This window comes from Populus alba, chromosome 3 (genome assembly GCF_005239225.2).
Source record: "Populus alba chromosome 3, ASM523922v2, whole genome shotgun sequence".
NCBI lineage: Eukaryota > Viridiplantae > Streptophyta > Magnoliopsida > Malpighiales > Salicaceae > Populus > Populus alba.
Window position 1 is genome coordinate 10,692,865 of NC_133286.1, and position 71,378 is coordinate 10,764,242.

The following is a 71,378-nucleotide window of genomic DNA, read 5'->3' on the forward strand; positions in this document are numbered from 1 at the left end:
TGGAATCTTGAATGAGTGGCCATTTCTTGTGTGACCCGCAATCGGAACAATAACCAAGAGGTTGCCAATTCACTGTTTCTGCATTGTGCTATTAGACACTTGATGAATGTTTTTTAATCCTTTATAAATTTTCCAGTTCAGCCACCAAGAGATTTGCCAATGATCTCTTTAGATAGACGTAGATTTGTTACGGATTTATATAAAAATTACATGAAGATTAAATTTTTTTTTTATTTAGAATAATTTTTTTAAGGCTAGATTGTCCCAAATCACAAGTCGTCTAAATGTTTAGCCTCTAATTGTAATCCACGCGAATCACGAATGATAAATCCCTTAAATTTCATTTAGGGGAGAGGTATCATTATACCTTAAAGTACCAACTCTTTTCTTTAGTATTTCAGGTATTTACGTACTGTAATCTACTCATTCTTTTTTATCATATGAAATAAAAGACATGGCATTCTATTTATAGAGAAACCTAACAAAATCTATAAATGAAAAAATATCAGTTTGCCCCTAAACTAATATCACATATATTATTTTAGGCTAATTTTATAAATTTATTCAATCAAGTTCTTACTTAATTGTTTCTAGGTCTAGAATTATGGCTCCCTGTATTAATTACATTTTAGTCCATAATTTCTAAAATTTATTTACAATTAACTCACACTTGATTAATCATCTCATTTTAATTAATGACCAATAGTTTTTATGTGTGTGACCTATTAGGTTTTATAATAAGTTGGCTCAAATATAAATTATAATCCTAAACAAAATAGAATTAAATAAATGTATTATTAATTCAGCAATTGATTTATTTATATTTAGTGCCTGTTTGGGGCTGAGTTTCAACCTGCTTTTTGACAAATTTTGAAATTTTTTTTTTTTTTTGCTAAAATTGAGTGTGGTTTGTACTTTTTGGATCGTTTTGATGTGCTGATATCAAAAATAATTTTAAAAAAATGAAAAAACATTATTGGCATGCTTTTCGGCACAAAAAGCTATTTGAAAAGCAACAGCTACCACACTCCCAAACACCCTCTAAAGATCAAGTATAATATCTAGCAACTTGTCATGATCTATCAAATATTAGGAAAGTCATAAGTGGTTTGACTTAACCTTTCAGTGACCAGTTTCTCAGTTTAATTATTATTCATTTATCAATAATGTTTTGATTTAGACATTATAGCAATGAATGTATATACTATATTAGTTCATGTTCATTCTCAACACCATAGTTATTGATTTTCAAATCTCATTACACCTTGCACAATGATTTACAATATATACTGTTTGATAACAGATTAAACATTTTTTATAATTCATATAAGGAAATGAATCCTCTCTTGATTACTTAAATACATTCATATAGTTCATGTTTACCCTATATTTATTTATTTGTCACCCTTTATTAGAACAAAGTATAGCAGAATCAAAACATAACACTCCTTATATAAGATAACTTGGTGCTCTTAAGTCTAATAGTCACTTACACAATTGTCATAGGGTCCTTTCCATATACACAAGTGATCTTTCTATATGGAATTCTCATGCGGGGCTATTCAGTGTACATCACCTACATATTAGTTACAGGATCCCTCATACCTTAGTTATTAAGAACAATTGTTTTCTTTCATAAAGAAAAGAACATAATATGTATTAGTCTCAACAACTCTAATTAATAGTCATTCTTAATAGAACATTGACAAAGAACATTTAGGAACAATGTTTTGAAACAATAGGAATCCTATAATTATAATAACTTTATAATTTTATTTACAAAGCATTTTTTGTTCAAAAAACTTTATATTTACTCTAAATTTATTAATCAAAAATTTGATGAATATTAAAGATATATATATATATATATATATATATATATATATATATAAAACACACACACATGAACAAAGTTAAAGTCACATGTAACCAATCAATTAGCTACAGGGCATATACACTAATAGTGCCTTACTCTACATGTTGTTTAGGTCTGGCCCAAACGACCTACCACCTCTAAAAATAGGTTGTCACATCCATTATTCTCCCTATTTGACCTTGAAAAGTATTTAGGTGTTTTCCTAGCACCATGAAAATTCCCAAGCAAGCACCTTAAGGAAAATTTATTACTTCTAATAAAATTCAATGCAGCACCACACCTCGACTAGCTCACAATCTTCATTGCAGCACCTCCTTTCTCCACCAACTACAATCTCTTGCCAATATGTCTTGTTGAAAGGAAATACCTCTCTCTCTAATTATCACAAGGTCACTTTCTATCATTACTTCATTCACCACGAGGTACATGCCACTCCACTCATTGTGAAGTATTTACAGCAATAATCTTCACACTCTAGGAAGTAAGTTGACATAAACAAGGTATATAAATATCACAGGTTATTAGGTAAGTTAAGATGGGAAATAACACAACATAAAAACAAGTCTTCACACATGACAACCAAATAGCTCTTGTTCAACTCATATTCTTCTACTCCTCGCTCTCTCATACAACTCACACTCTCATGTTCTTCACATCCTTTGATCCCCACTCTCTTTTTGTTTCATCTATATTACTTTTTATTCTAAATTTACTACTTTAAATATTGGAAAGTTCTAACAGAAAACTTGCTTTGCAAAAACAAATCATGAAAGTCACCATGTAAACTTACTAGAATAATGGTCAAGTCTAGTCGCCCCATCAACTTGAAATCATAGTCGTGGAGAGCTTAATCCATTATAAAGTTTCTATGACTTCATGAGTGGCATCATCTGTGGGATCTTAAACAAAAGCTAGTTCATTATTGTTCATACCTATTCATCAAATGAAAGTGCTCGACAATGCTTTTCTATCTATAAAACAATAGCTTTGCCCACTCCCTCAATGAGAAATATATCATATAACTCCATTGTATGCACCTCTTAATGTATAAAGACAACTATATTTCACTGAAATAAATAAGGCAAATGACATGTAAGCTAATATGCATAAGAATACTCATACTCCAACTCTCAGAATGAGTTGTTCCCGCTATAAAAGGCACTCATCAATAATTTCTAAACACATGAGTGACTATCACCATCAATCTTTCTTTAAACCTCACTCACACGCTCCTCATTAAAAAAGATCCAAATGCGAAACAAGATCAATAACTACATGAGCTCCTAAAAATGAGCATCATCCCTACCAAGTAGGAGATTCTCTATTTTGTAATCGAGTGATACACACTCATCTATCCAAATATTGTGTCTCTACCAATTCCAACCTAGACAACTAAGATGAACATATAGACCTCAAAAGGCATATATAAAATGTTTGAAACATCCTATAACTTGTAACATAAGATAGTGATATCATAAAAAAGATCCTTCCAACAATGTTATGTGGATCTATTTGGGTGTAGTACTATAACCTAGAGCATGGATATATCCTTAACTTTTATTATCTTAATGCCAAACTTCTTCTTTTTTCCATCATACAACAAGAAGATAAAAGTACCAGAACATAACTCTAAAGGTTTAATGAAAAAATAATCAACATGAAGAATTTACTTAAACTCACCACCACTAAAGATCTAATTAATAGGGTTTACAAATATTATTTACGAAATGATTGTATACTCTTCTTGATCAAACTCTCATAAATGTGAAATAGGTGATGAAAAACTATATTCTAATAGAAAAAATAAGCATGACCATACAAGATCACCTCCGTTTCCAGCGATAAAAAGTATAATCTTCCCAATGCCATCAATCTCTTATTAGGGCATCCAAGATAGCATTAAAAGATTCATTTGTGACAGCCTGAGATTCTCTAAGCTCATGTAATAAAAACCATGTGAAGATAACTTGACATGTATAAAATAACACATTAACAAAATTCATAAGAAGACATGTTAACAAAAACCACAAAAAGAAACACTATAAAAACCACGAGAAGGTAACTTAACATGTATAAAATTCTAAGTGTTTTGTTTCCTCTTACGCATTATGTTAAGTACTTCAAATATGATTGTTTAAAAGACTTGGATGGGCAAATGATTATGCATAATTTGTTTAAAAAACAATGCAACCTTTTAGGATAGCCTAAATGGCATGACACCTCTATGCCATTCAAGCTAGACCCAAATGGTATAACCTTCACACTATTTAGGTTAGGCTCGAACAACATACCTTCCTCTCCATGACCATATTTCCATATCATTTGAGTATGTCATGAATGGCTTGCCATATCTAAAAACAAGATGCCTTATCCATTATTCTCCCAATTTGACCTTGAAAAATATTTGGACCTCAACTTAGCACCACATAAATTTCCTAAACACACTTCAAATCAAAATTATGACTTCCAATAAAATCTAGCATGGTGCTTCACCTTGACTAGCTCATAATTATCAGTGTGGCATTACCTTTCTCCATCAATTGTAATCTTCTACTAATATATCTCTTTAAAAGGCACCTAACTCTCTCATCAGTCATTATGAAGTCATTCTTCATCATTACTTCACTCGTCATAAGGTACCTGCAACTCCATTCACCATGAAATACTTGCAACACCAATTTTCATGTTCCATGATGTAAGCTAGAGTAAGTAAGGTATTTTAATACCTTGAATCACCAAGTAAGTTTATATGAGCAATAACATAACACAAAAATAAGTCCTCATATAAGACACATAACTCATGCTCACCTCACACTCCCCTCACTTGTATAAACTCCATACTCTCATGTTTTTAAGGATGACAATAGGTACCCAAAGGTCCAGTTTTTCTATATGCATACCTTATTTGTTACCCATCATATAAGAAATTTAAATATACATATTTTATCCATCACATGGTTATTCATTGTCTAACTATATATATGTATATTATCCATCAAGTTATATTTAGGTCAAGTTTAACAATATTCATACATTATCCATTATCTATTGGGTAAAGTAACTATCCAAAAAAAACCTCACTCATTCGAGTCAATATCCATCTAGTTAGGATTAAATTATCATCCTTGCTTGTTCCTTGCACTCCCTACTCCTCACTCTTTTTCTTTTTCATGCACATTACTTCTTCTATATTTACTAACTTAAGCATCAAAAGATCTCCTGTTTAGCAAGAAAGCTCATGATATTCACAACGTCAACCCACTAGACCAATGGTCAAATAGTCACCACACCAACCCAAAACTGCAATTATGGAAAGTCCAATACTGTTTAAAGTTTTTATCGACTTCATCAAAGTAAAATTTGAATTTAAATCCTTAAAATCATGAAAGCGAGATCTTATGATATTGTTATGGGGTTTTACATCATCTGAAATTATTGTGATATCTCTTTGTAACTTAATTTTTTTTTATTTTTCTTATTTGATTTTGTTTTAATATTGAAGTCATTATTTAGTATTATATTGTGTGTGTTTTTCTTAGAATGTAGATTTATTCTTTACTAACTAATTTAACAGATTTAGTTCCAACTCAATATTTTTCTTAGAAAACGAGACAAAGGTACCGATTGAGCTACAAGTCGACAATTCTTTTGGCTAATTTAAGAGATGTTAATAATGAATATTTCTAGGTTGACTAACGGGTGCCTTTAGGTCACTTGTTAAAAGTCATTTAATTCCTAATGAATTTATGTATGTTTTCTATAATTAAAAATATTATCATATAAAATAATAATAATTTAATATATTTAATTAATATCATTGATTTTTATTTGAATATTTGATTTTTAATCCCTTTTTGATACAATTTAAAAATAAATGAAATATAATGAGTGCGTTAGATAATTCTGTTATGGATTTGATATTTGGTATTAGCTATAAGATACGAAAGTGTTTTTAATGCCCTAACATTCTCTTTTATTTTGTAAAATAGCATATATTAAACATCGCTCAATGAAAGGCTTGTTGATGTTAAAAGTATAATATGACATCGTAACAAAACACTATGAAGACATTAAAATTACAGCTATCCTACTTGCAATAATTTTGAAAACTACTTCGTTTCTTCTAAAAACCATGAAATATTATAACCATCTATCAACATTCTAATTCTCCCTAACTTCGCATTCATTACAAAAATTCAAAATCAGGATCTTTTAAATGGGAGAAGATATTATATAACATATTAAAAAAATTAAGGAGTGAGAAGCTTAGGTCAATATAATATGTCATCATCTTAATATTTAAAAAAAAATATCATCTTCAAAAAAATTAAAGTCAAACCATGTTTTTAATTGATCATTCAAGTTATTTTTGGACCTCTCAAATTAACTTGGTCACATCAGAATAATTCTCATATAGTTTAACTTTAAATTCGGGATAGGCAAAAAAGGTCTTATTAGGTTTTAAGGTTAACTTGTTAGGCCATAACACAATACAACCCAATAAATTAGTAAATACTATTTAAGTTATAGGTAAGCACATTTGATTCAAGTTGAGTTAATTTAAAAAGATATTATAATGTTGGATCTCTTAACAAAATATAGGGTGTGGGTAAAATATTGTAGCTCTATATACAAATTATTCTGGATTGTAATAGTAAATTAATGGTTTTGCCCTTCACCAAATTAGCCTACAAGATTAAGCTGGGGTAAAATGAGGGGTAAAATAATATTTTTCATGTGATTCATTTAACATTTTTGTTTCAATAGGGGTATAAAAGTATTTTCACATTTGTTTTAGAACATTAAAATACTTTTTTCCCTTAAATGAAAAAATTAGATAATTGGTTGTTGTGGATTAAAAAATATCATTATTTTTAGCATAGTAAAATTACCAACTTACCCTTGTAATAAAATTTGTTGCTTTGGGGGCATTTCCAGATTTTTCGTGTTCAATTTTTCGTTATAACCACATTATTAGAGGGGTAAATTAATATTTTACATTAATTAAAAATAATTAAATTTTTTAAATTGTCAGGTGCATGTCATGCATGCGGTCGAGCATGGTAAGGTTCTGTTATACTTCGGTGGAGCGTACAACATCCTTCAGTAATGAAAGATCATCTTTTGTCTTGTCATAGATTCATCATGATGTCCTCTTCCTCTATCAACGGTGCGTGTTTGATATTTCTGGATGGATTTCATTTGGAGTCATTTTTTTATTTCTCTCTTTTCCCTCTCATTACTTGAAATTCATGTCTGGCAATTAAAATTTCAAGGCGGTCCCTTTGTTAGGGGTATTTAAGTATTAATCATCATTATGTTAAATTTTTTTTTCTTGACCTTTCTATAGGTCTTTGTTTTGTTTTTCAATTTTATCCTTTAATTTAAATTTTTTTATTCAAATTTGATCCTGAATCTTTTTTTTTTCTCTTTTTTTTATGCTATTGCTTTTATAAACTTTCAATTATTTTCAATTCCACCATTCGATCAAAATATTTAGTTTGTTATTTAAAAAAAAAAAAATTGATTCTCATTTTTTGAGTGGTTTCTTCTTTTAAATCTTTTATAAAATTGATTTTTCTTTTCAATTTAGCTCTTCAATCCAAAATTATACACCCTCTCATTTTATTTCATTTTCAAATTTGATCCTTATTTTTTTAATTGTTATTTTATGCTTTTAATTCTTTTTGTGATTTTTTTTTTAATTTTATCCTTTGACATTTGAATTTTTAAGGTTTGAGCTTCATAGTTTTTCCAGGTTTGATGTTTCTAATCAAATGGACCGTGTCACCGGTTTTATAAGTTAGTGCAGGTTCCCATCTTTTTTATGGACTTATTTTATTTTTCAATCTCATTACTTGACATTGATTTAAAAAAAAAAAATAGGCTTCATAGCTCTTTTTTTTTTATATGGTCATCCTAACTTCATGACATGGCTTATGGGTTGGGCAGATAAACCTAGGTAGGTTCGCTCTTCTTTTAGTTTCCCTTTTAGTTACTTTTTTTTCTTTGGGATCCTTTTGTGTTATTGATTTTTTTAATTTATCTTTCAATATTTGATTTGTTGAAAATTGACCTTTATGATTTTTATATTTTGGTGTTTCCAATCAAATGGCATAGGGCACAAGTTTTATAAGCTAACTAGAGTTGGCATCAATATATTTTTTTGCTTATTTTTTTCTCATCTATAAATTGACATTGGTTTTTTTAAAAAAAATAGTTTCATAATTTTCTCTATTTTCCTTTATATTGGGTTATTCCAATATCAAAACCTAGTTCGTAAATTTGACGGGTTGACTCGAGTAAATTCAAATTTTTTTTGGCTTATAATTGTTATTTTTATCTTTTTATTTTTTTATTTTTATTATTTAATATTTGGTTTGTTAAAAATTAGGTTTTGAGGTCTTTTCAAATTTGTTGTTGTTGGTCAAACAACTTGGATTATAGATTTAACGAGTTGTTAGCGCTTTTTTTTACTTATTTTCTTTTTATTATTATTTTTATCATTTGATATTATTTAAAAAAATTGCTCCTAGGTCAACTTAATATTATTTTTTTTCTTGAAATATTTTTTCTATCCAATCTGCGACGAAACAAGATTCAACGATTCAATAGCTACTCTTCTTTCTTTGCTGTTATCCATCAAGGAGTCATTAGTGCATTGAATTCCAGCAATAAATGTGGCCGCCGGCGGTTGCCTTGCATTAATAGCACCTTTTCATTTGATGTGTGTATGCTGAGGCCAATTAATGAGCCCAAAATATCTATGAGGCGGCCACTTCAGGAGCCTTAATTTTTTTTTATAAAAAAAAAAAAAAAAAAAAAAAAAAAACCCAGAGAGAGAAGGCGTGATGGTATCTTTTGTTTCTTGTGTCAGCCTTCCTTGTGCTCCGGTCACGCTAATGAGAAAAAAAAAATTAGAATGGATTTTTTATTTAATTATATATTAAAAAAATATATATAAATAAAATTTCAGAGGAAAAATATATCTTTTTTGTTAAAATTATCTTTTATGATTCATGTGATTTTTGTTAAAAAAAAAACATAATTTTTTATAGTAGCATAGTTGATTGAATTAAAAATAACAACAATTATAAAAAACAATATTAGAAAAAACTACAATGATTTGAACTAAAAAAACCATTTTTTAATAATTTTTTTAATCATGTTTTTTTCTTTTATATTTTGACAAACATGCTTTTTTTCTACAATTATTGTTTTAAGTGAACTTTTATGATCATGAAAGTAAGTTTCAATAAAACAAATAATTAAATATATATATATATATATATATATATATTGATCTTTTTATGTACCTAAATGAAACAATATAAGAACAATAAATTTGAGAAAATTTATATAAAAATTAAAAAATTAGATATTTTATTTTCACTCAATATTAATGAGCAAATTATTTTAAAAATTATGCATATTAGACTAATACATAATTATTTATAAGCACAATAATATCATAGTAAAAAAGCTTTGGTTTTCTTGAAAACAAATATATAATTGGATATTCACTTAAATATTATTTTAATAAATTGATTTAAAGAGATTTTTATCAAGAAAATAAAAAAACAAAAAAAAAAAACATAAAGGGATATTTAAGAAAAAAGACCAGGTCCGTCTAGGCCAAGAAAATAATTCTAAGCACGCATGGGCCTAGAATAATGGCCCACACACCTCGTTTTTTTTAATTAATGAGTAGGAGGATACCATCCTAAAACTTTTCTTATATAGCAAACGATGTTTTGCTTGTTCTGAGAGACAACACATCATTTTTTTTATTATTTTTTTGCAATATCCTGTAATTGAAAAGTCGAGGTTTGAGTTTGAGACCATAAAAACTCAATTTCTAACTTCTTTTCACATTAAAATACCTCCAATAATATCGTTGGAACTTCAATAAACCCATTTAAATCTCGAAAAAAAACTAGAATCACTCTAAGAAAACAAAATATAATCTAATAGAAAACAACTTTATAGGTCTCTATCTACTTTTTACAACAAGTTCAAAGAGAATCGTCGTCTCTATTGAATTCTCTTTTCAAGATAAACTCACTAACACCAAGATCAATCTTTTTTATAATTGGAATATGATCAACCAAACACCCTCGCTCCTCTCTTTTTATAATGACTCATTTGAAAAAAAAAATAGGGATTAAAACACAAAAATAAATAAAATTTAGTACTGAAACGGTAAAACCACAAAACACAATGACCAAAAATGAAAAAAGTAAAATATTAGGGACCAAACTATAGTTTTTCATTCCCTTTGAACATTAAAAAGAGAAAGGGTTGTTTTTTAGTGTTAAATTTGGTCCACGTTGTTTTAATTTTTTTTCTTTATTAACATTAAATTATATTTTTTTAATATTATATGGAAGGATGAAATTGAAAAGAAAAAAAGTTGATAGTATAATATGAAATGACGAAATTAAAAAGAAAAAAAAGCTTGGTAACTAGAAAATTTTCCAATGATAAAAAAAAGAAAAAGAGGGGGTAACTTACTACACTGTAGTAGTTATTAGTATATAATGAGTCAACCTCTACACTAATATAAACAATAAAAACACGTTTTTTATTTTTTTTATAATTTATAATATAATATAACAAAATGAACTTTCAAAACTAATTTTTTATTATTATTATTTAACACCTAACCTCACTATAATAATAATAATAATAATAATAATAATAATAATAAATAATAAATAAAGGTTAAAAGTAAATAAGAAACTTAGCTTATGAAGCTTATGTTTGAGGTTCGTTGCAAGGATATATTTGGTATAAAAGTTAGTGATGGTTTGGAAATATGGTAGCGGTTGTTTTTTAAAATGTTTTTCGTGCCGAAATGCATTAAAATAATATTTTTAAAAAAAAATATTTTTAATATCAACGCATCAAAACAATCTAAAACATATAAAAATAAAATTAATTTTTTAAAAAACATGAGTACAACCACGTTCCAAAACACACTCCCATCATTATTGCAATTGTTATTTATAATGTGGTTGTTGACATGCATGTGCATTACTATTCATATTAGGATATAAAGATTTTTTTTTTTTTAACCTTAGCATAGTTTTAAAAAATACAGTTTATAAAATATTTAATCCTTTCAAGCTGAATTTCACATATGCGACTCTCGAGATGCACTTAAGGAGTGCAACTAGCCCAAAAAATTTGTTCATGACATTTTTTTCAACCTTTCTAACTCCTTATCAAAATAAAAAACTCAAAGCAAACTAGCTTTAGAATTTAGAAAAACAATTTACAATTCAACTTTATAGCATAATTAAAATTTTAACACACTTTGGAATTCATTAAAAGTAACAATTCACAATTAAACACAATGATTCACATAACATTTTATTAAATTTAAACTAAAATCATAATTCTTGTAACATTAAATCATATAATCTAACTAGATCTATAAATTCACCCTACCTCGTAGATGGGTCTAGAGCCTTGGTGGAAGGACCTACATCACTACCCCAACTTGAGGACAGGCCTGTAGAGTCCGTATAGGGGTCAACACCAAGATTGTTCGAGCTTATAAACGGGTCTGGGATGCTTATGAATGAATCAATATCCCCAACTACATGTCCCCTTTCACAATAAGTGATATCATCTTTCATTAATGTCGCTTCGAGACACTCAGCTTCCTCAACCTACTGAAGTCCACCATGACACAAATTGAGCATAGTGTTGGCCACGAAACAACTCATTTTATCGATGCCTTCACTGATAGAAGTTGTTGCTTTTTTGAGCCTCACGTGCTAAGTAATAAATGTATATACATACATTGAAAAATAATTATCACATGTCATTTATAATAACACTAACAATACTTAATAAATGTTATATCTAAAAAAAATTATTGCATATCAATTGATTTTGTATTTAATATCAGGGTTTATAATACATTAGATTACGTGGACACCTTCGAAATATAACTATATAACTGTAATAAACTAGCACATAATAGGCAAATATCATCTCATGTAGGTATCTAAATCAATTGTCAAATGTTACTCCTCAAATAGTCGACCCCTCCCAACATTCCAAAAATCTAGGTAAGTTGTATGAATCACTAATCAAATTCCCTTCATGTTTACCTCAATGACTGATACATTTCAAAAGTAGTATCAATATAATTCGAGATGTTTTGAGACAAGTCAAAGTATTGCATTTCCCAATTAGGACAATGCATCTGAGATAATACAGCGATACCTATGTTAATCACACCTCGTATCCATTAGAGAAAAGATTGCCGGTAAGGACAGGGATGTTAAGGTGGGTGATTGTTGTGGAGAGTGAGGGAAAATAAAGATAAAAAATGAAAGAAATTAGATATTGTTATTTAAAATTATTTGGAGTCGCAATCCTCGACTTATAAGTTATATATAAGAATATAGCTCATGAAAGTGTATCATTTTTTTAAATATTTTAGAGACAGTAATATTTTATCTTTTTTTTTAACTGTACTAAAAACCAAAAAAAAAAACCTCAAGGATATATTTAATGGATTGGACTAGACAATACATGTTCTTATTTGTGTATTTGATGCATACTAGACACGACAAGTTCAAGTGAAGATTTTTTTCGCAAAAGTTCATTTTGATATTTGAAATTTTTTTCAACAATTTATTTCTATCCCTATATTTATTTTTCTAATATTTTAGTTCTTTTTAAAAATTTTGGTCCTTTAATTTATGTTATGCATAATTTAGTCCTTAAATCAAAAACTTTTTTGCAATTACAAGTTGTAAAACCCCGTTAAGAGAAAATCTTCTCGACAAATTATGAAATCACAATTCAAAATGCTCACGGTAGCCATTTGGAGAAGAAAACTAGTTTGACTTGGAAAAGAAATCAATGTTTGATTGGGAGTATAATCTAGATTATTTTTTAAAATTTTATCAGTTAAAAAATACATTAAAATAATATATTTTTAATATCAACACAATCAAAATAATCCAAAAACACTAAAAATATATTTAATTTGAAGAAAAAAATTCAAAATTTAATAAAAAAACATCAGTTCATCTGTAGCCCAAATGGAACCTTTGAGCTGAAACACTAAATACACAAATGGTCAGGGTCGACAAAATCACTTTCAAGAGAAACTAAGGATTAGTACAGTCAATGGCTGACCTTGGATGTGCCAGGAATGGATCTATAAACCATGGTAGCGCATGCAAAACTATAAATGAAAACAATTAATTGCTCTCTCTCGTGTGCAACCTGGCATGGATCTCCACCCAAGTGGCTTCAACCAAAACGCATTTTCATTGCAGTTAAGGACATCTACTGCCACATGCGTCTAGTTAATGAAGTGAAATCCGAAAACGCTGAATCCTCTCTCTTTTCAAGTATGAAAGAAACTGTGTAAATCTGTTTCTGTATGGTGTTGATTCAGTACCATGCCAATAACACTTTCCCTATAACACAACCTCTGCGTTGTCCTTGTGATTACCAGCAGCCTCTTCCTCTTCAAGTTCTTTAATTAGCTTTTCAATCTGCCTCCTATAAACAGGCATAAAGTGATCGCTAACCATGGTTTGAGAAAGCCTCAGCTTCCCATAAAGAGTTCTGGGAGTTCGGAAGATCCCAACTTTAGTCTCCACCGGTGGCTGGCTGTTGTCAGAACCACTCGAGGTGGGGGTATCACCTTCACTCTCTGCACTATCAAGATGCAGGGTAACAATATGCATAATCTTTCCTGGAGGGAAGAATCTGCGCACTTCCTTCATTCCTGGAGCAGTGCTTCCAGGCTGGTCCTCACCTACCTCTGCAATGGCTGCTGCTTCTTCTTCCCTTATTTCCTTTGCCACATCAGCATCCTCACTATCTGATCTATCATACAGCTCATGCTCAAGCTGTTGCCACAACTCCACTTCATTCATTCGGTCTTCATGTGAATCATTCATGAGGTCCTCTCCATGATCAAGATCAGCACCCATACGAGCATGTGAAGCCATTTCATCAGTACAAGAATATTCAATTTCTGAAGTCCATTCTGCTCCTTCAGAAGAAGCAGGTAGTTCAATAGTTCCAGTGGAAGCTGTGGTTGTGTTACTGTCAGGAGATGTCAGAAGAGGCTCCGAAGTTTCAGCTTTTAAGCCAGATCCTGGGGAACCTCCCTCTCCTGAATTTGAACTTGCAGCTGTGGCTCGGTGGCGGGGTCCAATGCATGACCATGAAGACAACTGAAGGGAAGGGCGTGTGGTCCATGCCGCCTGGGCCATGCTCTGTGCTCTCTTCATTACAACCTGCAGGCATTAAATACCAAACTAGTTGGTTTTGAGTAGAAGAACTCTTATCATCTCTATGTACTCACTCGAGCTATATATAAACTTTGCTATGAATACAAGAGCTAGGGTTCTTTCAATAATTCATTGTTATGCCTTCCATATGAGCAAGTGATAGGATAGGATCCAACCACAGTTTCAGACATTAATTCCTTGTTGATAGTCAAAATGTACCAGTTTAGGAGGAAAAGGAAGGACCACAGCAAGTCCACTTCAGTTGATTGAGAAGTCTAAGAATGTTGGGGAATTATGAAGAGAAACTAGTTTGCAATTGCATTGCATACAAGATATCACCTGTGTACCATTGGAGACAGGGCGCAAAATTGCCCCAGCCCCAGCAACCTTTGCTCTAGCGCTGGCAATGGATGGAAGACGGGAACCCAACGCCGATGCCGAACGATAAACAGTACTCAGAATTCTTGTATGCTCAATCTGATTCCTCAAATCATTCAGCCATGCAGATGCTGTCACCTGAAACAGGAAAATTGTTGCTAAAAAATATAGAAGCACAACAGAGAATGAGAAATTGAAGTTGCACATCGTTATTGAAGTTAATGAGAAAAGTCAGGGTGGCACCTATGAGGACTTGAAAAATTGCCAGTTGCTTTCTCAAATAAAATGAATTTCTAAAAAACAGTAAATAAAAGAGCAAAAATAGAAGGGGAAAGCTTTTGGGAGACTCTGAATGCTTCAATGCAAAATTCACCAAATGCATCAACACAACTACTTTGCAGCATAAATGAGAACCATATAAACATAGATGTTTTGCAGTTATATCAGCCCTCATCCAGACAACTCCCAATGGTAAAACATCAGAAAAGTTTCAGCAAGCACAAGTCATAAATTCTGCCACATAGGATACATGCATAAAAGATATCCGCCAAATAATCCTCGGGTGTCAATAGATTTGGAACAAGAAAAAGAAAGTAAATTGAAATCCTAAACAGTTTTAAGAAAGTAACCTCTGCACGTAAATCATCAACTGAAGCAGCTGAGAATGTAGGCACTAAGTCAGCTCCATTTATAACAGAAGTAATGAATTCATTGCCTGATTCAGCCAATTCCCATGTCATACAAGCAGCTGCATATGGAACCTCAAGTCAGTGAACATACAAAGCACGTGCGCACCACCATACCACTCTATAGAACATATGAAAGCAAACCCAGGTGCCACAGACAGAGAGAGAGAGAGAGAGAGAGAGAGATGAAAGGCATCAAGTTTTCATGTTAACACTGAAGATTTGATAAGTTCTGGATAGAAACCTGGAGCAAATGTGACACACGTAGTTGACGATAATTCCTTCTGTTCTCGTAATACATATGTTAAAAGGGCAGCAGTGCCTCCACCAAGAGAGTGCCCTACAATCTTTGGATTCAAGAGAAGTAATCTTAGTAAAACTTGTTCACCTTATTCACCTTAAACAAGATATTATCAAATGTAAAGAAAAAAAGTATGTTCTATACAGTTTTATTCAGTTTTGAAAGGAGATTCAAAGAGGGCATTCTTGTTTGGGAGTGTAGTAGCAGTTGCTTTTCAAATAGCTTTTCGTGCAGAAAAGCATGCCAATAATGTTTTTTCATTTTTTAAAAATCATTTTTGATATCAGCACATCAAAACGATCCAAAAGGTACAAACCGCACTCAATTTTAGCACAAAAAAAAAAATTGAAATTTTCCGAAAAGCAAGTTCAACCACAGTGACCAAAGCAACATGCAATTTATGGAATCTTGCTAGTGCTTGTTTTGACATACCAGTTGCACAAGACACTATAGAATACAAAGAGTATTGAATGTTCATAAGCAAATGTTTCAGAACATTCAGTAGGAACAGATTCAAACACTTCGGTAATGAAAGGTATCATGAACTAGGTTATGTACTCTCATCTTCTGGTCAAAATTTCTTGGCTTCACAAAAGGAAGGAAGGATGGAGAAAGTTCGAGGGAAGCAATAACTAATGTATAGTGTCTTGAAAACACTCACGCAGCAAATAGGTTCCAGAAGACTATAAACCTGACTAGAGTGTTCAGAGCTAACATTAATTGCAATAAAAAAAAAATACGTCCAAAAAAATATAAACTCCTCAAACATAGCCAATGAACTCTGCTATGAGCTCAAACTTAGAAGCACAATTTACTAAATCAAGTTGAGATTCAATATTGTTCCTATCTGTGGTTTTTTTTCTCGAGATAGAAACAGAAATGATTCTGTTTTTTATGACATGACCACATAATGACTTGAGCACACAGTGAGGGGAAAAAAGTTTCCAACTTGCGTTTACCTTGAGTTTATAATCAGGGAATTGCCCAAGTGCCTGTTTGAGACAAGGTGTCGCAAGCTTCGAAATCCACCAGGCAGCTGCAACCATCCCACAATGTGCATAGCCTAAAACTAAATTGCTGACTCCTCCCTCATGCACAACAGAGTGATGAAAAGGCACAACAGCTCCAGTTGCAGCTGTCAAAGTATCTTTAATGCTATGTGTTCCACGTATCAGTAAGAAAAAATATTTTGTCTTGTGATCAACTAAAATTGTAAAAGCTGGCTTCAATATCTGCATTACATAGATGTAAAGATGCATTCAGAAAAAGCATGGATACTACAGGTATGATGCTCAGTACCTTTTGTCAAAACAATGATGTGAAAGGAAGCAAAAGGTACACCAGGACCTTTAAGTGAAGTATTCAACAATAGAAGCATTATATAAAACTTACTCCTGCTTTGGGTTCTTGAAGAAGAACACTTTCTTCAGTGAACCCTGTCTCCTCTAAAAACAAAGGAAAAGGTTTTTTTGAGAAATGCCAACACAAGGTCAACAAGTTTAAGAGGTATCTAAGTTCAGCTGCTACTTCTAATCCTTTAAGCTGTACACTATCTTCACCGCCAAATACACTGCCAACATGCAAGGTGCCCTGCAAATAAGATTACAAGTCAGATTATCTGCCCAACAAAAGAAAGCACCAAAAAGAAAAAGATTCAGAAGATCTCTGCATCATGAACTCATTGTTTCCTATAAAGATGAAAAACTATTTGGTAGTGTCAGGAGCAAAAGATAAAGTGCAAATAGAGTTACTGGAATTCCCTAAAACACACAGAAACAGCATTTTAATGAAAAAAATGTCATGTTGAGTGGCCAGATAGCACCACTAATGCAGCACAGGAATGCAAGCATGCAGGCATATTTATTTTCTCCAATGACCAAGAAAATGGATTTGAGGTTTCTTCAAACAATTATAGAACTGCAGCCTTGGGGTAAAGGAGTTTCTTACTGTGTATAATTACTATTCTGCCTTGGCAATCTAAAAACCCTCAATATAGCAACTAACTACATCTCAAGATTCAGATTATCTATAAGGTGTGTGACAAGAGTTTATTCGAACATGACCACCAAGGAAAAGGTGTGACTGTCAGAATTATTCTATCAATCCAGTAAAAGACTCGAAAGCTTGTAGAAGACATATTCCTAGAGTTTCTTCAAACATGACCACCATGGTTGAGGCATTATACTAAGATTCAAACAATTAATTAACATCTCACAAAATTTTATGTCTGTTTTCACAAAAACAGCCATAAAATTTCAAAACCAGTAAATGAAAACTGAGACATAATCAAGCAAGTTGTCTAGGATTCAAATGTTGACACCAACATATTAGTCTAGTATCCTTTCTTCTTTTTTTGGGGGGAAGGAGGGGGTCAATTTTAGCAAATACAATACAAAAATTCACGACATCATTTGATACAGGAAGAGGTCCAGTTTAACATAAATAAATACCTCCAGACATGCCATATAAACCAACACATTCATGAAATAATAATAATAAATAATTGAGGACAACAACATTGTTCTAAAAAACCAACATATTCATGAAATGTTATAAAAACAGCACTCTCACCAGGGGATCAAGAAGAACAAACATAAACAATCAGACATGAAACAAAGGAAGGGCTCACCTGCCTCTTCAATAGAAAGTTGATCCCGAATGCCAAGTCCCCAATAGGCCACTTCCCTAGAGTTTCAGAGTAAGTAAACCTGAGAGTCTCCGACAAAGTTGAGATCGTTTCCAACCACGTTGCAGGAGCTTGAATTAACCTATGTGATACGCGTTCAATACCTAAATGAACGCGACTATGTGCGTCACCGCTGTCATTCTCATTATCACCATCGTCATCATCATGAGATGTGCTAGACCTTAATTTACGGTTCAAAGTATAGTACAAAAGAGCAGCTGCACCGGCTGCTGTAGCCATAGTTGCAGTTGCCATGAATTTATACCTAATTCACGCACGAACCAAAAATGCACTATGATTAGCAACCTCTAAAATCTAAAATTCATTGTTACTTGAAAAGGATGAAAATCAAGCACAAAAACTGTATTCAAAAGGGAAATTCAATAAATTATCTGCTAAAAAGGCATACTGTTAAAAAAAGGCAACACCCATAATTCTTTAGTGCAATTTTACTAGGGTTCTTTACCAAAAAAAAATCATTCTAAAAAGAAAGAAAGTTTCAAACTTCACACACACAAAAGCTAATCCAAGCAATTTATAGATGACCCACTATTGGGTTTGCAAGAAAATAAGTGAAAAGGAAGAAGAAAAAAAGAATTTTAACAAGTCTACTTTTGTCTGGAATCACTAAAAAAAAAAAAAAGGTATTTGAATTTGATTATAATAAGAGGGAAAAGAGGATGAAGGAAGGAATTGAGAACCTGAACATGATAATAGGAGAGGAAGGAATGGAAAGAAACAAACCTGATTGAAATTATTATTTTTTGTGTGCGTGAAAGCAGAGGTTGGAGTGCTAATTAAAAGACTTTCTGGCTAAGGAATCAAAATAAAAATCAAATATAAAGTTAATAACAAGGAAAGGAAACTGATTTGCCCTGTCTTCCTCCCTTTCTCTTTCTGTTACCTTTGGACAGCCTGCGAGGGACCTAACACCCACAAGCAAAACCTCGCTCTCGCTCTCCTCTGTTTTCTTCTTCTGTTTTTTAAGGCAAATATTTTGTTCAGACACGTGGTTGTTGGATATTAGTCTTCTGTTGAGGTAAACTCCAGAAAGGCTTTTAAACCGAACCGACCTTACTCCATCCATCCATTCATTAATTTAAATTAATGGATAAATAGCAATTACCAAGATATTAGATTAATGGCCGCTATATCATATATGATATGATAGGATGTGGGTCTGGTTAATTTTTTTAATATCAAAAAAATATATAAATATATTAAATGATAATTTTTTAAAATATTGATATAATAATATATTAGATAATATTTTTAAAAATATTAAAATTTTGATATGTTTGATTGATTTTGTTAACTTGTTAAATTTATGATATGAATTATAAGATTAAAATAATTTTATACAGAGTAAATTAAAATAAATTATGAAGGTCAATTATTAATAAACTCAATGTTAAAAGATAAAATTAAAAAAAATAAATATTAAATTAAAAAAAAACTACACAGGTCAACCTTTATTAACTTGTCAAACCCATAACCCAATTCATTTGATTTGGATAATCTCATAGAATGGGAATCAAAATAATTATGTAACCCGATTTTCAATCAATATAATATTAAATGATGAAATTATATAAAAAAAATTACAAAATGATAAAATAAACAACTTGAGTCATCTCAAACTAACCTGATAAACTCACAATCTAAGTAATGAAATTTGAATAACTTAATAAAAAAGTAAATAAAAAAGATCATGAATCTCTAATTTCAATAGATACAATGTTGAAAGTTAAGATCGAGAGAGAAAAATCCATGATATTGAGATAACTCCACACAAATCAAATTAAAGAAAATTTTATGAAACTTAATTCTCAAAAAATCTAATATTGAAATGTGAGATTGAAAAAAAAACTAAATAAAAAAAAATTGATTTGTTGGAGAGAAAAATTGAATGTATATACACACACAAAAAAAAATGAACTAAGTCAATTCGGATTAACTCTCCAAACTCACAATCCAACTCATAAAATTAAGATAATCTCATATAAAACACATAAAAAAACATGTAAAGCCCAATTTCCAACTAACCTGGTATTAAAAGATGAAATTAAAAAAACAAATTTAATAAGAAAAAACAACCTAAAACAACAACTCTGAGTCATCTTGGGTTAATTTGTCCAACCTGCAAGCCAAATTATGAGATCAGGATAGATTCATGAAAAGTAAACGAAAAAAAAATAATGAACCCTTACATCCAACATATTTAGCATTAAAGGTTGAAATTAAGAGAGAGAGAGAGAGAGAGAGAGAGAGAGAGAGAGAGAGAGAGAGAGAGAGAGAGAGAGAGAGAGAGAGAGAGAGAGAGAGAGAGAGAGAGAGAGAGAGAGAGATATAAATCTATGAGACTAGTATATATACCAACAAAAAGAAAATTGAAAAAAAAAAAAATTACAATGCATATTCCCTTAAACAATCTAATATTAAAGAATAAATTCTCTTAAAAAAAAATTGAAAAAATTTGGGTTATTAAAGGGTTAAATTAAAAATAAAAATAAAAATAATAATAATAATAATAATAATAATAATAGTGTTTTGTGATACAGCTATGAATTAGATTAACATATCAAACTCGCAATCTGAGTAATAAAACGGGGATAACCTAATAAAAAGCAAATCCAATATTAAAAGATATGAAAACCGAGATAACTTCTTTAAAAAAAGAAAAAGCATGATTTAAACAGGGTTAAAATATCAAAACCCGTAACCCTAATCATGAGATCAAGATATCCTATAGAAAATAAATCGAAATAAATTATAAAGCTCAATTTTCAACCAACCCAATATTGAATGATAAAATTAGAAAAAAAATCAATCAAAAAAATATTATAAAAAAAAAACAACATAAGTCAACTTGGGTAACTTGTTAAGCACTATTTTTCAAGTCATTAGACCAAATTAACCTAATAAAAAACAAATAAAATAAATCATAAAAACATAATTTTTTAATTAACTTAGTGTTAAGTGATGAAATTAGAAGGAAAAAAAAAAAGTTAAACAAGGAAACAATACCTTAGTCAATTGAGTTAACCAACCAAACCCATGATGTATGTTATAAGAGTGGGATAACTCAATAGAAAAAAAATTTAATATTAAAAAAAATATTAATTGAAAATGACAAAAAAAAAAAAAAATAAAGACAACTATTTTTCGAGGGCATACCAAAAACATGTGGGCAAAGTATTATTCATTGCTAGAGTACTTCTTTCATAATTTAGTATATTGTTAATAATAATAATAATTAATTTTCATAATTCAATCACATTTTTTAATGTTATGTTAATAATAATTTTTGTTTTGTCTTTTTTACTTATTATTTTAGGAGATACAGTGTAATTATGGTTTTTTTTTATTTGAAAAGACATTAAAATAATATTTTTTAAAAATATATTTTTGACATTAATACATCAACATAATCTAAAAATACTAAAATAATATTAATTTGAAGTAAATAAAAATTAAAAAATTAATTTTTTCAAAAATATTTTTAAAATTAAAAACAATATTATAAAAGTTTAATATAACTTTCTTGAAGAATGTACGGCAGACAAGCCATTTACTCTTGCTATTTTGAACGACTAGTTGTTAATTATATGGTGTTTTCCTCTTTCAAAATTAAAAAGCTCCTTTTTAACTGTATACATTTTTCGTTAAAAATAATTTTGAACTTAAAAAATATTTTTTTTAATAATTTTTTTATTTAACTTACAAAATTCCAACTTATATCACCTTTTCTATTAAAAAAATGCTTTAATTCATTTTTTTAATTCACTTTAATCATAATTAATTAATAAAAATTAATTTTTAAATTATAACACAGATAAAAAAAAATTCTTAAATGATACGAATAAAATTTTTATTCAAAGAAAAAAGATGAATAAATTATAAATTAACCTCTCTTGTTAAAATTCAATATTTTTTATTCTAAAAATACTTTTTTTCTCATCATCTTTATATGATTTATTTCGGTTTACTTTTTATGAGATTATTCATATCTTATAACTTGGATAAAAAGTTTGGCAGGTTAATCTAAGTTGACTTAGGTTATTTTTAATATCTTTTTTTAATTTATTTTTTTTCTTAATTTCATATTTCAACACTAAGATAATTGAGTATTGAGTTTCATATTTTATTTTATTTTTTTATCGAGTTATCTCGATCTCATGACTTGGATGACAGCTTTGACAGACTTACTCGAGTTATTATTTTGTTATTTTTTTTATCAATTTCATCATTTAACATTGAGTTTATTGAAAATTAGACTTTATAATTTATTTTGATTTAGTTTACGTAGGATTATCATAGCCTCACACCCCGATATGCGAACTAACATGTTAACTCGAATTGATCAAATATATTATTATTTCAATATTTATACATAAAAAATCACATTGAACATTTCTTTTGAGTCAAATTATAATTTTATTAGTCGTTCAGATTGTTTTTGTATTTTTAAATTAACTAGATTATATTGTATCAATCCTTATACAATTTTTAAAAAAATATTAAAAAATATTAATATACCTAAATATATATATTTTTATGTTAAAATAAATTTTACTCCAACCTGACAGGCAATCATCTAGTAGAAACAAATTTGCAAGTTACTCAAAAACAAAAAAAACTGTGAAGTTTCCCAGCTCGGGGGTAAAAAAGTCAATCTCATATCCTCTCGTAACTAAATCCCAAACCCACCCAATACTTGAACCAACACACCCGAATCCCGATTAAATGTAAGGCCCATTTACAGCATCCCATTTCATCTAACTAATTATCAAAGCCCATGTTTTTAGATTGCTCTCTCTCTCTCTCTCTCTCTCCCCCCCTCTCTCTCTCTCTCTCTCGGCCATTTCACGTGAGACCTCTGCGTCATTGATGGCTGCTGCAAATTGCAAAGAGTAAATGGGGTCGGCCGCTCCTTTATAGCCGGCGCTGCCAAACGCCGATACGCGTCTGTTTCACTAATTTCAACAATCCACACTTTATAGTGGCGAAATAAAGTTTGACCATTGTTCAGTCATCCCAATTCTTCACTCAAGCTGCTAAAAGGCCATCTAGTTTGATCGACTGTTTTAAATATTTTGTTTTGTTTTTCTTTTTTTAATAATGATCTTAGTGTTAATAAAATAAAATAGCTAATTATGTAAATAACAATAATTTCTTAAGAGGTTAAAAATAAATTTTAAAATATAAAAAAGATATTATTTTAATATATTTATAAATATTTTATAAAAAATAATTATTATCATGTTATTAAACATTCAACAACTAAAAAAAAACTCTACTTTTTGCGCCGTCCATGGAGCCCAGGAATTTCATGCAATGTATAGAGACCAAAAGAGTAAAAAGTTAGGAGTAGGAATTATAGTACCCTTTTCTATACAAAACCAGTTTCGTCCCTTTCGAGTTTCTCTGCTGCAGGTCCTATAACCGGCATGTCGTTGGCGGCTTCTTTTATATCATAAATACAACCAAGCATATGATACATTTTAAGTATTTTAACTGAGTTTTTTTTTTCTTGCAGGTGATTTTATTTAAAAGTGAATACATGATATTTCGTGTGATCCTTTGCGTTGTATTTTTGTACTATTAAATTATTAAATCAATATTGTAGAAAAATAACTAATTAAAAATAAAATTTAAGATCCTTACATAGTTTTTGATCATTTATATCAATGAAAAAGGTACCAGGATACATAAAAAACACCATGCTAAGTAAAAACATATATATGAATATATATACTGTTGTGAAATTAAAAAAAATCCTAAATATTGCATTCGAAATATAATAAATGAGGGTAAATCAAATTTTTTATGTATTTTTTTCTCCCACACCAAACATAAATAGCAACAAAATTTATATCTTTACTCTTATCTACAACACTAGACAAAAGATAAAGTCTTATCTCTACCTTTTCGTCTCATACTATTTCATTATTTGTATTCATAATACTATAGTGAAATCAAATATCATCTAATTACAAGTTATATTTAAAAATTAAAAAAACTCAAAAAATATATATCGTTATATCTATTTGATATCAAATTATTATAATGTTTATATGTGTGTGTGTATATATATTACAAGAACAATAATAATTGAAATATTTCCAACTTAAATGGAAGCATATAATGCTTTGGGAATTAATATAACAAATGAGATTGAAAGTTAATTGTTAATTCATATTTAATGAAAAATAAGAATTAATTTAATCTTGTATTTAATACAATCTAAGTTTAATGGAATTTTACGAGTCTTGAAATTAACAATTATTTAATTTTTTTAATAATTTTAAAATTTATAAGACTTAAATTAATAATTTTAAAAATTTAAATATAAGAATCTTATTAATTAAGCTATGATTGGAGTTATTATTTGAAGTTAATGACAACGGTGGCCATGATCCTAGTTTCTAAAAAATTAGGGGCTTAAGCACTTGAGATCTTGGCCCAGCGGTTGAAGGGACTTGTTCTTTTTCTCTGCATCCTGGATTCAAATCTCACCGTGCACGCCTGTCACCCCCGCGGTACCTTACATACTCACTGGGTTTGCAGGATGTTTAGTGAGCCGTGAGATTAGTCGTGGTGCGCGCAAGCTGGCCCGGACACCCACCTAAAAAAAAAAAAAAATAGGGGCTTAAAATGGGTGGTAGCTAAGCAACCCTTTTATACAGCTTCGAATATTACTAGCTAGAAAGACATGGAATACCATTTTTTATTTTTTTTTTCAAACTCGTATATATGAAATTGGATGTCAGGGACAAGACGGATTTCTATTTAATGTAATTGACAATACATAAATTTTGCTATTTTTTTTTGGTATTAAAGGACAAAACATAATAAGATATAGAAAGTGTTTAATTTACCCTTAATTATTGTATTCCCAGTGTAACATTTAGGGTATGGTTTTTAATATTTATATTTTTAATTTCAGTCATTATATATATAGAACAATATTTTTTTTGCTTGTCCTAATATCTTTTTTTAATTGATATAACTATATATAAAAAATTCATTTTATTTTAACTAACTAATTTCTACCATATTCATTTAATAATTTAATAGCACAAAAATACAAATGCAAAGGATTGCAAGAAAAAAACATTATTGCTTTTAAATAAAAATCCATGTAAAATAAAACTCAAGAAAAAACAAACAAAAAAAATATCATATATATATATATATAATATATCCAACAGAGGAGATTATTATAACAAATAAGGAAAAAATGAAAATAAAGAAACAAAACTGGGTTCTGGGCTTGGAGTTGAGCCCACGTGTGTTTTTGGGCTTTGTCAAATAGCAACCAAAGCTTTGGTATATGCCCAATTATATTTCAAAAATGTTACCGAATGATACATCTTTCAAATTCTACATGCATGTAGTCTTTGATTTTTTATTTTAAAATATATTAAAATAATTTTTTTTATTTTTTTAAAATTTATTTTTGAAATTATTGTATTAAAATATCTGAAATAATTAAAAAATAATTTAAAATAAAAAACAATTAAAAAATAATATTTTTAAAAAAACAAAAATAATAGAAATCTGCTTAGATTGTTGAAAGACAAACTGGAAGCTAGAAAGTCTTTATCTGCTTTTATTGTGTGGCCAAAAATACATCAAAAGTCTAAACAACTCCTGATTTTGAAAATAAAATCATTAAGTTTTGGTGTCTCTGGATTAGTGACAGTGAGAGCTTCAATTTGATAATTGTGTTGGTATATACATTTCATTTGGATTCTATCAATGAACAAGTTTCTCTCTCCTCTTTCTCTTTATAATTCTTTTTATTTTAGCCTTTATATTTTTTTCCTTTTTATTATTACTGCACTTATTTTTTAATTGAGTTTAATTGTTTAAAATATTTAGTTTAACATCAATTAAGATAGAACAAATTAATTAATTATGTTAAAAAACCAATTTATCTTTAATAAAATTTTTTTTTAAGATAACTAAATGGTTGGACCAACTTTACCATGTGATATTTTTTTTTATTATTAATTAATATAGATGTCCAGATTAGCTTACGTATGTCTTGAGTAATTTCAATGGGTCATGCAGTTAATGACCATATAAGTTTACAATGACCTTAAAATTTATAAAACTCGTCTATGTAATATTTTCATTAGCCATATTGATTCATGACTCTAGGTCAATAGTTCAGGGCCACCCTATTTTTACATTTCTTGATATTTGTATTTGATACTAGAGGCGAAATCTGGATGATAATTTATGTTTGCATCATAAAATCTTTTTGTTACTTACTCAAAAGTACCTAAAAACATGATGTCCTAATTCAGTAGTTACCAGATTAGAGATTAATTTTCTAAAACATATAAAAAAAAATATTTAGACAATTGTTTAGGTATTTTCTAGTATTAAAAATGTTTTTAATCATGTTTTCAAAATCTAATGTATTTATTTAATAAGATAAATTAAAGATAACATATGCTAATAAATGATAAAAAAAAAAATCTTAATGCCAACTAAAACCTAAATCATGAAGTTGAGAATATAGCCGATCATATATATTGTAGGGAGTCCTTTAATTTCTTTCAAGTTGTTTTTTTTTTTTTTTTTTTTTAATATTGAGACAATAATATATTAAATTGACTAAAATTAACCCATTAAAATTGAGCATTGTGTCATGAATCCTACTAAGTTAAATAACTTTATTTAAAAAAAAACTTTTTATTTAATTATATAACAAAAAAGACAATCTAGGTAAAGCAAACAAATAAAATTATTCTTAAAAAATATATATTATGATGAGCAGTACAGAAAAAATGCTTCTAATATCATAAAAAGATTCCTACATCTTTTGGGAAAAAAAGTAAAAATTAAATGGTATTTAATAAAAAAATATCTAAAATATAATCCTAGCTAATCTAAGAATTTGATAAAATAATATATTTTAAAGTAATTACTTTTCAAATAATTAAATTAAAGTTTTCAAAAAACACTTAAAAAAAAAAACAGACAAGTCATACTATGGGTCTGGGCGCCAAGGCATGCACCTCGTGCACCCTTTTTTTATTTTACAAATTGAGTTGATGGTGCATTGTTCTCCCATTTGTTTATGAAAAAGAAGCATATGATCCGTTATTTACATGTCTGGTTTTCAATCACCATAAAAAAATAGTATGGGTTTTTTGGCCTCCAAAAACAAATCTTAATCTTTTTCACATGAAAAAACCCTCAAAACACTCTTATAATTTCAATAAACCAACTCCCAAACTCAAAAAAATAAAATCCAAATCGATTAAAAAAATAAAAAAACAAATTAAAAAATCTCTCTCAATCCAATATATTTTTATTTAGCAACATAAGAGTTCAAAAACACCTCAAAGATACCTATCTCATTAAGAAAACACTTTGATACTATATTTTACTATTTCTATCAACGAAACCTGATTAGCCAACATTTTTCTCTCTTCGTTGTTATTTTAACAACTCTATCTTTCCTCATAAATTCAAAAATTAAAATCTGGACAGAACAAAATTTTAAAGTAAATCATATAATTACAAAACTAAATGGATAAAAAAAGAAACTGAGAAAACTCCAAGGCAAAATTTCCCAAAAAAAGCATTGACACCACATTTTTCTTAAGAAAAAAAAATTGTTATTTTACCTCACTTTTAATTATGATCCCTAATTTAATTATCATATTTTACCTAACAATATGAAATACATCAAGATCAATTATCAATGATCGTACTTAAAAAAAAGTAAAAGATCAAAATGAAAAATATTGTTCAAATCCATAGTATACCATGTCTTGAAACACAATTTTTTCCTATCTTTTTATTTTTTTAAATTTTAATTTTCATATTGCTTTTTTTTTTTTAAAAATAAAATTTAGTTTGCCACCGCTAAAAAATGGCTTGAACTTCACCACTGTGTACATGTAAAATTAACGAAAAGCATGTGTGAAAAGATTGTTAATAAATCCAAGTTTCAATTTTCCAGCGAACCAACCAAGCTCCCACCCGTAATCAGCGCAAAATGTGTGGCTCAGGCGCGAGAGTGTATATTTCAATGCTTCAAAAACGTTTTTTTAAAAAAAATTTATTTTTTTTTTATTTTTTTATTAACTTCAAATAAATATATTTGTTAACGTTTTTAATATGCTAATGTGAAAAATAATTTTTTTTTTTAAAAAAAAAAATATATCATTAGCATATATTTTAACATAAAATATTATTTGAAAAATAATCACAACCATACTGCGAAACAAGTAAACTTGCCAAACAAGTAAACTTGTATTTGAAATAGTAGTTTTAATTATTTTTTAAAATATATTAAAATAATATTTTTTAAATTTTAAAAATTATTTTTGATATCAAAAATATCTAAAAATATAAAAATTATGTTAATTTAAAATAAAAAAATAAATATTTTTAAAAATACTTTCCAATGACAATTACAACTGTTTAAATCGAGCAGGCAGCCCATTGCTCAACCACCTCAATTAAAAACCTGTTCACCTCGTCAGTGCACAGGTGTCATTTCAGTGGGCGGATGAAAAATGAATAATAAATGTGTGACTAAATGACAACCTAAGCTTAGCCCAGGCATTGTTTGTTTTCTAGGACATTAGATTCCTTTCTCGACTACTTTCCTCGTAGTGCTGCTATCAGTGAATGTCAAAAATCAAATCATGAAAGTTATGTTTTGAAATACTGAAGTAGTTAATTGTTTAAAGTTTTTTATTTTAACGTAGTAAAATAATAAATTTTTAATATTAACATATAAAAACAATCTGCAAATATAAGAAATTTATTTAATTTATTTTTTAAATTTTGTCTAAGACGAGTAGTTATCGGGGATTGATAGTTATGTTTTCTTTATTCTCACGATATAGTGTATATAATATACTTTTTTCTTGGTTTACGAGAGAAAATAGCAGATTAACACCGCTACAAGCGAGGGATCAATGAAGCTTAAACTTGAGATATAATTTACATAATTATTGTGCTATGCTTAGAAGAACAAGTTAGGGTTAATCTAAATGCCTTTCTTGCCTCTTGGAAAACTCTGGTTGCCGTGAACAAGGGATGCTATCTCATCACGACTTGATTACGATCGATACGGTGGCCCCACAAATCGAGCACATTTTTTCCTAGGGGAATATGCATTAGTCAAAATTTAATTTGGGGGTCGGTTCATGCCTCAAGGAAAGAACTAAAATTGACCACCGCATCATGAATGGACTATTTTGGAATTGTTTTTTAAAAATATTTTTAAAAAAATTTGAAAATTTTTTATTTTTTATTTTGCTTTAAATTAATATGTTTTTGATGTGCTGATCTCAAAAATAATTTTTTAAAAAATAAAAAAAATATTATTAACATGTTTTTTTAAGTAAAAAATACTTTGAAAAACAACAACAAGTACTTCCAAACACTCTTTGAACGTGTCTCTAATGTAAAAAAAATAAATTGAAAACAACAAGTCGTGAATGTGTCAATGTCATTCATAAAAAGTGTCACCTCATTTATGTTAATGGGAATATTTTGAAAGGTGAGGGTGATTGTTTTTAAAAATATATTTTTTGTTTAAAAATATATTAAAATAATATTTTTTTAAAAAATAATTATTTTTGAAATCAAAACAGTTCACTTAAATAAAAAAAATAATTTAAAAAAATACAGGTAGACGGCATTTCCATATAGCACTTTCACGGGATAATTAACCTATGGTGGAGCCGAGGGCAAGTGTGAAAGACCCAAGTGTTCATTGAATTTATTGCGAGTAGACCTTGGACCACCCTAAAATCGATGACAGTTCCCAAACTTGCCCTGCTAATTAACCTTATGATATCGACGCGCCCCCGCGTACGCGTGCAACTGCAGATTACAAGTGTTGTGACAAAATTAGGCATTTCCTTTCACGTTTTTCCCCTCTCCCTCTCTGCTTTCTTTTCTTTTACGTGGAGCTGTTTGTATCGCAATCGCGCATATAGGGACTAAAATAGCAAGTATGGAAATTAAGGATTATTCATGGAAACAATTTAATCAAGGGTCAGGGACATCAAACGAGAATGATTTTGGACCATGGCCAGTCTTATAAATAGCTAGTTAAACTATTATTAGATTATATGTTGAAACATTTAAAGTTTGTTCAATTAAAAACAATAATATTTCAATTTAAAACTGGAGTTAAGAAATAAAAACTTAAACTAGTTTTTTTTTTTTAAAAAATTAATTTGTAATGAGTTTGAAAAACATGTTTTAGAAATTATTTATAGTCATAATAATAATAATGATTATCACAAAAATAATAACGTTATCCTTATTTTATTTTGCATTTTTACAGGGTTAGGTAAGATTTACAGGTTTATTATAACAACTCATGTTGCATCCAATTTATAAGTTTAGTGAAATTTTTTTATATATATAATTAAACTTGAATTTGTTTTGTCTATTTTTTTCTTATACAGTAAAAAAAAAATTAATAGTAAAATCTATGCTATTAAACTTTATAAAATCCATGGATATGTTAATAGGTTCTGCTGGTTAACCTGGTTTATAGATTTGACAAGTTTAACTTTTTGTTTCTTTTTAATTATTTTTTTCAACATTTTAGTACTAGGTTGGTATTCGATTTAACGATCGTCTATTTTTATTACCATGTAATTAAATAAAAATATAATTTTTTTTTAAAAAAAAATAAATTATAATCCCACTATAGTCAATAACTGAATTAACAGATTTAACGTACTAGTTTGGATTACTTGATTTACAGGTTTGATTAGTTTACTCGCTGGACATATATGTTTTTTTTTTTTTTTTTTTTTAAAAAAAATTTATCATTTAATATTTAATTGGCTGAGAAATATATTACATGATTTATTTTTATTTGTTTTCTATAAGGTTATTATGTATCAAATCTATTTTTATGCTGATGCTTAATTTTATAAGCATATATTTTTACCATATAACTAAAAATAATTTATAAAAAAAATTATTAAACTAAATATAGTCCATGAAACGGGTCGCTGAGGAATGAAATCGATCCAATCTATCATTGTTTGAATATTTTTTTAAAAAATTGCCACTTTAAAGTTTTTTTAAAAATTAAGTTCATGGTTTTATCAATCATTAAAAATATATTTAAATTCATGAAATTGATCGATTTAATTCGGACTAGTTTACCATATGGTATAATTGAAAACTTGAGTTCGACAAAATATTAAGTTATAAAATTTTATAATTACCAGTTTAATAAATTTTAATAGCATCGTAATTTTTTTTTCATGTTCATCTGACCCGTGGTGGAACATGCACTAATGGACTAGTATCATATTACAGTAGTTGTTTTCTTGTCATTGGGTTCAGGAGCCTAATTGTATCTTTCTTTAGAATCTAATTTTGCAATCACAGTTCAAAATATGCATACACCACTATTTCCCTTAAAAGAACAATCCAGATTAGTTTTCTCATGAATCCCTATTTACTCAAATAACTTCCCAATTGAATCTTAAAAAATTCAGAAATTCTCAACCTATTTTTTTTATGAAAAAAAGTCAAATTCATTTCTAAAAAATGTTATTTATATTATAGTCCACAAAACATGCACAGCTCACTAAAATCAAAGTCTTGTATCTTTTGAAACTATTGAAAAAAATTAAATTTCATCTAAATTTCTCGTATAGATAAAGAGAGTTTTCACCTGGCGAGTCCTTGTTAGCTTATAAAGAAAACCTAACATACCTACCAGAACACAAGATCCCAACCCAAAACCCTTACTTGTCGTCTAGTCATTCGCCCACCTTCATAAAAGTCAACAAGAACATACCACCAAACCACACGTGTCACACGATCACTGGTCTATCACTGTTAAAATATTGATTTCCCCACACCTTTGTCCTCCAGCTCCTTCCAGCTTCCCTCTCATTCACCAACTGCATTTCAAAAAGAAACCTCACCTCCACATAACATAACTGACAGCTCTGACGAACTTCTTCGCCCAATAAATTTTGCGGCGTCATGGCGAGAGAGTTTGCAACATGTGTGGAGTATGGATTGAGTCTTTCCAAGAGAATATACTACGGAAAGGAAATGACTCCGGCGGCAACGGCTGCGATGACGCGGTCGATGTCAGCAAAGTCGTCAGATGTGGCAGAGAGTTACTTTCCGACAGCGGTGATGGCTTATGCTGTGGTATCGGAGCCGGAGCTGGTCGAAAATCCTGACGTACCGAGTTACCAGCCGTACGTTCACGGGCGGTGTGAGCCACCGGCCTTGATACCGTTGCAAATGCATGGAGTGGTGACTATGGAGATTGATTGCTGTCTTGATCACGCAAACGTTTGTTTTAGCGGCGCGTGGCGCGTGCATTGTATTAAAGGCAATAGCAAGTGTGATGTCCGCATTGCTGTTCCCATGGGCGAGCAGGTACAGCATATGTTGCTCCTTTGTTTACGATCACTTGATTTCTTTTTCCTTTTTTTTTTTTTTTTAAATTACTAAGAAGAAACAAAAGCTGGAATGGTGTTTTAGTTGCCAACTTGCCTCAAGTTCATTTGCTTTTATTAAGATTTTGATGGTCGTAAGGATCTGCTTGGGTTCAAATCCAGCAAGGGGTTGGTTATGGTGGGTTTTCAATAAATGATTGAGGTTAGAAAGAAGTGATTTGATAATAACAAAAGTCTAATAAAAAAGTATAGATGATTTTGAATTTTGATATGTGTTTGATAATCTTAGGCGGTGTTCGTCATCATTACGGTAATTATATTTGAAAATTTTTGATTTTTTTTAAATTTTTGAATCAATTTGATAAAATAATATTAAAAATAAATTAAAAAAGAAAAAGAAAAATACACTTCTAACATATGTATAGTTGGAAATAACATAACACCTAACATATCTCGTACATGTCCTGTATTTTACCAATCTACTATGTATCTAAATAAGTGAACAGTTTGAAAATACACGCGCGCCGGTTCTACATGAAAACACGACTTGTTGCTGGTACCATTGCTGATTGCACAACGGGAAATTAAACTCTCTCTCTTTTTTTTTTGTAGTATTGTTTCCTTGAACAGCAAATGTTTTTGCTTAATTTGCATCTTTAGAACATGTGGAATTCTATTTTTACTTGCTTTTCCTAAATGTTTAAATTAACTTCTTTTTTAAGTTCTCAAGCAAAACATGATGTGGCTAACAGGGTTCACTTCTAGGTGTCGAGGTTGATGTTCCTGGGAGATCTTATCATAGCCAGTTGATCGAAGCAGAAGATGCAAATTACAAAGAAAAAGTGAGCAAAGGAGGGAATGGACGTTTTATGAGAGGCAGCGTATATACTTTTAAAATCCCACAGGTGATTCCTTGGTGCATTTGATGTTCTTTGTGGTTATGGATTGCGAATTGTTTAAGATTGCTCGTTTCTCAGATAATTGTCTGAAAACGAACTTCCTGTTCAGGTTGAAGGAGGGGCAACAGTCTCAATCAAAGTGATTTGGTCACAAAAATTACTTTATCATGAGGGTCAATTCAGTCTCAATGTACCATTTAGTTTTCCAGCATTTGTCAATCCCGTTGGCAAGAAGATTTCTAAGAGGGAAAAGATACTGTTAAATGTGAGCTCTGGTGTTGGTAAAGAAATTTTATGCAAGAGTACAAGTCATGCTCTAAAGGTATGCCATTCTTGTTTGCCATAATGTTTCAACCAGCTTTTGTTAGCTCGACGAAGGAATTGAGGTGATGATTATGGTTTGACAGGAGCTAAGGCGTGAAGTTGGTAAAATGGGTTTCTTATATGACGCTGAAGTGCTGACTTGGTCAAGTGCTGACTTCAGTTTTTCCTACAATGTAAGACCTTTGCTGTTTTTCTCCCCCATATATATTTATCTCTATAGTACCGCCCTCGATTTAATGGGTCATAGTATGAATGTACGAAATATGCAGGGAGCCATAAGAGCACTTATTGTGGTTGACTGCTGTGTTCACAGGTCTACTCAAAGGATTTATTTGGTGGTGTGCTTTTGCAGTCCCCATTATTACGAGATATTGATGACAGACAGATGTTTTGCTTCTATCTTTTTCCTGGAAACAACCAGAGCATGAAGGTTCATTACCATTGATCTGCTGCATGATTATTTGTTTCTAACGTATTTCATTCCAGCAAAAGATAAGTGGTCATTGTGGATAATCTATTCTTAAAAAACAAAGAATCAGTCATGCTGCTAATTTTTGGGCTCAAGTTATGGAGGATAGTAGAACCTTTTATCACCACTGGAATGGTGACTGCACTAAATTGGCGGAGAATGTGGCCATCAAACACAAATATGAAGAGAGCAAATTAAACTAAAACTAAACTGATCGAGGCACAAAACAGTGCTAATGAAATAGAAAATGTTCTTGTTAGAGGAATACTTGCCTTCCTCAGTTGTAGTTTCATTTTGCTTTTGATCTGATCTGCTGTGGGAACTCAAAAGGACCTAACATTCTTGAGTCAGAAGTCTGAGCCGAGGTTTCAAATTTACTAAAACAGTTATTTCTTCTTCTGTGTGAATCTGGCAGGCTTTCAGGAAGGAAGTGATATTTATAATTGATATTAGTCGAAGCATGAAAGGGGGTCCTTTTGAGAGTGCAAAGAACGGACTGTTGTCATCTCTTCAGAAGCTCAACCCAGAAGATTCTTTCAACATTATAGCTTTCAATGTGGAGACCTACCTTTTTTCATCAGTAATGGAGCAGGCAACCGAAGAAGCAATAATAGAAGCTACCCGGTGGCTTAATGATAAATTAACTGCAGATGGTGGCACCAACATTTTAGTGCCCCTCAAACAGGTATTTCTAATGTTTCACTGTGTGTCCTTTCAAACATCTTGATATTGCGTTTGGCATATTGTTTTAATGTCTTTTAAATCCAGTTCTCAACTAGCATGTGAAAATAAAGCAGCTAACTATAGCTTATACTCTGCTGGCCTCCATCTCTATAAGTAACCTGGTGCTGTTTAACATGAAAATCACTACCTAGGGTCCTTCCATCCCCATCCTATTTGCTTCTTCTTCTTCTTCTTTTTTAATTTACTTGGAAAATATTTTAGATGCTTCATTTTCCACGTTCACATCTCTAACAAGATACTTGAGACAAGAATCTTATTGATTTTATTTTGTAATGTGCTTTGTTTTAGGCTATAAAGCTGTTGGCTGAAACTACCAATTCAATTCCTGTCATATTCCTCATCACTGATGGAGCTGTTGAAGATGAAAGAGATATTTGTAATTTTGTCAAAGGTTATCTCACAAGCGGGGGATCAATTTCTCTTCGCATAAGTACATTTGGTATAGGTGAGATATTTGGTGTTTCAGCTTTTTCTTTATCTGTTCGAAACCTGTTGTCTTGATCACTTTGCTCTGTCATTTGGGGTGTTGCCTACACACACACACACACCATGTCTGAATTGATGACTGAACTCACATTTGCGCACAGGAACTGTGTTTTGAAAGTCACAATTCAGCTCACAATACTTTTCAATCTGTCTTGTTATCAAACTGAATATTCGAGATTTCAACATATAATGAGCTTAATGGACCTCAACCATACCTGACGCACAAGCTTACCAGCTTTGTGTTGGACGAGCTTAAATGAACTGCACTATCAATTACTAGAGTTGGGTAATTCTACCCGAAGAGAAAACTGGTCTGCCTCCCTAATAGTTTCTTTATAGTGGGAATTTTTCATGATCCTTACCTGCCGATTATGTTAATGAGGGGACATTAGGCTTGTGTCCCAAGTAACATTGTCTTTGCCGTTATCATATATCTTCTCATTGCTGTTAAAAAATATTAAATTGTTAAACTAAATTATATACTACATCCTCACACCACTTCTTACCTTTTATATAATTTGTTAAAGAACCTTATAGCATGGAAAAACCTTTTCAGGTACATATTGTAACCACCATTTCTTGCGAATGCTAGCACAGATTGGGAGGGGTCACTTTGATACTGCTTATGATGCAGGTTAGTTGTATTCCAATTGCTTTTTGGAAGGTAATTGATGGTGCAGTAGGCCTTGTGTCTCATCAATACCCTATAAAGCCAAGCAGGAAAAGATTCTTAAACAGTCAATTTCTCTATTGCTGTTTTATTTGGCCAGATTCGGTTGATTTTCGAATGCAGAAATTATTCACAACTGCATCATCAATCATTCTAGCCGATATAACTGTTGATGCTTTGGAACATCTGGACTCGCTTGAGGTGCTCAATTCAAGATATTGAATATTGTTTTATGTCAATCCTGCCTTGATTATTTCATACTCTCTCTTAGCATAATTATGTTTTAACAGAGGAGCTTTTGATTCTCTTGTCTTGTTCAATTTTTCTGGCTGTTTCTGACATGTTGTCTTCTCCGAGCTCCTACCAGTTGCTTCCGTTTTGTATCCCAGACCTCTCACGTGGAAGCCCATTGATTGTATCGGGCAGATATAGTGGAAACTTTCCAGACCCTGTCAAAATCAGTGGCACCTTGGCAGATATGAGAAAGTTCACAATAGACTTGAAAGCACAAAAGACAAAGGATCTGCCATTTGATAGAGTAATGTTTCTTCAGGACACAACATTATTTAATAAATATGAACTTAACATCAGAAAGTAGTTGCAAGATAGATTATCAGAGATAGAAATCATTTTGTCCAAGAATGATTATAATCGTGAATCAGTCCTACCTAAAGGACTGCACTTTGTGGTTTCTCTTATAATGCCTTTTTCTGAATCCCGTGCTTTGGGATAAAGATGATTTATTGAATATTTAACAGGAGAATCTTAAAGTTCTGTCTTCTATTGGGATGCCCTGGAGGTGGAACGCTTACATTCTTTTGTCACAATGATCTTTACATTATGCATGAAGTTTTCTCTGTGAACAGCGTCCCTTAAGGGATCTGGCTTCACCCCAGTGTTGAATTATGATACAAAATCAATTGCCCTGTTTGCTTTCCTGTACACTTACACTTGTCAATTGCTATTGTAGTGCTCATACCAGATTACTTCATTTCTTTTGTTATCCACTTTAGCTGTTTGGGTGTTCATAGAAAGTAGTTGTCTTCAGTTCTCAAGCATAAGATTGCATCCATCCCTCACAACTCAGCAATTCGCTCGTATTAGTTCACTAGAGAAAACCACTATAAAGAAATTTGCACAATTAGAAAGCTGTTTCTGGTGCATTCTTCTCTAACTATTCTTTACTAACTCTGCAGGTAGTTGGAAGGAGGCAAATTGATTTACTCACTGCTAATGCATGGTTGTCAGGAAGTAAAGAGCTGGAACAAAAGGTTTGCTATTGAATTTGCATGAGATTCTGATTCATTATAAATTATGCGAAAGCTAATTCGTTTGATCTTCTCCATTGTAGGTTGCCATGGATTGCGTGGTTGTGGTGATGTGTGTAATCATTGTTTCTCAATGCAAACCTAATTCGATCAATCTTCTTCTTCGCTGCAGGTTGCAAAAATGAGCATACAAACTGGGTTTCCATCTGAATACACCCTCATGGTTTTGCACCAGACTCTTAAAGATGAGAAAGCGCCAGAAACAATTCTGATACAGGATGTATGCACTTGCCTGACTCCTAAATATTCAAGCTTCTTAAATTATTGGAAGAATTCCTCCATATTCTGTTTCCTAAGTTCCTTATACACGACAAGCAGAAAAGCATCGCCATTTGAATTACAAATGTGACATCTATCATCCAGCTTTTTTGATCAAGCAGCACCATGACTTTGGCCTTGCATTAGTCGATGATTTTCAACTGCCCTCACATGGAAAGCTTGCATATGATTTTTCTTCTTAAAACCGTTAATTTAACCTCAGATTTTACTTGGAAGCTTATTTGCAAGGCCGTAAGCTCATCTGTTTAACTCCCTTTATATCTAATGCAAACAGGTATTCAACAAAATCAACCCTCTCAAGAAAATGGACCTTCCGAAGACAATCATGTTGGGGAATCTATGCGTTGGCTTCGGCAACTTGACCGCGACAGCAGAGAACATTCCTCCAGGAACCGAGGAGACAAAGTCATCTGAAGCAGCCGAGATGCTGGTCAAGGCTGCTTCCAACTGCTGTGGCAGGGTGGCGGATCGCTGCTGCTGCATGTGCTTCATCCAAACTTGTTCATATATGAATAATCAATGCGCTATTATCCTCTCCCAGCTCTGCGCTGCCCTTGCTTGCGTCGAGTGCATAAACTGCTGCATCGAGCTTTGCGAATGAGGATAAATATGCTGTGGCTGGTCGCCGGACACACAGAGATTCAAGAATGCAATGTTGTGTGTTTATTATGCTGCTGCAACTTGCTTTGTATAAACAACTGTTTTGTCCCAATCATTTTACATAATATTCATTTCAGATTTGTAAAACCTTTCTGTAAACAATTTGGATTTGCATCCATAGTATATTAAGGACAAGGTTAAGACAAATTGAAAAAAATTCAGATTGTGTTAAGTAGTAGAAAATCATCTTTCTTTTCTATTTTCAATGTTTTAATGAAAAGTTGGAAAATATGTCCGTTTGGTGGGGGGGCTTACAATGATTTCTTATAAAAAAATTAAAAAACATTAAAATTATAAATATTATTATAAAAAAATTAAAATTAAAATTCAGAATAATTATATTTAGAATAATTTAATTATAAATATTAATTATTAATTATATTTCATTTAAAATAAAATTATTTATTTTGTTAAAAAATCAAATTTTTTAAAGTACTTTTTGTTTGGAAATATATTAAAATAATATATTTTTTATTTTTAAATTTTTTTTTAACATTAAATCTGAAATATTAGAAAAAAATTAATTTAAAATAAAAAATAAATATTTTTATAAAGCTCTTTTTGAAACGAAAAACAGAGGGGCGTAAGTGACAGAATGGCGTGTTAAATTAGACAGTCCGCAAAAAGATAGGGGACCAAAATCTTTCCCCTAAGAAATCTCTTCTTCTTTCCCGCCTTTCTCCTTCCTAATTCCAGGTATGTTTGTTTCCCGAGAAAATAAAATCCATGCACAGTTAATGAATAATAAATAAGCAAGATTACTTTTATTGTATTAATTGGTTGTGATTATTTATATAAATTTTTACATTTTGCAGTTTCAAGTAGTAATAGCAAATCATTTCAAATGATTCCTCGCCTTTTCTTCTCCGTCATCTTCCTTGTGCTCTCTGCCTCTTTCCCTATCAGGTAACAATTACTAAAAATCAGGGTTTCCCCCTCTTTTCAGTTGATTAACACGGTTCTTGCTTGTATCAACTATTTATGAACCTTACCTTAAAAATGTACGAGAAAAATTTCTTTCCTTTTTGTTCTGTGTTACTATATTTTGTAATTAGAGCTGTTCAATTGGTGAAATATTTATTTTAATCGAAGAACCTAATCTTGCCAAGGGGTGCATTTCAGGGTGAAACTTAAAAATATTGGAATTTTTTCTTTCACGATTAAAACTTTTGTAATAGAGTTAGAGCCTTGGTGAGGACCGGATTGGTTTAATGTTGCCTGTCCTTGTTGGTGCAATCATACAATATAGTTTTTATTAAGCCTACTGGTTTTGTTATCTTGAATGCTTCATGAAATGTGGGCTATTTTCAAGCAGTGGGAGTGAAGAAAAGGAAAAGACGTTAGCTATGATCAAGCCAGATGGATTGCTAGGTAATTATACTGAAAGGATAAAGGAGGTTATTGTGGATTATGGGTTTAGCATCTTGAGGGAAATTACCGCTCAACTTGACCAAGACAGTGCTTCAAGCTTTTACGCTGAACACTCTTCAAGAAGCTTCTTTCCAAGTCTTATCAACTACATGACAAGGTATCGTTACTTCATTTTTATTATTGTTATTTGGGGGCAATTCAGTGGACCAATTTATGGTGAGCTTCCTGAACTCTATTGCTGTAGTTGCAAAGTTCTGAATTGGATTTTCCTGAGAATATTTCCGATGCCTAAGACAAAGAAGATTGTAGCCTTTGTTTGTGTATTTCAGGCATTTAGGCAATGTATTGAAACTTTGAACCTTGCACTTTGAATAGTTATTTTTCATTGTATTAATGGGCTGTGATTCTGCATACTGAGTTGACATTCATCGTGCTGTTGGTTACTGTTTGAATGAAGGAGTAATCTGCTCTCATTCTTTTGCTTCGTTATATGTTGACTCATAGCTTTTGATAGTGGTCCAGTTTTGGTCATGGTCTTGGAGAAGGAAAATGCAATTGCTGATTGGCGCTCTTTGATTGGACCAACTGATGCATGCAAAGCTAAGATTACTCATCCTAACAGGTTATTTACATATAAGCTTCTGTTTCTCAAACCCCTCCCGTTCATTGCTTTGTAAGGTTAGGTTCTCAAGTCACTGTCATTAGACTTTCTCCTCCATAGCTTCAGAACAGGACTCTTTTGTTTTTTCAGTATCAGAGCAATGTGCGGCCAGGATTCAGAAAAGAACTGTGTTCATGGTTCAGACTCTCTCCTATCAGCTCAAAGGGAAATCTCATTTTTCTTTGAAGATGTATCTTCAGGTTATATATATATATTGTTTTTATCTTGTTTTATCATATGTAATGGTGTTCACTTTTTTTTTTTCTCTGGATTTTTTATATATTGAGAGCCTAAGATCACTTCTCTCCCTGTTCATCTCTTAACTTTGGTGCTCAATACTGGTTTTTGCCATTTTAACCTAATATAATGAAATTATATGTACATAACGTATACCATCTTCTGAGCCCATAGTTACAACACATCGTTATGATATGTTTGGTTCTTCTTCATTAATTGTAATTTTTTTTCCTTGTAATCTCCTGTTATATGCTATAAGATAGATTTTACAAATGAGAAATATTGCCCTGTGAGGGCATGATTGTTTTCATGAAGTTTGAATATTAGTGCCATGAAATAAATCTGGATGTAACCTTGTTTACTATTCGTGAATAACTATTTTTTCTAGCTATGCATTGACACCAATATAAGAGTACGATCATTTTCAAAGCAAAAACAATAATAATGACAGTTTTGGTTGCTTTAGCTAATGCCATAAAATATAAAAAAAGTATCACTTTTTCAAGTGATAATTCGGTGGTTGTATTTATTTTTGGCAGGTGAAACAAATACAACACATGATGAGCTCTAGCAGCTGGTAAGCACTCAAAGACAAATTACATGTTTTTTCAAGTCTCTTTACTCTCTTGAACCCACACATGCTACAGCAGCTGCAATGGCTAAAGTTTTATGGTGGTTAGCCATCTGTTGTTAAAATAGACTTTCAAATTTACAGTTTCATTGACTGTCCTTTTTTTTTATTTCCCTGTTTTTGTTGTCCTTTTATTTTGAGTACACTCATAGAAAAGGCTGATTCATCACTTTACTCATGCAAAGTAATTGAATGGAAGTGCTATAATTAGTTGCATTTCATAGATATACAAGGGGAACACCAAATATTTTGTGTTCTCCGGAGTCCTTTCCCGCTTTCTCATTGAGAGAAATCGTTATTGCTTACCTTGATAACAGCATTGGTTAGGCTGAGGTAGAACATAGGAGGCCTGCACTGAAAAGATATGCCTGTTGCATTTACATTATAGCATTGGAAACCTGACTTTAGCTACTGAAAACATTATAACACTGAGTGATTCTCTATATAGGTGATAGGGCTTGTGTTATCTTTCAGCTTTAGGCCAATATGAATCTTGTAATAAGAAGATTAACTGATTGCTGGAAGTGTTGGGCCTTGCTCGGTGGTTTATGGGAGTAACAAATAGTTCATTTAAGTTTGTAATTCCAGACACTTGTACAAGATGGTTATTCCTTCCTCTCTCAAACTAGTAATCAAGACACTACTCTTCTTAGGCTAATAGCTTATAAGTTTTGGCAGAGCAGATATCAATAGAAAAGGATGAGATGGGTTGTCTGTAACTTCATATTCAATTAAAAACAGTTCTCATGAATCTAGAGGACTCCGAAGAATTACTTTGTTGGTTGTGATCAAAAGGATGGTGCAATGAACTTTTTGAAGAGTTGAGTCGAACATAAGGGAATGGCATTTCATTTTTATGGAGGATGATGGTCAATAACCAAAATAATTAAAATTTACTATCAGGATCATGTTTAGAACATAATTTGAATAGTTAGTGGATAAAGAGTCAATTCTGTCAGTCATCGGGATTGCAAGTGAGCTACTGTATTTTTGTTTTTGGCAACAGCATAGAAAGCTGCAAATTGCAATAACCATCAGCATACATTTTCTGAGTGTACTAATTGAAAGATAAATGAAGAAATGCAAGCATAAATGGAGATACATACATATAACCATGGACTTAGATTTCTTCCAACTAGTCAAATGATCCTCAGCAGCTATTTGTCGCAAGAATCACCAAGCCAATTTGTCACACCTGGAGGATTATAATGAAATAATTTGGAACAAATTTATCATTCAAATCAATACTTGGCAACTTGCAAAGAGTGTCAGTTTTATTAAATTAAAATTGGAGGCTGTACAGGAAAGAAAGATAATAACTGTAGGAGAACGATTTCTTGGTGTGTTTTACTTTCTGTTTGTTTATTGGCTTCTACAAGCTTCGTAGTTAGTACAGATATTGTATGTATCATGCTACAGTACAAAGTTTCAACTTCAATGTGTTGATCATATTCTTTGGATGGCATGTGAATTATTTCAAGAATGCAGGTTGATAAAGCTTGAATGTTCTTAACTATTTTTTACTCGATTGTGTCCTTTCTATCTCTTTTCCTTGTCAAATGAAGTTTCATGATGTGACGCTTCATAGTTCAAAACTCACACTAGTGTATACCTTTGTCACTGCTTTGCCGTCCTAGTAGACCGTGCAAATCTCATTGTTTCTTGTTATTGCATTGTACCCATGCTAGGTTTAAACCTGCAGCTAGGGTTATAGCCTTATAGGTGATTGTTCTGTAATGTAGTGGTACCAACAAGGCCCTATTTAGCGGCCAGGAATGAAGGGTGCACTCATCTTCTTTGAGAGAAAGAGTCTGCAGAGTTTTACCATCATGATTATAGGATAATATATTTTGATTCATGATGAGGTTGTCATGGGAGCTTGCTTAGTCTTAATGCAAGACACTTTTGTTTATTAATCAGCAGAAGATCCAATGAAGGGCGAGCTAGTCAAACTCAATGATGCCCACCATGCATTTTCGTGGATGATTGAGGTTCCACATCATACAAGGTCTTAGTTTATGCTAGCCCAAGAGTGTTAACCTTCCAGAATTAGTAACCCTTGCAGGATGCAATTTGGTTGCTAAACCCTAGACATCTAGAAGACGCGGTAACTCACATGGCTTTTATTTCTTTATGCTATCTTGGTTCCTGCGATCCTTGGCTTACCTTTTCATTTTGCTTTCTTCACTGCTTGCATCTCGAGGAGTCGATGGCAAGCTTTACTGGTATATCAAAGATTTTTACTAGGTGTTGATTAATTCTTTCCTGTTTTTATTTTAGGCTCGTTCTATCCCACTATCATCCTCCTTGGGGAGAATATGAGTTTTGGTTAAGATGCTGATGATCATAATATCGTGTGATTTGAAACATGTGCCATGGAGGAAATAAAGGGAGCCGAAAAGGAAGCCACTTTGAAATTTAGAGAGAGAAGATCTAGTGAGTAGTGATGGTTTCTTCCAATATTTCCTTTATATTTCATGTTTCTTTTATTTGAGTCAATTATAACTTGGTCCCTTTAGTTTATCAAAACTAATTAGTTAGTCTTCGTGGTTTCATAAATATAATTCATCCCTGTGTTTTAAGATATATTTACAATTTAATATATTCTTGTCCTTTACATGTTATTTTCCAATTTATTTCATGCTTTTTTTTAGAAATATATAAAAAATGGATAATATGGAGAGATTGATGAGATGAAGAAAGTTTTTTCTTGGAACAAAATACAACCAAATGCTTATTAAATATCAATTCATTATTTGATAAACTACATGGGCTAAGTTGTAGTTTATTATTATTTATTTTCCTAATCTTATTTTTAATCATTGATCAATAGGTAGTTTTTGTTATTGTTACAAGACTCGATTCGAAGGCTAATTCATCTCAAGTCAAAGTCATGCATCGGATAATTTATCTAATTTTTTCTTTAAAAAATTTTAAAACATAGTTTTAATAAAAGAAATCAATTTTTTCACTAAACCTAGTCAGGTCTTATATTAACTCAATGAGTGGTGTTAGGTCTTGTCACCATGGCATTTTATGAATTGGAAATTGATTCTTTCAAATGAAAAATCAACGAGGCCCTTTTGGGACATGTGTTGGTCCCATAAAAGAATGTATTTCGCCAGCTTTCATAACTTGATTCCTATTATTAAGAACATGTTTGTTATTGTTGTGAATGATTATTTTTTATAATAATTTTTACTTAAAAATATAATAAAATAATGTATATTTTTATTTTTTAAAATTTATTTTTGATATTATCAAGTTAAAAAGATTTGAAAACAACAAAAAAAAAAATAATGCAAAATTGTTTTTAAAAATGTTTTTCAAAAGTAAAAACAAACAGGTTTTAAATATGCTAAAACAGTTGGGTTTTTGCTGTAGCTCCACCAACTATTTTTTATTTCGGTTGTCAATTGTGTTTTTTTTTTCAATCGCAATTAACTCAATGAGCGGTGTTAGGTCTTGTCACTATGGCATTTTCTGAATTGGAAATTGATTCTTTCAAATGAAAGATCAACATGGTCCCTTAGGGACACGTGTTGGTCCATAAAAGATCATATAATGTATTTCGCCAGCTATAATAACTTGATCCCATTGCCATAACTATAAATAAAAGTATGTTTTATATTATGATTGTTTTTTAAAATATTTTTTATTTAAAAATATATTAAAATAATATAATTATTTAGTTTTTAAATTTTATTTTTAATGTTAATACATTAAAATTTAAAACAAAAAAGAAATTGAAGTAGAAAATAAAATCTTAAATTTAAAAAAAAACACTTAAGACATGAAAACAAATAAATTTTATACACATAAATAATTGGGTCTTTCATTGTAGCTCTACCATCAAAACCTATCTTGATTAGGAGGGGCTGGAATTTGGGTTTAATAGTTCTGTTTAAAGTGAAGATGGGAGTAAGGAAATTGCCTTTTGTGTTTAAGTGTTTGAAAATATAGTAATAGTTGTGGTTTAAAATATTTTTTTATTTGAAAATATATTAAAAAAATTATTTTTAATACTAGCACATTAAAATAATTTTAAAAAATAAAAAAATAATTTTTTTAAGATATATGATTACAACCTTGTTACAAACACTGCCAAAGTGATGAGCATTGACTCTCTCGTTCAAATGCTATTTTTCCATGAAGTCCACTTTTTAACTTTTTTCTTTCTTTCTTTCTTTTTAGTTCTTAAGAAAGTAACCTAGTCGAGTTCGATGCAGCAAGTACACACTTCAGTGGACCAATCACGTGAGAGGGTGATGTCCTGTCAGCGATACGTCAGGAGACGATCCTCAAAATTCATCTGTTTATAGAGAAAAAGGTTTGTTAATGTTTATTTTTGTATTTTAAAAGTATTTTTTTAAAAAAATTATTATTATTATTTTTTTTTTTAATTAATATATTTTTATATTATTTTAATACATTAATATTAAAAATAATTTTTAAAAAATTAAAAAATATATTATTTTAATACTTTCTCAAATAAAAAATATTTTAAAAAAACATTCATAACTATATTTCCAAACATCAAACAACACAAGTATAAAAAACAGCTTAACTTACTGGCATATTCTTTAAAATGAAAGAAAAAAAAAAAAGAGATGAAATAAAATATATAAATACAGTATTCCTCGTGATTAAAATTGAAAACTAGAGATAGTAATTTGATTTATTATTAGTAAAGGCTTTGTTTGAGAGTGTGATTATTATTGTTTTTTAAAGTGTTTTTCGCTTATAAATGTATTAAAATAATTTTTTATTTTTTAAAAAATTATTTTTAAAATCAGTTGCATTAAAATTATCTAAAAAACTAAAAAAAAATTAATTTAAAATAAAAAAATTAAATATTTTTAAAAATACTTAAAAAAAATAAAATAAACAAGCCTTATTCAACGTGGTGATAGCTTTCTATTAAACAAGTGTCAAGTGCTTTGGTTTATGAAAATCCTTTTGTGTTTAGACATTACAAGTCCTTTTAATTTCATAACGATTTTGATTTTGATTTTTCAATATGGTGCACAAGATTAAAAATTTGTTTATTTTAACGTTTTAAAAATATTTTTTAAAAAAAATAAAAAAAATTTAATTTTTATTTGATTCAAATTAATATTTTTTTACTATTTTTAAATTATTTTGATTTACTGATATAAAAAATAATTTATAAAAAATTAAAAAAACTTTTTAATTGTATCTCTACATAAAAAATATATTTTTAAAAAATTATTATTATATTCTCAAATATGGCATGCCGCCCATAATCTAAATGGGATTTCTGGTGCTTGACAACTGGGGGCAGGTAAGATTCAGGTGTCGATTTGGTCGGCGAGGGGGGCCATCACCGTGAGGCTGCTAGTGTTTTTCTTCTTCTTCCTTTCAAATTGCTTCCCTTGCTAGCTTTCATCACCTTCTTAATGTAATTTTGCCTCCATGCTCTCGGTTCTTGATAGCTCAGTTCATTTGTCTCTTACAGAATCTTGCTATATTTTGTTGAAGTGGCTGCTCCCTTGAAAATAAATGAGACCAACATGTGTGTGTGTACATAGGTGATTGATGGTGCACAAATTATGTCACAAAATGGTTGGATTAAGCTACTTGTTCTTATGCTAATTATTAATTATTCTGGTTTTTTTCTAATTTACTTTTACTTATACTAAAAGTTATTTGCTTTTCACTATAACAATGATAGGTGTGATGTGAAGTTCTTTTTTACTATGACCGATTTTTTTATATTTTAAATTTAGTTTTTTATATTTTTTTTTTCAATATTGAATTTGTTGGGTATTCAATTTCATAATCGATTTGCTTTCTATAGAGTTTTTTGGTTTTATGTCTCGTCTCATGATTTTTACGGGTTAGCCGTGTTGACTCGGGTCATTTTTTTAATTATTTTTTTCTCAATCATCCATCAACATTGAATTGATTGAGAATTGAGATTTATTAATTATTTTTTTTATTTGATTTCTAAGGAGTGGTCATGGTCTAATAATCCAAGTTACGAAGTTTTGTGAGTTAGCTTGGTTGATTTAGGGTTTCTTTTTTTTGTCATTTTTAATTAAATATTATTTTAATTTCATCTTTCAATATTGATTTAATTGAGAATTAAAATTTATAAATTTTTTTATTTGTTATTTATGAAGCTCCTGCTCTTTTGCCCGAGTTTGACAGATTAACTAGAGTTAATTTAATAATTATTTTTGTCATTTTTTTAAAATTTTTTTTTTCAATATAAGCTTTTAATATTGGATTGATTTGGAATTGAGTTTCATAATTTTTTTTTTTTTTTTTTATGAGTTTATCATGGTCTTATATTTGGGGTCAATGGTTATGCCAATTGACTTGAGGTTTTTTTTTTTTCTTATTATTTTTTTTAATTTCATCATTTTAATATTAGGTTGATTGAAAATTAAGTTTCATAGTTTATTTTGGTTTATGTTTTATGAGGTTATCCTGGTCTTATGACCTAGGTCATGAATTTGGTTGGTTGACTCGAGTGTTTTTTTTTGTGTCATTTTCTTAATTGATTTTTTTTAAAAAAAAAATTATCCTTCAACATTAGTTGATTGCAAATTGAGTTTCATAATTTTTTTTGTTTGCTTTTTATGAGGTTATCCTGATCTTATGATCCAAATTTAATAAGTTAGCATAGGTTGACTCAAATCATTCTTTTAGTTGAATTTTGTTTTCATTTACATCTTTCAACATCATGTTGATTGAAAATTAAATTTAATATTTTTTTTTATTTGCTTTGTATAGGGTTATTAGGGTCTCATAACCCGGACAACGGATCTGACAGATTAATCCAAGTTGATCTGAACTGATCTAATATATTGTCATTTCAATATTTTTAAAAATATTATTTTTGAGTAAAACAATATTTTTATCAGTTGCCCGAGTTGTCTTTAGACCTGCAAAGCCAACCAACTCACACCATGTCAATCCTCATATAGTTTAATTTTTTTTTTTGTTAAAAAACATATTAACAATATCTGAATATTTTTTTCATATTAAAAAAAAATTGATTCGACCTACAGCGTAGAACAAACAATGATCTAGTTAATATATATTAAAATGGCTTGGCTTTTAATCGTAACAATGAACAATAAAATACCAATCCTTTTTCAATTTGGTCCTCACAAGTTTCATGATTGTTTTTTTTAATTTCAAACCTTTTTTTCAATTTCATCCTCTAGTAATTGATTTACTTGGTATTAAACTTCATAATTTATCTTGATTTACTTTTTATGGAGTTATTCCGGTCTCATAACCTGGATTACAAGTTTTGCGGGTTAGATATGTTGATTTGGGTTATTTTTTGTCATTTTTTAATTGTTTTTTTTTTTCTCAACTTCATTCTTCAACATTGGGTTTATTGGGAATAAAACTTCATAATTATTTTTTGATTTTATTTTTAAGGGGTTATCATATGCTCATGACCCTGGTCACGAGTTTTGTGGGTTAGACAGATCAACTCGGTTTTTTTAATTAAATATTTTTTTTAATTTTATCTTTTAACATTGAGTTGAATGAGAATTAGAATTTATAAGTTTTTTTTTTATTTTCTTTCTTTACAGCTATCTCAGTCTCCTAACCAGGGTTTGATATGTTAACGTAGGTTGATTTATGTTATATTTTTTTGTCCTTTTCTTTATTATATTTTTTTCAATTTAGTTCTTCAACATTAGGTTGATTGATAATTGAGCTTCTTAATTTTTTTTTTTTTTTTTTTTCTATGTGGTTATCATAATCTTATGACTTGGGTTGCGAGTTAGGCTTGTTAACTCAAGTTTTTTTTAATAGTTGATTTATTTTCTAGTTGATTTATTTTCAATATTAGGAAATTGATTTAGAATTAGACTTCATAAATTTTTTTTTTTGCTTTATATGAGTTTATTTCGGTCTTATGAACTCAAGTAATGGATTTGTCTAGTTTGACTCATGTGGTTTTTTGTGTGTTTTTTTAATTTTTTTTTAATTTCATCCTTCAACATTAAGTTAATTGAGAATTGAATTTTGTAATTTGCTTCGATTTGCTTTTTATAGGATTATTCCAGTCTTATGATTTAAGTTTAGTAGGTTAACTCGAGTTTACTTAGCTCATTTTTTTAGTTGATATTTGTTTTCAATTTTTTCATTCAGCATTGAGTTAATTGAGAAATGAGTTTGATATATATATTTTTTATTTGCTTTTTATAGTATTATTAGGGTTTCATGACAAGAGTAGTAGATTCAATAGGTTAACCTGATTTGATCCAAATCGATATAAAAATATTGTTGTCTAATATTTTAAAAATGATGTCGTCTTGATTTTTTTAAGTCAAATTAAATTTTTATCAACCATCTGAATTGTATTTGAATATATCAAGTTAACAAGGTTACACCAAACTAATTCTTATATAGTTATAAAACAAATTTTAATAAAAAACACATAAATAATACTTAAATATTTTTTTATAATAAAAAAAATTTATTCGGTCAACGCAACTCGGAGAATAATCTAGAATACAAATAAAAAAGAGTATCATTGAAATAATAAATGCCTAGTAGCACCCATTTATTTCACAAATTTTGAAGCAAATACTAAAGGGACGTCTAGTCCTGCAAAACAAATGGTGACCAATGATCCGTACAAGTTCTAGAAATATAAAGAGAGGAAGAGCACATCTACCAATACATTATAACGCATAGGATTGTGACTGAGTAGTGATTGTTTTTTATAATATTTATTTATTTAAAAAATATATTAAAACAATATATTTTTTATTTTTTAAAATTTATTTTTGATATTAGTATATCAAAATAATTCAAAAATACTTTTTTAAAAAATATTAATTTAAAGTAAAAAAAATAAAAAAAAATTAAATTTTTTAAAAATACTTTTAAAATAAAAAAACAAACAGGCGGTTAACCTGATAAATCCTGTCTGTTTTGGAATGCGATCATATTTGTTTTTGTATATATTTTATTTGAAAAATGTATTAAAATAACTTCCATTAAAATTATTAAAAAGCACTGGACAGTACCAATCAGCCCAGTAAAGTATAGTTAAGATGATGAAAGGGAACTGAAGCGTACCTTTCAATACAGAATCTCCATTAATTAAACTCCCCTTCGTGTCAATCCTTTCATCGTTGGATTATCATTTGAAAAGGTGTTTGGAGATTATCATTTCAACACAGTATCTCCATTAAATTATTCCTTAGATTTGCATGCTAATATTCAAGTGGACATAAATCATGCCACGAAGCAAAGCTCGGAGGTTCTTCCATGGAGAACGTCCTCCCACATGTGCCATATATTAAAAAAAAAAAAGGGTTTTGTACTAGAATCAAAGAAATAAAAAAGGAGAATGTCTTTCATGTGCTTGTAGGGCAGGGCCGGGGGTATCTTACTTGGATTATAAGAGAGAAGGTGATGATGCACTGATTGCTACCAGAGAAGAAAACGACGACGAACATATATAACGGTGGAGATTGAGAGCTGGGGGACATAGCTAGAGTAGCAAAAAAAAGTTGATTCTGGGAACTTGAACCAAGAACAATCTGCTCAAGGCTCGTTCATGAAATCCATCAAACTTCCACCTGTGCTTCGATTCTCTTAAAGTTGATTTCTCGTCGAGTTTAAGGTTTAGCTTTCGGAAGCTTCAGTTTCTCACACACACCATTCTCCAAGTCCCAGCTCCCCACCACACCGCCTTTGCGTTAATATTTTGCGCTCAAAAGAGGCTCAGTTTCTCACACACACCATGAAGGTAAGTTGTTTGTTAGTGAAGAGATATATCATGGAGCTAGAGGCCTCCTCGTTTCAACTCCATGATTCGGATTCGTCAACTATATTATTACACACACTCCCACGTATATTTATATATAAATGGTGTTTTGATGAGAGGTTCTGTTTGGCTGTTGGCAGCTGTTCAGCTGGATGCAGAATAAGATTAATGGCAAACATGGGAACTGCAGAAAACCAAACACAGTGCTCTCAGCTACTCGTAAGCATTCTTCCAACTCTTCTATATCTAATGTAACGGAAGTGTTCTTGCTCGAGAACTCTTCCTCTCTGATCCTTCTTCAAACCCATCTCATAACTTTGCTTCAGCATTTCGGTTGATTCTGAGGAACGTCGTTAATTCAGTCCATGCATAAATTAGTTTTGTAAATTTAACAATTTCTCTAAAATTACGTTTTAGGAAAGGAATGTAAGCCGATGTATTCACACTAGGAGACATGAAATACTATTTTTTTTTAATATATATTTATATATATAAAATCCCAGTTGAAATGTATTCTACTGATAAGCGCAATTGCTTATTAGACAAATCAACAAGTGTGGATTCGGAAGGGAAAAAATAAAGAGTGAGGATGGAATTGATAAATATTGAGCACTTTGTACGAATTGCAGATTCACCCCTTCTATATTTGCAAATCTTACTTTCTTACTCGTTTTACCTTCTCAGCAGATGTTTGCATCTTAAATTTATCGCTAAATTATTTTCTTTTGTCTATTGGACAGAGCATGTGAAGCAAGAGTCCCGAGAGGAATTTAGCGATTGGCCTCATGGCCTGCTTGCAATAGGAACCTTTGGCAACAACGAACTTCGAGACAATAATGAAATCCAAGATGTTGAAGAGGACCCGTCGCCGTCCGATGATTTACAAGATTTCACACCTGAGGAAATCGGGAAATTGCAGAAAGAGTTGACAGAGCTTTTAACAAGAAAGCCATCTTCTCAGGACAAGGAAAAGGAAATTGCAAACCTTCCATTGGATAGATTTCTTAATTGCCCGTCAAGCTTGGAGGTCGATAGAAGAATCAGTAATACAGTGATCAGCGATGTGGATAGCCATGAGGATGATATTGAGAGGACAATCAGTGTCATACTTGGCAGATGCAAAGACATCTGTGAAAACAATAATAAGAAGAAAGCTATTGGGAAGAGATCGATCTCTTTCCTTCTCAAGAAGATATTTGTTTGTACAAGTGGGTTTGCTCCACAACCAAGCTTGAGAGACACTCTTCAAGAATCAAGAATGGAGAAGGTATACTCACGAACTCAGGCTTACTTTATCCATTTACATGCATTTCCATCAGTCGGAATGCATTTTCTCATGACAAAAAACATTTCTCCATGCCAAGACTATTTCACTTCTCAATATATATAATTTATACGACTGCTGAAGGTTGTTGTTGGACTTGCAAACAGCTTCTGAGAACATTGCTTCACAAGAAGATTAACCCACAGAGTACTTCCCGGGCATCGTCAATGAAGAAATATATTGAGGACAGAAGTACCCCGAAGAAGGACAAGGAAGATGATGAGAAGCGGGACAAGACCAGTAATGGATCTAAATGGGTCAAGACAGATTCAGAATGTAAGTTTTTTTTCTTTTTTCATGGGTGTCAAGACATGTAAAACCATGTAAATGAGATATATGATGAAGATCCAGTTTTAATATCAACGAGCTGATCTTGTTTTTCAATTTTAATGCAGATATTGTGCTAGAGATTTAAATCTTCATGCCATTAAAGGATTCGTATTACAAGGTATGTACAAGACGATCCTTTTTCTCAGCTTTGTTCAATACTAGCACTGCAGAACTTTCACCAAACCAGAACTTCAAAAAATCAAAATTGGCTAAATATCATAACTGTTGTCAAAAAACAGATATAGACATGCATACTCACATTATCAAGGCAATTTGATCTCTGACATGGATGCTAAATGACTCAAATTCCAGATTCAGATGTGGATTGAAGCTAGTGAGATACTTGGAATTGTGGACTAAAGAGATGAAATTTCAAGACCATAAAAGCCATCAATAATGTCACAGCTACATCGAGGGTGGATTCATGAGGACAAGGAGAGCATTTTTTGATCAAGAATGTCACTAGCTATCATCTAGTTTACGGATCTTCCCCGGCCCCTTTTTTTTCTTCTTTTTTCCATGTTTGCATCTGTGAATTCAGGGCAACACATGTTAACAGGATACTTAGAGCTAGACATTCTCTACATCCTCTTAGCTATGTTTTCTCTTTGTAATATACATAATCCTGACATTAATAATATAAAACTGACAGAACCCTGTTTTCAAGGTCTTTGAAAAGAACCCTGTTTCTTTCAGTCGATCGGGGATCGATTATTCTGTGTTGATCTGCCTTGGTGGGTGGAAGGAAAATGGAAATTCTTATATGGCGATACATACAGAGAAGCTGAGCAGCGGTTAACACATTTTTATATGCTTTATTTAAATGTCATTTAAATTATATTTATTTTACATTAAAAGACATAACGATAGTAGTAAGGATTTTTATAACCTATATTCACGAAACATAATGTTAAATATAAAGAAAATATGACAAGAAAAAATTGTGAGAATATTATACAAGATATTGTATCATGATTTCAAAGTGAAACCCACTTTCGAATCTCATAAAATAAGCTATTCATGTGTATTTTTATTTTTTTTATCATATTTTTTTTTAATGAAAATGATCTTTAATTTAATTATTGAAGAAAATAATATCTTCATCAAAATATATAATTAGATTCAATGAGTGTTTGGTAATGCAGGTGCAAAATAGTTTTTTAATTAAACAAACATTAAAATAATATTTTTTTATATATGTATTTTTATTTTTAATATCAGTATATCAAAATCATAGAAAAAATATTAATTGGATTTTTTTTATATAAAAATTAATTTAAAAAATATTTTTAAAAAACAGAATTTATTATAATATCAAATGGACACTCGATAATCCAACAATGATATCAAGATATTTGTTAAGCCAAACAGGTAAGAGAGAACCAAAAATAGCTCAAAGACTGGTATTTAAATCTTGCATAAAACCTTTTAGCTCTATACTTGATTATTTCTCGTGCTACATTGTGGTTTGAAAAAAAAAATTTAAAGTAAAAAATATGTTCAAGTATTGTTAATGTATTTTTTAGTAAAGAAAAAAAAATTAAACTATATAGAGATTGATCTGATGTGATCTAATTGACTTGACATATTTAAAGACAACCCAAATTATCAATAAAAATATAATATGACTAAAAACAATTAGGATAATATTTTTTTAAAATATTAAAATGACAACATATTAGATTGATTCGGATTAACTTATCAAATCCACTACCTAGATCTTGAAACCTTCATAACCCTATATAAAGCAAATAAAACGTTATTATTAAACCCAATTCTTATTCAACCCAATGTTGAATAACAAAATTTAAACAAAATTAATTAAAACATTTAGCCGAGTCAACTCGAGTTAACCTGCCAAACATGAGTTATAAGACTGGGATAACTCTATAGAAAGCAAATCAAAACAAGTTATGAAAATCAATTTTCAATCAACCCACTGTTGAAGGGTGACATTAAAAAAATTAATTAAAAAAAGAACACAAAAAATCATCTGAGTCAATCAATCAAACTCGTGACCGAGATTATGAGACTAAAATAACTTCATAAAATGCAAATAAACAAAGTACGAAGCCTAATGTCCAAACAACATAATATTAAAGGATGAAATTAAAATAAAAATTCAACTAAAAAAAGAACAAAAATAACCTGAGTCAACCAGCTTAAACTGTGACCCAGGTCATAATACAGTGATAATGCAATAAAAAGTAAATAAAAAAATTATAAATCTTAATTCCTAATCAACTAAATTTTGAAGGATTAAATTGAAAAAAAAAGACAAAAAAATAATTCGAGTTAACCTGAGTTAACTCTCCAAACCCGAGTCAAAAGACCAGGATAACTTAATAGAAAGTAAATCAAAGAAAATTATAAAGTTTGATCTCAATCAACCCTATATTGAAGGATAAAATTAAAAAATAGACAAAAAAAATGACTCGAGTCAACACAACTAACCCTTTATCAATGGCTCGGCTTAAACTCAGCTGGGCTCGCAGCTGATGATGTGTTTGGCGGGTCCCACTTTACTAACATGTCAGTTGACTGGTTAGTGACACGGCATGCCAACTATGCATGCTGACGCCATGATGACGTCATCCTTATCCGAGTCAGTCACGTGGGTTGGGTCGTCTGGTATTCGGGTGGGGTCAGTTCATCCGGCCAAAGAAGATGCGTGGCTTCATGTGGGGCACATCGGTGTGCATGGGTAGCTTCCCTGTCGGCGCGTGCAGCCATGTCCAAAGTCAGAATTTTACCCTATCTTCACTAGTGTGCTCCTCTCTTGTTTTTTTTATTAGTGGTATGGTTAAAACACCATTTGGACTACTTTTATTTTTGAGTAAAGATCAAACACCATTCTAAACCAAATGCTTTGATACCAATTGTTGGGAATTTCAAACAGTGATGTTTTGATCATTGTCCATTGGAGGCTTAGTACACTGGCATATAATATTTAACGTGATTCGGCAAATCGCCTACATCCATGAAAGAAGCTATTATTATTAAAGATAGAGAAATAATACAATACAGATACATGAAGGAAAAGGATCACATCCACTCTACTCAACTCTCATTTCTCATTGTTGCACTTATAGCTGCTGTCATTGCAACCCTTCTCTCTATCTCTCTTCTCACTCTTTTCTCCTCTCATTTTGCTCTCTAAATGATACCTTTATTTATAGGCTTTAATGACAACTGCTTTTACTCCTTTGTCAACAATGGTGGCCACCCTTTGTCAATGGTTAGTGCGACTTCTTTTGATATTAATAGCTGCCACCAACAACCCACCATTGTAGCCTTCTTTCTTTAACAATGACAGCCACCTTTTCTAGAAAATGAGTTACAGATGTTGTCATATAAATGACAATATCTTAACAATAATGTATGTCATGAAACTGAGATAATACTATAAAAAACAAGTTAAAATAAACTATAAAGTCATATATCTAGAAAACTCAATGTTAAAAGATGAAATTAAAAAATAAAATTTGAATGTCTTTTTTTAAAAAGAGGCCTGCTAAAGAAAAAAAAATGTTTTTCACTGTTCATTTGTTTAGTGAAAAAACCAAGCTTAATATATGTTAATAATAATAATTGTGTCGCTCTAACCATAAATTAAGCCCATACTCTAGGAAGACAAACACAAAAAACTAAATAAATAATTAACAATTGAATCTTTCTTATAACACTATAATCTAGCCTTCTAGCCTTCTAACGTGCGACATGTTTGGTGATATAGCTGTAAGTATTATATATATTCATGTTATTAATATCATCGTATCAAGACTATGTAAATAAAAAAGTGATGTTTTTCAACCAAAACCATCTTTAAAAAACACTAGCAACTATTTTGCAAAACATTTTTTTTTATGCTTTCATTTTCTCCTAGTACCTCTTTAAATCCATGGGTATAAAACTACCGCATGAATATTCATTTCAACATCTTTTGGGACAATTAAAAGTTTGTTCATTATTTAGTCCAATTAGGCTAGATTGATGAAATTGCACAAATATAGGGTAAATAATGACTAAATTTTAATCATAGAAGCTAATTTTCCTAAATTGATATAAACTCAAGGACTATTTAAAAAGCTTCTTCATTATAATTGTATGAAAAATAATAATGCATATGATTTTTATCATAACAAATCATAGTTATTTTATTTAGTTTTATCAAAATTAAATAATGTTAAAGTAATTGAATGTGGATAGACATCACAAGATAATTTAATCTAATATTAGAAAAAAAAAAAAGTCAGGCCAATTCAACATTTAATGTAACGATTATGGATGGAATTAGTTGTTTAAATAATAACATAAGATAAATATAAACATCACATTAAGAGAATGAATTGATAAACAAATAAAAACATAAAACACATAAAACCCGGGTCAGTGGTCAACTTCGGTTTTTTTTTTTTTTTTTCTATCGTACCCAATTCCTTACCCCTTATTTTTCCATGTATTTTAAAATATAGAACTTTTCTAAAAAAAATATGTTTTCAATGAAGTTAAATCTATTTTTGTTATTTTTTTGAATTTTGTGTGTGTGTGTAATAAGATAGGTAAATAAAAAAAAAAGAATAAAAATATATTAGAGAGAGGAAAATTAGAGGCAAGAAAGAAAAGGGGACTAAATGGAGTAGGGATTAAAAAATACAATGAGAAGATTATGCAAAAAGAGAGAAGAAGAAGAAGAAAATCAAATAAATTATAGTTTTGGACAGATGGGAGATATGAAGAGAAACAAAACAAGAGAAACTCGAAGTTAGAGAGAAGAAACCCCTTAAAACCTCTCTTGTTGTTTCCACCACCATCAACTATAACAAAAACTCCTCCTCTCTTCCCTGTTTTATTATTATTATTATTATTATTTACACTAGGGTTTTGCATGTGTGACACTTTTCACTCATTTTCTATTTTAATTTTATTAACTTTGAAATCACTTTGTAAAATTGCACCTTTTCATTTTTTGAATGTTTGAGAATGAAAAAATTAATTTTTAAAATTGATAACTTTTCGCTCATGTATTTATTTTATTTTTACTTATATTGATTTCATAAAATTGTGTCGTTGCTTTTTTGCATATTCATATATGTAAAAAAATTCATTTTTGAATCAACAACTTCTTCTAGTAGCATTACACTCATTTTCATAAAATTGTGCTCTCATGTATATATATGTATATATATAGGAGAAAACACATAGTTTAATGTAGTCTTTTATTTGAAAGGATATGTTAGGGGTAATATCTATCTTCTCTTTAAATATAATTAACTCTTTACTTGAATATCTGAAATCAATATTTATTTTAGAATTTTTAGTTTTTTTTTTAATTACTAGCTATTCTATTTTTAAAAATTTTAAGAGATTTCAATTGCCATGTTAGGTATGACATGTAGTGGTAGGATATCAAGTAAAATTATCAATAATATAAATAAATATTGAGAAAGAAAATGGAACACGGTAAATATAAAGTTCGGCTTGATCTAAAAAGACATATCCTTGAGCTGGTATTTGGATTGGAGTAAAGCCACTGAAAAAACAAGTATAAGATAGATAGATATTTGAATTATTTGATTTGTAAAGATATTTTATCTCTATTATATTATTATGTATCACATGAACTTATCTTTTAAAAAACAATAGATAGAACTTAAAATCTTAAAAAACAACGATGATAGGATTTTTTTTTTTATAGAGATTTTGGAATTGTGATTGTACCTACATTTAAAAAAAAAATTAAATTTTTTTTATATGTTTTGGATCGTTTTGATGTATTGATATCAAAAATAATTTTTTTAAAAATAAAAAAACATCATTTTGATGTATTTCGACATGAAAAGAACTTTAAAAAACAACTATAACTATACTCACAAACAAGCTAAAAACACAATGATATTATAATGGTGTTTGAGAGTGTAGATATAGTTGTTTTTTAAAATAGTTTTTACTTAAAATAATATATATTTTTTTATTTTTAAAAAATATTTTGATATATCACGTTAAAATGATCTAAAAATATAAAAAATATTAATTTGAAAAAGGTTTTTTTTATAAAAAATTATTTTTAAAATATAAAAATAAACAGTATCTATTTCTTCTAGACTAGGGGTCTTTGAGATAAAAGTGCTAAATTTAAATCTAAAAGGTACTTGCCATTACTCCTTCATCACATGTGAACAACTTTGTTGACACGACACTTGATCTATAAATGCCACGCTAGTATGCCTGTTACAATGAAATCAATATATGCACTTTTTAAATTACAAAAAATGTGATTTTTTGATTAATAATCTACATGTGCTCGGTTAATTACAACTCCTTTATTTCTATTTTTTTAGGATTTGGTGCTTTTTTTATTATTTTTTTTTGTCATTGGCACTTTGTAGATTTTTTTTAAATTTTATCTTTGAATCTTAATTTTTCATGTGTTGTTTTTTTTTTTTTACTCATTCTTTTAGTTTTTGATTTTTTAAGCCTTTTTGTGTAATTTTTATTGGTTTTAAATTTCACCCCCAATCTAAATTTATGGATTTTTTTTAAATTTGGTCCTAATTTTTTTTTTCTTTTCAATTGAACCCTTCAATAAAAAAATTATTATTTCTCTCTAATTTATTTTTTAATTTGATTTTTATTCTTATTCTTCACTTGCTATTTTTGGTTTTGAATCTTTTTGTATGATTGATTAATATTAGTATTTTTTTAAATGACTTATTACCTATCAAGTTATCTCAATCACATGATATAGGTAACAAGTTTGGTGGATTGATCTGGATTGACTCGCTTTTTATTACTCAAATTAAATGTTTATTTATTTTTTTATTCATTCTCATCATTCTAGAGGTATTTTTTTTTCCAAGTTGTATTGTTCATTATTTTAATTTACATACATACATACATACATATAATATATATATATTATCATTATCTTTTATTTAATTAAAATAAAATCAACCTATTATAGGGGTTGGAAGTAGGACTACTGCACAAGTTGTTGATTTTTTTTATAAAAAAAAACACAATTGCAATGCCTTAATATATTTTTTATAGGAAAAAAAAAATACAGAACCTGTGTGCCGTAGTATTCACATGTCTCTATGATACTAGAGTCTTTGAAAAAGGATACATTGGTTAGCACACAAGGGCTATTGGATTAATATATTACTACAATTGAATCTCGATCTTCATCTCATAATAATAATAATTATAATAATATAAAAAAATAAATAATTATAATAATATTTATTGTTATTGTTATTGTTATTAGCACTAATTATGAAAATATAGTTTTACTCCATAATTTATTTATTTGTAAAATAAAGATGTATGATTATCTTGAGAAAAAAAAAAAAAAAGATTTTGTCAATCAATAAAGAGAGCCAACCTACACACCCTATGGGAGAGCAAGAAGCGAAAAAACAGAAAAAAGAGCACCTTCTCTTTCATATCTTCAACTCCCACTTCCATCATGAAAATAAAAAAAAGCACCACCAAACCCTAAGTCAGTAAAATAAAAACATTTCCCACATTTAATTTCCTTTTCCTCTTTCTCTCCTAATCTCTCCCGGTGCGACTGGATCTGAGTGCCTATCTTTTAAAAACCCACCACTTACTTCTTCTTTAGTTTTTTCTTGGATCCATACCACAGTATTCAATTGAAGGGTTTCTTTTTTCTTATCTTTCATGAATAATACAGTTAGAGTTTGGAATCTGAATTCTTGAAAAATTAAGGGGGGAGTTCTTGGTGTCAGGGTTTTTCTTTTTTGTTGGTGGGTTGATTCTAATCCCTTTTGTTTTGGATTGGAGAGAGCGAGAGAGAGAGAGAGAGTTGTTGTTGTTGTTGTTGTTGCGTCTGTGTGTGGCTAAGGGTAAAGAGGAGGAATCTGGAGGCAGCCAATGCCATATTTTGTGGATTGCTACTTAGAGAATTTTTCGGTTATTTTTGGAGCACCGAAAAGTTTACAACTTAGAGTAATTTCCTTGAAACCATTATCAAACGATGTCTTGGGCAGGCCCGGAAGATATCTACCTCTCTACTTCTCTTGCTAGCTATCTTGATAGTAAGCTCTTTCTCTTTCCGTCTCTTCCTCTCCCTTTTGCAGTGTTCTTTGGATTGTTTCTGCGTTTAAAGTAAACTTTACAAGAATTGCCTAAAAATAAGACCTTTTTTTGTATTCATGTCAAAAAATTGGAAAAAGTAGTTGCTTGCATATGTTTGTGTTGATGGGTTCTACCACTTTTTGTATTTTGTTATTGGAATTGTTTGGATTTCGTCAAATCATATTGTTTATCTTAGCAAGATTGTGCTATTTTGTGGTTGTTTTGATTCCGTATTGAACTTATTGCTCACTGCGTTTAATACTTCAATTGGCTTATAGTTTTTGTTCAGTTGAGCAGAGTTGTAAAACAGTGTGTTCATTAATCTTGATTATTGCTCATAATGTAATTTTGTTTCTTCAGTGCAGTTTGGTTCTTGTTTTTTTTTTTTTTTGGTGAGGATGCTTTTGGTATCGCAAGAGCTAATTTATTTCATGGATTTGTACTCTTTAACATGCTGTTATGGAAAATGATTAGGGCCATTTTTCTTCCAATTGAAATCGGTGGACATATCTCAGCATGGCCTTAATGTTTTGGCCGTGGTACTGTTTAGTAGCGTTTCCTAAAGTTTTTGCATCCGTTTCCTCCTTGCTCAAGATTCTGGAATGAACTGTCGATGAATGGTCTAACAGCCTTTTGTTCTAAATACAAGTTGGGAGCATTGCTTATTTGCTTTGGCTGTTGTTGAACTTTCCTGATATATATTGCTGAATCCAAGTACATTCATGCTTGTTTGAGGCTTTGTAATCCAAAATGTTGCAGTTTGTCAAACCCGACTTTGGGATATATATGTGTGTGTGTGAATATATATATATTCATTCAATTGAAATTGATTTGAAAGAATGTATTAAAATAATGGGTTATAAGTTATGCACAGGATGTATGCCAATGAACTAAAATGGGTTCATGGTCCTATGTCATCCACATTTTCTTTTGTAGAGTTGTCTTGATGATTTCCAATTCTAGTAGTCATGTTTGATATATGAATGAAATTGAGACATTATAACACTAGAATTTTGCGCACCAAAATTCTGCATGAAATTCAGATACAAAATGGATTAATATATGTGTTCTGGACTTTTGAGTACTTTTTCTTTGTTCATATTTGATTGGGGTCTCGTTCTTTTGTTCATGCTTCAGAGAAGCTTCTTGTGCTTCTACGAGATGGCCGAAAGCTCATGGGAATACTTCGTTCTTTTGACCAATTTGGTAAATTTTCTACTTCTTATTGTTCCTAGTTTTACTTGCTATTATATTTTTTCTCTGATGTCTGAAAATATAAAAATTTACTGTGTGCAGCCAATGCTGTTCTTGAAGGTGCATGTGAAAGAGCTATTGTTGGCGACCTTTATTGCGACATCCACTTGGGTCTATATGTAATTCGTGGCGAGAATGTTGTCTTAATTGGGGAGCTGGTACAATTTGATTGTTTCTTTGGTTGCTGTGAATATATTATATGGTAGCATACTGTATGGTATTCTTCTACAATTTGCATTTTGCTCTCAGGATTTGGAGAGGGAGGAACTTCCACCGCATATGACTCGTGTTTCAGAAGCAGAAATTAAAAGGGTAAGTGTTCCTCAATTTGGTATTTTGTTGATAAAGTTAACTCCAAAGACTGATAGATCACTTGAGGCCCAAATAACTTTCATCCTACCAATTTTTTTCTAGCATAGTCTACAAAAAAATTGTTAAATCATAAACTTGATAGGTCTGGAAGCTGGCTTTGTGGTATGACTTTTGACATTATGGGGAAGGTTTTTGGACACAGCAATTCCCTGAAGGGGACAATAGGAACATAGCTTTGTATGTGCACAACTGCGCTCTGACTTGTGGTTCTGATGTTAAATATGCTAAAAATAAGCATTTTGTTATTAAATGGCTCATTGATGTTTTTCTCTAATCATTAACTGAACTTTCTGACTGACTTTTTTTCTGCCTCCATTATATTGGTCAAGTTCCTGAGTGATGAGACATGAATTGTATTTGGTGATTTTTTCCTCTTGAATTAAACACTTAACTTTTAGCTTTGCTGATCATTCTCCAGCTAGTACTACACCCTGCCTATTGAACCTAATTTATTCAGGTCTTAGAACTTTATTCCATTTTAACAAATAACATCCCTTATTTTCCTTCTAAATATAATCGTGATGTGTGTGAGGGTAAAATTATGATGTAAGCACCGAAGCAGGTACACCCAAAGGTAACCACTGTTTTTGCGTAAAAGAACCTGGCACAGTTGCTGAACTAACAAAGAGATGTCAGAACTTCGCTCTCATAAAATTTCTCTTAATGCTCTCATCTCCTATAGAGGTCAAAGATGCTGGCTTACTTGTGATCTGTTTTATACACTGTGTTAATTTTGTTGCTTTGTAATTTTTTGCAGGCACAGAAAGCAGAAAGGGAGGCTACAGATCTCAAAGGTACAATGAGGAAAAGAATGGAGTTCCTTGATTTGGATTAGTTCATCTCTTACATCCAGGCTATGTGATCCGCACATATTTTAGCGGGCAGTGGAGTAGGTGATATGATTAGGGTGGATGTTATTTTGTCAAAGTTTCTGTAACATTTTGCGAATAATGTACGTGACAAATTTAATCAGTGCTTGCTTTCTGGATTTCATTCATGTTCGAGTTTGGATCACCGGATGTTGTGCACCGATTCCATTGACAACCAAGTTGTTCCTGCAGTTTTTCAGTTGTAATGATCCTTCATCCAGAAAATTGAAATAGCACCTCTGAAATGCATCTTTGAAGTCGTAGTTTCTCACCTTTTTTCATTACCTTAGCAGGAGGTATTTCCCTTTTTACAATTCCCTATTTCGCGCAGCTCAGGAAATTTGGGGGGAAGGTGACCAGAGTCTTGCAGGATTATATCTGGAAATAAGGTGTTTCAAGGCAGGCTTAATTTCTTTTTCTTAATTATTATTCTATAGCCCAAATGCGTAGCCGTATGATAAAATTCGATTTAGAAGCCTCAAATTCACACGCAGGGGCGGGGAGGGAGAAAGAAACCTGCTTCATTCCAACCTGATATCTTCTCGCTAAAAACTCAATTTAGTGAAGTTTAGAGGAACCGCAAGAAATCAAGGAAATAGTATCTTTTTTGTATGGAAACAGAAAAAGGTAAAAGAAGAAGAAAATGATGTGCTGCCTTTTTAGCTGACCTGTTTAGATCCGAAAGTGGGGTACTAGTATCAGCTTTACTCGCAACATTTTTTCAAGAAAAATCCCTCAACTCAAAGCTTGGGTGGCGTTCAGATTCTTTCATGAGTGTTTCTTAACATTAGCACAGTACAAGGGGTAAAATGTTACTGTTTATAAAATATATAGGAAAAGACCACAATTTAGCGAGTCACACTTCATAATTAAACACACAAGGAAAATTCACATAATAATTTATTAAATTTAAACTAAATTCATAATTTTTAAAACATAAAACATTCTAACCATCTATTTTTTAAATATTTTTTGGGTTGTGGTTTTTATCAATATATTTATTGTGCTAAAAAACTCTTTTTTTTACATTTTTTTTTTTTTATCAAAAATCACGTTCACCATGTAACAAACACATATTTCTTATAACATGAATGAACGGTATCTGTCAGTGCACCAAGATATACACACAATCCATCCTAGGAAACATATGTTGCCTCAAATCATTTGTCTGAAAAATATTATAATCACTTTTAATCATTTTCCTCGAGAAAAAGACAGTATATAAAACCAGAAACCGACAGCTTTGTTTCTTTTCCATACAATAATATACACAGAACAAACGGTACACAACAAAATCACAACAGCACACATAATCTCCCATCAATCCAAAACCCAAAAGTCAAGCATCCAATGGCTCCATCGTTTACTAGCTGCTACGTGTAAGATATATAGTATCACTTCCCCAAACCCAAAATTTAATACTCAAATCTAGCAGCTGATCCATCACTGTTAAATTCCACACTTCATTTTTACTGCTTTGACACGCTGTGTCTCTTGTTTTAGCAACTCAGCAGCAAGATCTCAACTTGCAGATCCAGAAAGACCAAGACACGTACGCAAACCCATTTTCTATCTTTCTCTGTAAGGATGTTTAGGGTCTATGAATCAATATTGTTTTGTGTGTGGCTGTTTATGAGCTTGATTGTTGAAGGTTCAGTTCACGAGTATAAAGGAGAGAGATTTGTGGGCAAAGGGAATGCCTTTGTGGTTCACGGCGGCAGTGAAGGGATTTACTCTTCTGCCTCTGAAAATGTCAATGAGAAGAGTGTCCTTCCTGCTAATGGGGACTCTTATATACGGTAATTCCATTTATTTCTCAACAATTTGTATATTTACCTTACATCTCTATGTGTGTGTTAGTGTAATTATGATCAGATCTCTTGCATCTTTGGGTATAAACAGTTATGCTTTACACATGCGATGTAGAAATGAGAACAAAAATTGGGGTTTGCCGAGAAGAACAAGTTATGGGTCATGCCAATTATATTTTTGGTTTCAATAATCTAATAACGGTATTCCATTGTGATTCAAGTTTCAGAATTGGAGTAGATAATGCTCTTGATAATAACTAATTGATTTAATGCGGTATTGAATCATGCAAGCATAGGAATAATATGGATTTGATGCTTTTAGAGCTCAGTAGTTCAAATTTCTAACCTGGGCCTCTGGTACTTGGTTCAATTTGGGACTGGTCAGGACCTTGTATTTGTACGTTAAGAAATTCAACTCATTATCATACAGCATGAAATGTATACTTTGGGTTGTTATGTTGTCTAAAACACAGCATCATGCTTTATATTTCGGTAATATTTATTCCCAATGACTAATTTTATGTGGTCATTTGTCACCAGTTTTAAAAAGATTACATTCCGGAGAACCCAGGAATTTTCCAACTTTAGTTCAGGGTTGGTACAAGCTATTGTTTTTGAGGTAGAAGATAGAGAGTCAATTGGGGGTTCTGCCTATGGTGGTCAAAGAGCTGTCTGCTGCACAGCTGATCTTGCAAAGTTGGGTGTGTGTTCAGAAGGAGAAATCATTCATCGCCCGTCAACTAAAAATCCTGGCTGGCCTCAGGTCTTTGGTGTTGCATTCTATGCAGATGAAGTAGTTGCAACATTGCCATCAAAATCAATACAGATTTCCAGAACTGGGATGTACAATTTGTATTTCATGCATTGTGATCCTAATCTTAAAGAGGTAGTTGTAGAGGGCAATACTATATGGAAAAATCCCAGTGGTTATTTACCCGGTAGAATGGCACCACTTATGAAATTTTACGGGTTCATGTCCCTTGCTTTTGTTATACTTGGATTATTCTGGTTCTCTCAGTATGCAAGATTCTGGAAAGAAGTTTTTCCATTGCAAAACTGCATAACAATGGTGATAACACTAGGCATGTTCGAGATGGCTTTCTGGTATTTTGACTATGCTGAATTCAATGAGACTGGAATTAGGCCAACTGGTATCACTGTATGGGCAGTTACTTTTGGTACTATTAAACGTTCAGTTGCACGCCTTGTCATCTTGATGGTTTCAATGGGCTATGGTGTTGTGAGACCTACCTTAGGTGGTCTTACATCAAAGGTGCTATTGGTTGGAGTGACCTTTTTTGTGGCATCTGAAGTGCTTGAATTAGTAGAAAATGTTGGTGCTGTTAGTGACCTTTCTGGCAAGGCCAAACTTTTTTTGATTCTTCCCGTGGCATTCTTGGATGCTTTCATCATTATTTGGATATTTAAGTCACTTTCTGCCACTTTAAGTAAGCTTCAGGTACCTGGTTTGCCATTCTGAGTGATGTTTATTTTACAGCAATGTTCTTTTTTTCTTAGCATGTAGTGGATACTGGATTAGATGGATTACTAATTTCCCCATGACTATTAAGGGGGTGTTTGGTCTCGTGGTTGAACTGGAGTTTTGAAAAAATTTAAACTTTTTTTTTTGCTTCAAATTTATTTTGTTTTTGTTTTTAGGATCGTTTTGATGTCTTGATATCAAAAATAAATTTAAAAAAAATAATATTTTGATGAATTTTCAAACAAAAAACACTTTGAAAAGCAATCTCTATTCCTGTCCCAAACACCCCCTAAAGCTATTATTAGATGCAGGACAACATAGCATTTCATTCTTTTAAACTTATGGACTTCATATGGTGTTAACTAAGTATTTCTCATGTTGATGTGAACTACTTTTGATAACCTCTGTATCAGATGATTTGATAACCTATAAAATCTTTTCAGAAGCAGAGCATCTGGATCATCATTCACATAACATGCATTTAAACATCAAAGTTTCTGATACTACATGTGTATGTGTTCAAACACAGTTGAAGTGAACTTAAGTAGTAACGTTTTCTTCCTCACTTGATGTCTCAGGCTAGGAGGATGATGGTCAAGCTGGATATATACCGGAAATTCACTAATGCTCTGGTAGTAGCTGTTATTGTGTCAGTGGGTTGGATATGCTATGAGGTATACGTTAATCTCTGACTATATAAGTAAAGAAGATGAGGCTTAATGCCAACATGTTTTTTTATTCTCCTTGTCACTGGACAATGATTCTACAGAAACTTATTGTAAAAGCATAAAGAATCCATGGAACTTTCTCTCACTACTTGCAATGTTTTGCTGTAAGCTAAATAAGTGCTTCTAGCACTACATAATTTGGAAGGGAACGAAAAGAAAATTCATTTTCTTTCTTTCTTTGTGTGTGTGTGTTAGCAATGTTTTTGAAATGTAAAACTATATTTGTTGCTGACTTCCATGATTTCGTAAACCATCTAGGATGAGACGGCATAGATTGTGAATAAGATAAGACAATTTGAAATTAACTGTATTGTACGAGTATAACTTTGCAGCTTTTATCAAAATTGAGGATAAGGAAGAACTGTCCGTGCAATGTTTTGCAGATCTAACTTCATTCATGGAATTTCATTGTTGCTAAAGTTTAAAGTTGTCTACTTGCAGTTGTATTTCAAGTCAAATGATGTTTACAATGAGCAGTGGCAGAATGCATGGGTCATCCCAGCTTTCTGGCAAGTCCTTTCCTTTTCTCTTCTATGCATCATCTGTGCTCTTTGGGCTCCCTCCCAGAACTCAATGCGGTAAGACAGTTCATTTGCAAGACCTTCTCCTTTTTATTCCATAATGTCATTGTTAAATCTCTTTCAACCTACAAAAGATGTTAATTCTTAATAGGCCCCAGTAATTGCCTATGAAAGCTTGGTGCTTAGCCCATGTATGAAACCGGTGTATTGAATAAGATACACTCCAGCTACCTCTGGGTATGAGAAGTGTTTTCAGTCAACTTCATTAACTGTCAGCGTTTTTAGGACAACAGGAAAATTAATGATAGAATTACAGTTTGCTTGGATTGGTATTAAAAATATGCACATTATAACTTCATAATGGCATTAAAAAAACCCTTAGATGTAATATTCTCATACCATTATATTCGTGTAAAGAGTTATGGAACTGACAACCATACCTGCCCAACATGCTTGTGCACTTGTATTCATCTTCTGCTGTCTTTCAGTTATCAAGCATTCCTGTCTTGCTGTAATAAATGGTGATTTCCATATAAACATGGGTGCATTTTTGTGCTATATGGAATGAATATCATTGTTTTTGAAAGAAAACTTGTGCTCTTATTACGGAGCACTGCCACAGCTTGGATTATCATCGTCTGAGGTCAGGACATTGACTTTGCCATATTTTTGTTACCTTCTTGCTTTCTTGACAGATACGCTTACTCAGATGATGCAAGCGATGAGTTTGACAGGGATGATGGCACTTTAACACTCATTAAACCATCCACAATACCTTCTAAGGATGTTAGAAGTTCGCCAGAACCCATACCAGTGCACACCAGCAATGGAGCATCTAATGGTGATTTGGAAGAAGATAAGACAGAATAGTGCAAGTCTCAATTCTTATGTTCTAAGGTTGGTGTTATCATCTGTTATTGTTGCAATGACCACACTAAATCTGCATCGAGAATTACTGCAGGAGCAAACTTATACAGATAAAAAGTCCGCTTTGGGGATTGCAACAGGATGACCTTTTCTTTCTTCAATTCTTGTTTATCATTCTTGGTATTTCTGAGCACTTTTTTAGATAAATTTTCTGTGTACTTGTTACAGTGATCATTGAATGTGCATTATTAATTAGTTTTTTATTCCTTTATGGTTTGTGCTTCTCCAGCCATGTTTTCGCATACGGGAAATGATAACTATAAGAAAAAATGCCATGAGTGCTTCTGGTTTTTACTTGGAAGGAAGATTATGTGGGGTTTTTGAATAAAAATATAAATAAGGTGTTTATAAATGTGTTAATGTTGTTTTTTTAAATTGTTTTTCACTTGAAAATACATTAAAATAATATATTTTTATTTTTTTTAAAATTATTTTTAATATCAATATATTAAAAATGATTTAAAAACATATAAAAATTAATTTAAAAAAAAAAATCAAATTTTTTTTGGAAATACGGTTCTAAACACAGGTTCAAATGGCCCTATACAGTGACAAATTCTCCTTTCAGAATTTATTTTGGTTCCCCACGAATGCTTGGATTTGACAGACAACATTCTATGGCAGTAAGCATCTAAAGGATTTTGCAGGGCAGGGGATTTGGCCGAAGCAAATTTGGATAAAATAGAAGATGACCGTTGGCCTGCATGCTTGTTGCTTCATAACTAACTCTTCGCATGCTTGGATTATTAGTATATAGTAAATTGTTTAAGTATTTTGATTATATTATTATCATTTTATCTGTGTTATCGTAGTCATAAATTTATAATTATGTGTATTTGAATAGATATATTAGCAGATCTCATACCTAAATAAATATTTAACCTACATTTTGTATATTTTTATAGTGTTTTATTTTATTTTTTGCCAATTTGATATCAAATTTTAAATCTGTGTATAAAATAGAAAATAAAAAATTGTACACTTGGCATAAAAAAAATATATCATATGTTCACTTTTCATGCATTAAAAAAAAAAAAGCTAAAATCACGTTGCACATTTAAAAACCCCCCCCCCCTTTTTTTTTTTTTTTTTTTTCTTTTCAATTTTATTCTTTTTTCTACTAAGTTATTACAATACAAACGTGAACATTTGAATTTTATTATATTTGTATTTGATTTTATAAGTATTTATTTTTGTTATCACATAATTAAATAAAAAATAGATTTTTTTAAAAATAAAATTTTTAAACCTAGTAGTGTCCATTAATTGGATCACGAATTTGATATATTAAATTGTGAAACTTTGATCAATCTAATATGTTATTATTTTTAAAAAATATAAAAAAAGATCATTTTGAATTTTTTTTTAAGTCAAATCATGTTTTTTACAATTGTCCAAGTTATTTTTGGACATTTCAAGTTGATTGGATCATGTCGATATAATTTTTTGCATGATATAATTTTAAACTCGGGTTAACCAAGAAATTAAGATAAATGTTTTAAGGCTTGCAGATTTATACATAAAATATAGAAAAAAGATAGGATAGATCTTTTAAATTCTAGCACTTGATTCTCCCCTTCTACTTGTAACTTCATAGGCGTTGTTCAAATGCTTCAGCATGAGTACCATGATGGGGAAGAGAGACCTTTCCAATGCCTAGCACAGGGCGATCTCATATATCCTTGCTGTGATTGCCTTGATTTGAACATTTTCGGGATATTTACTTTCGTGGGATACAATTAAATCCATTATTTTTTAGAAAAAAGATGAATTCCTCATGTGTACAAGAGAGAATAACAAAAACTAACTTCCCAATCTCTTTTGAATGCCATCAATTAATGGAACACCAAGAAATGCTCCCAAAACAGCATTTCCAGACCTCAAAAAAACTATTCCAACTTACACTTGCACCTCTGACGAAATTTCAGTTCCAAACTAGTTTTATCTTTCTCCTCGTTTAATTCTATTTTACACCAAAAACAACGCTGTCCTTTGCGATTCGAAACAGCTTCTACCACTTCAATTCAGGGCATGTTCTGTCTGCTGTTCATGTATCTAAGACACAAATTTGCAGTACTCAATCAAGGGATGCACCAGATGGTAAGATGTCTCGACTATTTCTGCCAGCTTAAGAAAGAGTCGCCCTGTAGTCCACTACCCTAGAGGACACGGGAACTTTTACAAAGGCAAAACCCCTGCCGGTTTGGGTTTAGATTCATACAAACAACTGTATAAGACCTGTTTCCTATCTTTTTTTCCTGCTTGTCTCCAGTCCATACACAATTTTGATGATTTGTTGGAGGCAAAGACAATTAGGAGAATTCAGTTTCCATTTCATTTCAATATCAAACAACCAGCCATCAATCTGTGTTGATGACAGGATTTGTCCGAGATTGAAGGGTGACGAGTTTCCTTCTTTGCACAGATGACAAAACTCATGGAAACCATTCAAACATCAGCTAGCCAAACCTCTTTCCGGATGGAT

The 71,378-nt window shown here is 30.8% G+C and overlaps 6 protein-coding genes across 14 annotated transcripts; 5 read left to right on the forward strand and 1 right to left on the reverse strand.

Moving 5' to 3' along the window:
- Positions 1-12,857: 12,857 nt before the first annotated feature.
- Positions 12,858-19,240, reverse strand: LOC118037987 (uncharacterized). Of its 2 annotated transcripts, none has more exons than XM_035044191.2 (8): positions 19,107-19,240; positions 18,146-18,467; positions 16,909-17,106; positions 16,476-16,748; positions 15,460-15,562; positions 15,159-15,277; positions 14,491-14,667; positions 12,858-14,157 (listed from the first exon to the last, which is right to left on the reverse strand). In XM_035044191.2, exons 2-8 carry the CDS (start codon positions 18,455-18,457, stop codon positions 13,327-13,329), a joined length of 2,013 nt encoding a protein of 670 aa, XP_034900082.1. In that variant the 5' UTR covers positions 18,458-18,467; positions 19,107-19,240; the 3' UTR covers positions 12,858-13,326. The 2 variants fall into 2 exon arrangements, with proteins under 2 accessions (XP_034900082.1, XP_034900081.1); XM_035044190.2 differs by having other exon boundaries at positions 18,947-19,212.
- A 12,734-nt stretch (positions 19,241-31,974) lies between these two features.
- On the forward strand, positions 31,975-38,682 carry LOC118037988 (uncharacterized). Of its 3 annotated transcripts, none has more exons than XR_012169448.1 (13): positions 31,975-32,620; positions 33,393-33,545; positions 33,649-33,861; positions 33,947-34,036; positions 34,177-34,293; positions 34,748-35,017; positions 35,365-35,521; positions 36,119-36,196; positions 36,333-36,433; positions 36,600-36,770; positions 37,429-37,503; positions 37,584-37,780; positions 38,114-38,256. XR_012169448.1 is itself a non-coding variant. In XM_035044193.2 (13 exons), the coding sequence occupies exons 1-13, from the start codon at positions 32,213-32,215 to the stop codon at positions 38,438-38,440; spliced, it is 2,268 nt and encodes a 755-aa protein (XP_034900084.1). In that variant the 5' UTR covers positions 32,010-32,212; the 3' UTR covers positions 38,441-38,682. The 3 variants fall into 3 exon arrangements, 2 of the variants coding, with proteins under 2 accessions (XP_034900084.1, XP_073264390.1); XM_035044193.2 differs by having other exon boundaries at positions 32,010-32,620; positions 37,673-37,780; positions 38,114-38,682; XM_073408289.1 differs by lacking the exon at positions 31,975-32,620 and adding an exon at positions 33,087-33,196 and having other exon boundaries at positions 33,406-33,545; positions 37,673-37,780; positions 38,114-38,682.
- Positions 38,683-39,060: 378 nt separating this feature from the next.
- On the forward strand, positions 39,061-44,023 carry LOC118037989 (probable nucleoside diphosphate kinase 5). 5 transcript variants are annotated; one of them, XR_012169367.1, is made up of 8 exons: positions 39,061-39,195; positions 39,315-39,405; positions 39,812-40,027; positions 40,385-40,492; positions 40,622-40,731; positions 41,308-41,345; positions 43,320-43,506; positions 43,680-44,023. XR_012169367.1 is itself a non-coding variant. In XM_035044194.2 (7 exons), the coding sequence occupies exons 2-6, from the start codon at positions 39,344-39,346 to the stop codon at positions 41,337-41,339; spliced, it is 528 nt and encodes a 175-aa protein (XP_034900085.1). In that variant the 5' UTR covers positions 39,061-39,195; positions 39,315-39,343; the 3' UTR covers positions 41,340-41,345; positions 43,680-44,023. The 5 variants fall into 5 exon arrangements, 3 of the variants coding, with proteins under 3 accessions (XP_034900085.1, XP_034900090.1, XP_034900089.1); XR_012169366.1 differs by having other exon boundaries at positions 43,323-43,506; XM_035044194.2 differs by lacking the exon at positions 43,320-43,506.
- A 6,547-nt stretch (positions 44,024-50,570) lies between these two features.
- On the forward strand, positions 50,571-53,509 carry LOC118037991 (protein DEEPER ROOTING 1). The gene is made up of 6 exons (XM_035044200.2): positions 50,571-51,156; positions 51,315-51,393; positions 51,915-52,441; positions 52,606-52,774; positions 52,894-52,946; positions 53,141-53,509. The coding sequence occupies exons 1-5, from the start codon at positions 51,151-51,153 to the stop codon at positions 52,911-52,913; spliced, it is 801 nt and encodes a 266-aa protein (XP_034900091.1). The 5' UTR covers positions 50,571-51,150; the 3' UTR covers positions 52,914-52,946; positions 53,141-53,509.
- A 6,706-nt stretch (positions 53,510-60,215) lies between these two features.
- On the forward strand, positions 60,216-63,547 carry LOC118037992 (sm-like protein LSM1B). The gene is made up of 5 exons (XM_035044201.2): positions 60,216-60,888; positions 62,066-62,134; positions 62,225-62,340; positions 62,432-62,494; positions 63,312-63,547. The coding sequence occupies exons 1-5, from the start codon at positions 60,828-60,830 to the stop codon at positions 63,387-63,389; spliced, it is 387 nt and encodes a 128-aa protein (XP_034900092.1). The 5' UTR covers positions 60,216-60,827; the 3' UTR covers positions 63,390-63,547.
- A 1,223-nt stretch (positions 63,548-64,770) lies between these two features.
- LOC118037993 (uncharacterized) lies at positions 64,771-69,753 on the forward strand. 2 transcript variants are annotated; one of them, XM_073408095.1, is made up of 6 exons: positions 64,771-65,222; positions 65,775-66,693; positions 67,296-67,391; positions 67,887-68,023; positions 68,662-68,863; positions 69,541-69,753. In XM_073408095.1, the coding sequence occupies exons 1-5, from the start codon at positions 65,011-65,013 to the stop codon at positions 68,834-68,836; spliced, it is 1,539 nt and encodes a 512-aa protein (XP_073264196.1). In that variant the 5' UTR covers positions 64,771-65,010; the 3' UTR covers positions 68,837-68,863; positions 69,541-69,753. The 2 variants fall into 2 exon arrangements, with proteins under 2 accessions (XP_073264196.1, XP_034900093.1); XM_035044202.2 differs by lacking the exon at positions 69,541-69,753 and having other exon boundaries at positions 64,776-65,222; positions 68,662-69,100.
- Positions 69,754-71,378: the final 1,625 nt, after the last annotated feature.

Coding starts and splice junctions, on each gene's coding strand:
- LOC118037993 (XM_073408095.1), top strand. CDS start 65,011: ATGTTTAGGGTCTATGAATCAATATTGTTTTGTGTGTGGCTGTTTATG. Junction 66,694..67,295: donor CCACTTTAAGTAAGCTTCAG/GTACCTGGTTTG, acceptor TTGATGTCTCAG/GCTAGGAGGATGATGGTCAA. Junction 68,024..68,661: donor CCCTCCCAGAACTCAATGCG/GTAAGACAGTTC, acceptor CTTTCTTGACAG/ATACGCTTACTCAGATGATG.
- LOC118037987 (XM_035044191.2), bottom strand. CDS start 18,457: ATGGCAACTGCAACTATGGCTACAGCAGCCGGTGCAGCTGCTCTTTTG. Junction 14,668..15,158: donor TTGATGATTTACGTGCAGAG/GTTACTTTCTTA, acceptor TTCCTGTTTCAG/GTGACAGCATCTGCATGGCT. Junction 14,158..14,490: donor CTGTCTCCAATGGTACACAG/GTGATATCTTGT, acceptor TAATGCCTGCAG/GTTGTAATGAAGAGAGCACA.
- LOC118037992 (XM_035044201.2), top strand. CDS start 60,828: ATGTCTTGGGCAGGCCCGGAAGATATCTACCTCTCTACTTCTCTTGCT. Junction 60,889..62,065: donor TCTTGCTAGCTATCTTGATA/GTAAGCTCTTTC, acceptor TTCATGCTTCAG/AGAAGCTTCTTGTGCTTCTA. Junction 62,495..63,311: donor CAGAAGCAGAAATTAAAAGG/GTAAGTGTTCCT, acceptor AATTTTTTGCAG/GCACAGAAAGCAGAAAGGGA.
- LOC118037988 (XM_035044193.2), top strand. CDS start 32,213: ATGGCGAGAGAGTTTGCAACATGTGTGGAGTATGGATTGAGTCTTTCC. Junction 35,018..35,364: donor TTTTAGTGCCCCTCAAACAG/GTATTTCTAATG, acceptor GCTTTGTTTTAG/GCTATAAAGCTGTTGGCTGA. Junction 37,781..38,113: donor AAACAATTCTGATACAGGAT/GTATGCACTTGC, acceptor TAATGCAAACAG/GTATTCAACAAAATCAACCC.
- LOC118037989 (XM_035044194.2), top strand. CDS start 39,344: ATGATTCCTCGCCTTTTCTTCTCCGTCATCTTCCTTGTGCTCTCTGCC. Junction 39,406..39,811: donor TCTGCCTCTTTCCCTATCAG/GTAACAATTACT, acceptor GCTATTTTCAAG/CAGTGGGAGTGAAGAAAAGG. Junction 40,028..40,384: donor CTTATCAACTACATGACAAG/GTATCGTTACTT, acceptor AGCTTTTGATAG/TGGTCCAGTTTTGGTCATGG.
- LOC118037991 (XM_035044200.2), top strand. Junction 52,442..52,605: donor AAGAATCAAGAATGGAGAAG/GTATACTCACGA, acceptor ACTTGCAAACAG/CTTCTGAGAACATTGCTTCA. Junction 52,775..52,893: donor GGTCAAGACAGATTCAGAAT/GTAAGTTTTTTT, acceptor ATTTTAATGCAG/ATATTGTGCTAGAGATTTAA.